Below are 72,089 nucleotides of genomic sequence, written 5' to 3' on the forward strand. Positions count from 1 at the left end.
CTTCTTTTTCTTTTTATTCCACTCTTTCAACTTCTTCATCTTCTTGTAATTTTTCATCTTCTTCCTCTTCTTCTTCTTCAACATTTTGAGTTTGATCAATTCGAATGGGATCATATTGTGCGTAAATCAACAAAAAAGGACGATGATGGCGCATTTGATACATCCTCTTGAAAGGCCTCTTCATTTGGTGCATTAGTAGTTTCATCAATATGACGATTTTTACAATTCACAACGGTTTACAAAATGCTCCGATAATTTAATATACTAGGAGTATAGTATACTTGAATTGCTTGACCAGCCAAGATAAATACTTTATTCGACTTTAACCTTGATTTCACATCAATAGTCACAACACGATTTTTGCTAACCCGGACACCATTTCCAACACTATCAAACCCATGACATCTAAACAAATAAATAAAATTCCTCCTCTATAGATAAGTTTAATAATTTCTTCTATTTGACCATAGTATTTAACAAGAACATCATTGTGAAAAGTGCTTTTCACAAAAAACCCCATAAACATGGAACTTATATCCATTAACCAAACAACCTTGAAAAGAGAAAACACTGCATACTGGTCCATCAGTTAAATGTTTGAAAAGGTCATAGTATATACCATTTTCAACCTATACACAATAAATATATGTATTCTATTAGATTTTTTTATATTAAGTGTACTCTATAATGTGCGAATTAGTGAAAGTACCTTTACTCTAAACTAAGACTTAAATTCGGATTTTTGAAGTGACTCTAATCTTTCATTTGATATATGTGGATCATTCGCACATATTTGGGCATCAAATTCCCTGAAACATAAGAGTAATTAGTAAATTATATATGACGCTATACATATAATAAATTAGCATTTAATTATAAAAGACACGGGTAGTAAATTATCGAATGTACGGTTGAACTTCCGTCATGTTTAGTAGCACATAATATTCCGCAATCATCAAATCACTTTATTTAAATACCCAACAACATGCTTTCCAATAGTTTAAATGGGATATCTAAAAACTTCTAAAATATTTTCTTCTTGTACTTCAACCACAACTTCATTACAACGTACGATGTTATGAACCGTGTTTATGGAAGAACGAAAATAAAATGAAAAAAAATTGATCATTTCCTCCTCAACATATCTCTCCGCAATTAAACCTTCCACTCGTGCTCTGTTTCCGACCTTATCATTCATATGCTTCAACAATCGCTCAGAAGGGTATATCCAACGATAGTAAACCGGTCTGCCGAGTCTACAATCTTCAATCAAGTGTACAAGTAAGTGTTCCATAATGTCAAACAAAGCCGGCGGAAAGACGGTTTTGAGAACACACATTGTCCTCACTACATATTTTTTCAAATTAATTAAATCTTCATGTAGTTAAACGGATGAGCAAATATCAAGAAAAATATTTGAGAGAGCGGTGAAAGCTTCCATAATATAAGATGTAAAAATTCACGAAAAGCAATAGGCTTAACTTTTGCATGAAAATATGAAAATTATTTGATTTAAAACCGGTAATTTTTAAAGTATCTCATTTGATACAACGAGATATATTTTGATACACATCCATCAAGAAGTTTAAGTTTATAGACCCAATTACACAAAATCCGGAGTTGAGTTCTATTAATTGTGTAAGGTGCTTTAGGCATGACCCCTTTTTCATCGATCCACAAATCATGTCGTAGATCTAGATATTTGTAATCGACCCTTGATTATTTTTTTATCTTCAGTCTTGATTCGATCATTTACAATTATGTAAAATAAATTCTCAAACACATTCTTCTTGGTACGCATAACATCAATACAATGTCGTAGATCATGAGATGCCAATACGGTAGTTCCCATAAATATTGAAACGTGGGTCCAATAATGATCTACCCTATAGTCCCTAGGCTTGAATTTACTAAAAGTGTTTTCTGGTGGAGCAAAATCTATTTGCAATAAAGAAAATAGTAAATTCTCACCTTTGGTACGACCATCAAACACCTTAAGTTCCGTTGTAGCATATTTTTTATTTTTCTTTTGCAGCGGATCATTTTTATCCAAAAATGTTCAATATGATCCATAGAAACCATATTTTCTGCAATTCGTGAGATGAAAACCTTGTACATTTCCAACACAAACCGGACATCTCATCTTCCCTTTCGTTGACCAACCACTAAGCATACCAAATATGGTAGGGAATACTATTCATGGCTAGAGGACCTTTTCCTACCAATATTGGTAAAAAATGACATGAATTATTAATATTTTTTTTATAATTCAGACAAATGTTGTATATTTTTAATAGTACGTGGGTTGCTGATATGGACAATAGGGTTATTTTCAGTATAAAATTATATTAAAACTTACCAATATCGGTAAGAAACACTTTCCCACCAAACTTAGTACGAAATAGTCTCATATTGATGATATTATTTCTTTTTTTTTTTGGAAAAAAAAATTAATAAGTAAAATATGTGAGGGCTGATGACGTGGTTGGTGAGACCATTTCGGTATCTAAGTTTGATCAAAACCAACCAATTTTGGTAGGTTTTGAGTTTCCTACCAATATTGGTAGATTTCGACAATTGGGTGTATAAAATTTGGGCTCATCTGAAGTAATTCCTACCAGATTACGGGTTGGTAGGAAATGATAGAGCAATTACTATCAAATTTTTCAGATTTAATTTACTGGATATGATTATGTCTTTTTTCTTGTACTGAAATTAATTGACATGTAAATCTGTCAATCTTAAATATTTATTATTTAAAAGTGTGCTAAAAGAACGTTATACAAGTGCAAATGTTAGTAAAATCTCTAAAACATCAAATTCAACACAAGAAGAAAATGAAGTCGTTTGCGGTTGGTGTGGTTCGGTGTGCACAACAAAAATAGGTAAGAAATTCTAAGATGAGTTGGAAACGTGGTCCTTGCATGACGCAGTATGACAGTAGCTTGTATTACCTTCGCCGTATGTGTCAAGTTGAATGAATACCACCTACTTGTACAATGTTCAATATTGGGCGACAGTGCCCGCCTAAGAAGTAAGTACAATTATTTTCTGAAATAATGGTCCTCACTTCTGCATATGTATACAGCGGCTCAACATCTAAACTATGGATTGCAAACAGTTATTTTCTACCACTGTTCTAGTTTAAAATATTCCTCAAACTTGAACTAATGTTGTTTACAGACAAGCACTATTATTTCAAACACATGTGGATCTCCAGTTTATAAGGCAAACAATCTCATTATTGAAACTAACTAATGCTTCCGTGCTGTTAAGTACGTCATCTTTTACCAAAAATATGCCCTAATTGGTACACAAATGAACGCTAACTGTTCACGAACAGATTAATTTAATTAGTTCGGCTAGTTCATTTGCAAATATTCGCAAACGTATGAAAAACATTACATATATTTAGGGTTGTAAATGAACAGAGCGTAACTAAAACTCGAGATCGGCTCATATTGACGGAGGAATCTGGTAACAACAAAGATTGAGGTTTCTCGCCGGAACTAAGATCTGTGACGGTGGTTCTTTGCCGGAAACTTAAGCGGTGTGTGGTTGATTGTGGTTGTTTTAGGCTGAGATTGATCAGAGTAAGTGGTGGCTCTCTTATCAGCTCTCAACTTCTTACCCTCTCAATGTGCCTACGTACCCTTTATATAGGGATCAAGCCTGACGTAGTTCTCGTAGAACAGGAAGTCTAATGGACTTAGACTTCTTATCCCTAGGTCCAGTAGAAGCCCATCCAAAGTCCGTCTTCCGCTAGCTTTAGGAATGTCCAACTATGAGGCCCAACCGCGAAGGCCCAAGGCTCGTCCGTAATCGCAAGACTTCACGGATAGTGCATCTCCCCGCGCAAGGATAACACTCCGCTACAACTATCTCCCTTGATATACGGACGCAGGTATAGCCACGGTTCACCCCAAGTGCCAGACGCGTCCCTGTCCCCCGAATGGGGATAACCCACCAGATAGCAGGACAGGTGATCCCAAGCTCTTGGGTGCAAAGTGCAGGATGACTCCAAAGTTCTCCAACGAGGACACCCGTTGAATACAAGAACAGAGCTCCCAAAGCACACACCAAAGTTAACCCCGCATCCCCAACGAGGACACCCGTTGAATACAGGAGGAGGCCTTCAATCATCAGGCATACCCCTGGAGGCCTTCAAACTTTTCACGGACATCCCCCTCCTTGACCGTCTCAAGGAGGGAATTCTTCAAAGAGTACCTGCAACAAATACGTTAGTAAAAATAACTCTCCACTGCTCCTTTCCATGCATGCTTTGTCCTGAGTTCATCCTTGAGAATGCATCTGCCACATAAAGGACGCGTCCTAAGCTATTGGGCGCGTCTTTACCTTCATAAAACCTCCATTATTTCTTTCTACTCACAACATTCCATAGAGACAGGACGCGTCCTAAACCTCTGGACGCGTACCCCAACCTTCATTGACCACAATTGCTAGATACTTTGATCATAATGGACGCGCCTACCATTACCAGACGCGTCCTCCACCAGATAAGTGCTTATAAATCTTCTTATAACAAAATTATCTCAAATAAACATTCCATAATATGGGCGCGTCCTAAATTCATGGGCGCGCCTTCTATCTCCCTTTTCAAAGGACCATTTTGGTAAACACTTCCACTAAAATGGACGCGTCCTATGTAACTTGGCGCGTCGCCTCTTTTGTACGCCGAGTTTGACTCTAATCAACTCGCGTCTGACCCGAGTCACTCCAATGCCAAATTTTGGGTATGACAGCTCATTTAATTAAATTCGATTCGTTTTTTTTTAACGAGCCGATATTGAACACGAAAATGAGTTTGGATGTATAAACGAGTTAAGCCGAGCTTTTTGTTTTTATGGCTCAGACTCGAGTTATTTGGCTCGAAATCGATTAGACTTCATTCGAACTCGACTAATTCGACTCAGATAAAGTTTATAGATACTACAGATAATAAATTATTACTAATCAGTTAAATATTTTTATTATTTAATTTTCTAATTATTTATACTATACTATAATAGATGAAATATTAAAAGTTTGGTAGTCGGTCGGTCGGTACTTGCTGAAATTACTTAATTACCCTTACTTAATTGTTCGAATTCTAATTATTGGATCGATTAATTCTAATTCTAATTGATATTGAAGTCAAATTCAAATATTACTTTACCAATTACAATTATATTTTATATCGAACTCTATATCACTATAATTTATATTAAATTCAATTTCTTCTACCAATTTAAATTTTAATTCATATTGAGTTTTATATCATTCTAATTTGTTACTTCAGACTAAATTAAATTTAAACAAACTAAATATAATTCTTAAGATTTGGTTAATATATAATGTGACTCGGGTTAAAATAAAATAATAATACTATCAATACTCCTAAAAAAATTATATTATTGAACTTGGATAAACAAAATAATATATTTTATTTATCCAGGATAAAAAAACATTATAAAATTGATTCAGACTAACACAAAACTAAAATAAAAATACAATTCGACCAACAAAAAAAACATATATACTAATTATCCAGACTAAAACAAAACTATCTTATTAATCCGGAATTTAAAAAAATATAATTAAACTAAAAATAATTAGTTTGATTTGGTCGGTTTATTAGGCATCGGGTTAAAATAAAATAATGTAAATCACTTATCCGAGATAAATCAAATTAATATTAAACTAAGTATAATTCGTCTCTTATTCATGTGAAATAAAAAAACAAATTTTATTTAAAACAAATTTTTTTAGATACAATTTGAATTATCAATAAAACTATATCGTTCAATTAGTAATATTGTCTTTTCAAATATCTTTTATAGAGTTATAGTTAATCGATTAAGTAATCAACATGCTAAAATAATAGTTTTTAAAGGTACCAACATAATAGAGACATTATATTTTTACCCTTAATAAAATAATAATTTCATTATAATAATATTCTCACTCTTACCAATGTTATCACTTTAAATAAGTTTAAATGTTCTAAAAAGTTATGAACATATACGTTTACTTATATAATTATCATGAAATCATATCATTTAAAGTTTTAAATGAAAAAAATTAAGAATTGAATTCAAGTATTTTTTTTTAAAATTATGTAATATTAAAAAAAATGTGTAGTCTGTGCATCGCACGGGTTTGAAGCTAGTTTATTAATAATTTACGCACCTTCGATTAGTTTAAAAAGAGAATGATATTTTAGAAATTTTGTTTATATTTCTAAATTAAATACTTAAAATTTTCATAAGAAAACGATCATACATTGTTATAACGATTTATTTTTCTTCAAATTTTCACATTTTCATAAAAAAACATTAAGTAACTTAAAATTTACAAAAATTAAATTTAAGTAAAACATTATAATATAATAAAATTTTGATATTAATAATTTTAGTAGTAATGTACGATCGATTTCTAAAATTATGAATATATCAATAATTTAAAATAAATTTGAATATTATTAAAACTTTGACTTGAGAACAAAATGATATAATTAAAAAAACAAGTATAACTTGTTAGTGTTTATATCATTACGAGATAACAATTACTACTTTCGTCACTCTCATTTCTTTACGGTTTTTTCCACATACTTGATATGCATTTTAAGACAACTATAATGTATGTCTCCGTAATTTATTTTTAATTATTTTTTTATAAAAATTTAAATATTATATTTTTATTTAGAAGAAAAAAAATTAAAAAATATATACAAATACATTTAATAAGAGTACTTGACTCATCTCTGTTTGTCCGCTGCTCCACGCCCGAGTGAGACATATGAGTGAGGACGGTCAAGTAAACCAATTACTCTCTCTCTCATTAAATTCTGTATGGTACTTTTGGCACGTTTTTTAATTTTCAATTAAAATATAATTTCATAATATTTTTTAAATATTTTTTTTCTGAATAAAAATTTTATTTTTAAATTTTTATTAAAAAATAATTAAAAAAAATATTATCAGACTATACTTTACAGAAGTCTCAAAATCAGTAACTATGAAATAGTAACGGGCTGCTATCTCAACAAATAAACATACAATTTATATAGCACGCAAATTTATTTATCGATTCATACATAACACACCAAAAAAAATACAGAACACCAAAACATAACAAACATAACAAACATAACATACGAACATGTAACACATATATTGTAAGAACTAAGAAGACACGAGAAACACAAACGAAGTTTGGCTTTTGTAATACTACTAGTAGATCATAATTTGCATGCCGATAATATTGATCATGACCCATGACGAGGGAGATTAAGCTGCAAGTAATGCATCAAGATCATTCATAGCCCACAACTGATCGACCGAGTTGAAGCCCATCTGACTCGCCTCCTGCTCCTGCTCCAGTCCCAAGAAATTCTTTATACTTGTAATATGTTCTTTGAATTCAAGCTCTTCCCTCGGGCTAAAGTTTGGTGGCTCAAAAGTACCAAAGTTCATAGCTGGATCATAACCTAGCTTGGCGGGAAGCTCAAACAATGACAGAGTCAACTCGTAGGGAATGATTTCATTTAAGGAAGACTGAGTTGACTCGATGGGAGTGAGTGCATGGAAAGACAACTGAGTTGATCCGGTGGGAGTGAGTGGCCGGCAGTAAGACTGAGCTGACTCGGTAGGTAACTGAGTCAACTCGGAATAAGGATGAGTCAACTCGTGATCAGCTTTGGGTGCACACTGTTTCTTAGGAGGGGACTCAGGAAAGTTGAGCTTGGCTTTATCACCACGAATACGCTTGGCAGCGTCGTCATAAGCCCTCGCAGCCTCTTCAGGAGTGTTGTACGTACCGAGCCAGACTCGGACACCTTTTTGCGGGTCACGTATCTCCGCAGCCCATTTGCCCCATGGCCTTTGACGTATGCCTCTGTATGCATTCTTCCGAGTCCTCTTATGACCTTTTTGACTCGGTTTCTCAGCTTGTTCACTCGCCTGACTCACCTCTGTACAAGTACAAATTATAAATTTAAAAAGATCAGATTATTTGTTTTACACTATTCTTCTTACCAACTTTCGATCATATTTAATGTTGACATAACTTGGAAATGAAAAAAAGCTACTAAAATATTAAAAATGTTGATCATCTATTCATCTTAAAGAATTAATCATTTGAATTTACAAAATGCACCATTAATTTAAATTTAAATATTGGTGCACAAAAATAAAATGAGTACTCTAATTTAGACTCGAGTACAAAACAATACCTTTATTCGTAGTTAGCTGCTTTGGCTTGTCGAACGAGTTGTCCAAGGCGGTGAAAGGTGGGTAAGTGTCGGGGAACGAGTTCCATCCAAATAGATCCGACCCGGTGCTGCCGTCAAACTGAGCCCAGACGTCCCGTGACGTAACTTTCCGGCCAGTTCTAATGGGTGGCTCGAAATCGGAGATGATTGCACCTCCACACATGCTTGCTTGTTTTTTCTAGAGTATATTTTTTTTAATAGATAGAACAATACAATGAATATGAAACTATGAGTGCAAGCGGTATCATATATTTATATGTGGCATGTGTTTATTATATGTAGCTAGGAAGGTTACCAATAAAAAGAGAAAATGGTTAAATTTGTTGCCATTATTTATAGAAAAATATTAGGGGTATTAAATTATTTTTTAAAAAAATTATAGAATGCCATATATTAATTTTTTAATGACTAAAATAAAAATAGATCCCCAGCATTTATATTAAAAATATAGATAAAATTACTCTATACTGTTACATTAGTTATGAAATATTATTTTATAATAATTTTAATTATATCATTTGTTGTGCGTATAGCATTACTCTTATTTATAAATATTGAACGGCAGAGAATGAACCGACTCATATGATAAGTGAAGTGAGATCACACGGGATGGAAAGTAAGTTGCGATGACAAATGTTAATTGTCCTGTTCCGTATACGGTAGATAAATAAAAAAATGTGCATGAAAAGTGTAAAATGTTTATTGCGTCTTGCACTCCGTGCTTTCTTTTATGCAAGATGTCTTCCGGATTCATGTGCGACTCACTTAAACAATTAAGAAGGAATTTAACAAAAATTTTGAGATATGTTTTTTTTTCTGGCTTATTCAATAAGTAATTTACAAGTTAAGAATTGTGGGGAATTTACTTTGTTATAAATATATTCAAAATATATTTTTTTTTTCTTTTTCTCATGACACATTGAAATTATCACATGCAGTATTATAGAATTCACCCTCGATGTGAGGAGAGGGCGCGTCTTGGACGGGAGATGCGTCCTGAGAAGCTGACGCGTCTTGAGAAGGAGGCGCGTCCTCGTCTGAAACGATTATGCGTAGGGGCTGTTGACTGGTTGTGGGTACATTTTCATCATCCGTCCAATCTTCGATGGCGGCCCTAGTATGGAGAATTGGAGTTCTTTTGTATTTGAGTCCTTTCTTTTTCATTCTTGAGCTTATGGGGACGTGATCCATGGAATCGGAACTGGAGTCAGACATTATAGAAGTCTTTGAGTTGAGAGATTCAAAGACGCGTCTTTCTTCTTTAAGGAAGGAGCTCGTCCTACGAGATTCAGGGAAGTCGGGTTTGAAAGAGATAAAGTGTGGGGAATAAATCCCAAGGCGTTTGTTGAGAACTTTGAATGGATGGAAAGGTGACGAAGAAGACGCGTCCTCCAGCTGCAAAAGAAGGAAGAAAAATTTGAGGACGCGTCCACATATAAAAAAAAAGAAAGAAGAAAGAAGGAAGGTACTAGAAACGTGCATGGAGGCGTCCTAAAGAATCTATTGCAGGAGATACACTACGAAGACGCGTCCTAGTAAATTATTGCCCCTATGTGACCTCTGGTTAAAACGACTTAAACACGTCCCAAACAGGGATATAGAGGACGCGTCCTGACAGGAAGACGCGTCCAATATGGTGGCAACGTAATGGAATTTCAATCGACTATAGTTGATTTGGGAGACATTCTCTAAAAACCTAGAAACATGTAGTTCGAGAATCAAGGAAGCTAAAAACGGTGGTTTTACAGATATATACACATATACATACATGGGAAAAATAAGAACAGTTCATAAAAAAGAGAAGGTATACGAAGGGTTTTTTACTTGCTATGACCGATTTACTCAACCAAATGAGGAAATAAAAGAAGATCCGCGTACCTTGTGAGTTGAGGGTTGGATTGAGCTGAAGAAATCAAGAAATGGTCGGCTGAATCGTCGGAGTTTTGAGCTTGAAGTTTAGAGGCGACGACGATGGTGGTTTTCTGAGAAAAAGAAGGATAGAAATGACGGTGGGGGTTCCCTTTTTGGGTATTTATAAAAGAAAAGATAACTGACGTGGAGGACAGTTGTATGCCACAAGTACCCAGTGAAGGTAAGACGCGCCCTCAGTAATTGACGCGTCCTGTGTTTGTGAGCCAAATTTCGTTGCTTGGATTTAAGGATAAAAATTCCAATTTTGTTTTCAACTGTAAATGGAATTTGGGGGTAGTTGTTATACCCAAAATTTGGCATTGGAGTGACTCGGGTCAAATGCGGATTTAGTAGAGTCAAGACCGGTATTACATTATGGAAGGTAAGGGCGCGTCCAGGAAAGGATGACGTGTCTACATGTTAGAAGATGTTTTACGGACATGTGATGGTGAAGCATGGGAGTGCATTACTAGCTAAGGACGCGCCTAGTAGATGTGGACGTCTCAATCATGGTGAAGGGACTTGGAAAACGTGGTCTTGTGGCAATAACAGCTGGAGGACGCGCCTATCTTGCCTAGGACGCCCCCTGTGCAGTGGAATGCTGTGCGCGACGGTTTTTGAGGAGGCTATGCCGGTTTCATGATGGTGAGTGTTAAATCACACACACTGTAGAGGGGGTGAATACAGTGTATAATACAATCAAATTGAACTTTAATATCTTAAGTAACAGAAAACAAACTTTATTGAAACAATAAACTCTGTTACAGTATGGAACTGTTACCTCTCAGTGATGAACAAATATCACGAGAGCTGCTAGGGTTACAATGAATAATCTTCTCGAATATGGTAACACTTATAGTATAAACCCTATGTCTGTGTTTATATACTACAAAGTTACAAGATAATCGTTAATTGATATGGAATATAATTCTGCTTCCTAAAATATATCAATCAGATATCTTTTCTTCCAAGTATTCCATTCTTCACGGAACTCCTTCTCCATGCATATCTCTTCTTATATTTATCTTGATCTTCTTTCCTTTAATCAGCTACTGTCCTTATCTGATCGTCCTTCAGCACTTAAGTTCTGATATCTAACTTCTGATGATTATCTCCTAATAATATAAGTACTGATATCCTTAAGTCTTGACTTCCAGTATAAGTACTGATCAACGGTTAAGTACTGATTTGTCCTGTTAAGTAAGATCTCAAATCTAAACATAAATTATATTAGCCATGACATTATCAAATATATCTAACAATCTCCCCCAACTTGTAAATTAGCATAATATACAAGTTTAACAGATATTTGATGATGTCAAAAACATTAAGTACAAATGCATGAGAATTAGACTAGATAACTACAACTTACAGTCCTTAAAGCTTTACCAATATTCAACTTCTGATAACAACTTCAGTCTGTACAAATATCAGAATTTAAGCAGTTGTAGATCTTCGACTTGGCTTTATCATCTGATCTCTCTGATGTCAGGAGTTGTTCTGAGATAGTTCTTCAACAAACATTTCTCAGCATATCTGAGTTCATCAATCATTCTCCTTTTGGCATCTTTAAGCTCTGCAGTATCTTCACCAATTTGAAAGATTGCAGCTCTGAGATCATTGATCTTTGCTTTTCTTATATCCTGATCCAGTCTGATCAAATAAGCTTTATCAGACTCAAGATTGAATTCAACAGCCCTGTACCCCAGAAAGGTAGTTATAATCTTAGCAGTGTTGGGCTTCATTTCAACTATATCACCATTGTGATCTCTGTACTTTGAAACGTATGTGCTGTCAGACTTAACAGAATAAAGCCTTTTCTGTCTCTGAATCTGTTCTTTCAAATAGTTTGCAGCAGTTCCTGTTATTCTGTCATCCACTTGAAATAAGAATAGCATGCTCCAATTCTTCAAAATACTTCAATGGAATGGCATTTTGTCTTATATGATAAACCCTACCATCTGTCATGAAATACAACAAGATGTATTCTTTCAAGTAGGTATGGTAAACCATCTGTACAGATTCCAGTTGATTCAATCTCTCAGGAGTTGCTCCAATACCTGGTTCACTCAAGGAAGTTGGATCATTGGTAGTGTTATGTATTCTTCTTTCATCAGCACTTCCCAATCCAGTTTTATCTCTTGCTTCCTTTCCATTAACTACTCTAGCTTCAAAACTACTTGCAGTAGTCTTCAAAGGTTGAGTCTGTTTTGCTTTAGTGAATCCTGGTAGGAGTGTCTTTGGTCTATCTTCTGATATCAAGTTAACTTGAGCTATGTCAGAGGTTACTTGCTTCTTCTGAATATCAGAACTTACAATTTCTTGACTCTGAACAACTTGAGCCATGTCAGAGGTTGTTTTAAGAATTTTTCTTGAAGTCAGAGCAAGATTATCCTTTTCATCAGTAATTTCTTCATCTTCTGGAGGCACATAAACCTTGATAGGTTCACCAACCTTTTCTTTACCCTTGGATCTTGGATCTATCTGCGGTTGTGATCTAGCAAATGTTGCTTCAGCATATGTCCTTTCTTTGATCACAATGCCTTTGAGTTTTGGAAGTGGCTTTTTACCAGAAGCTTCAGATTTAGATGTGACTTTCTCTGATTTAAGTCTGGCTTCTTCTTCCATCAAACTTTCCAAGTCCATTCCTGGATTTTCCTGAAGAAATAACTGTCTTGACATTTCCTCATCAAGATCTAAAAGTTCATCAGAATTTATCCTTTTACTAGCAGCAGAACTTATTCTTTTCCTAGTATAAGAACTTGTCCAGTGACTTGTGATTTCAGCTTTTCTTGATGTGAATCTTCTACCTTGACTATGACCTCTACCCATTCCAGGGTTTCCTTGATCATCTTTTTTATCATCCTTCCCTGTCAGTGTCTTGTCAGTCTTGCATTTGGACTTAATTACTTTCTCCCCCTTTTTGGCATCAGAAGGTAGTAGAAGAGAGATAAGCAATTCCACTGAGGATTGGATTTCAGTCAGTTGTGATTGCTGAGAAGCTTGATTTTTCAGAATATCATCAATCTGAGCTTGTTGATGATCTTGAGTCTTCTCAATATAAGCAATCCTGTCAAAGGTAGGTTGGAAGAACTTTTTCTTATCAATTTTCCAAACTTGTTCCTGTTGTGTAGCTCTGCATGAGTAGTTGAGTGAAGACCTTGTAGATGTTTAGTACTCAATGCAGTGACTCTAAGCTGGGTTTTGAAATCATCAGAATTTAACATTTCATCAGCTTTAGTCAAGTGCTCAGCAAGATGCTTTTCAGTTGGAACACATGAAACTGAGTTCCATTCCTTAGTCCACTCCTGTCCTGCAGGAGTTTCACTCCAAGGTACTGGTGCTTCTCCGGTAACAAACTTCTTAACCAGTTCAGACTTTAGAATAGTCTGTTGAGGAGCATGTGCTGAAGGACCTGCTACATCAGCATCTGTAGTTGGAACATCATCACCAGTATCTCCAGCATTTGCAGCATCAGAATTTAAAGAATTAGTATCTTCTGATAAGACAACAGTGTGAGTAGCAATGGAGGTTTCAGCATCCTCTAATTGCTGATCTGGTTCTAAGTTCTGATCAACAGCCAATTCCTGATGCTCACCTAAAGTCTGATCATCAGCATCATGATGCAGAAAAGGTGTTGTTGATAACTCTGGAGTTTGAACAGCATCAGTAACAGGTGTTGTTGAAGGATTAGTTGCAGGTGGAGCTTCTAAGAGAATTACTTCAGGCACAACCAAGTTTTGAACATCATATCAGCACTTGTGCCTGGATCAACAGGAGACACAGATGGTGTGTTAGCCTTTTCAGAAACAGCTTCCTGAGATGGAGTTGATGGAGAAGAAGTTACTGAAGCAAATTCCTTGTCTTATGAGATCAGAGATTCCTGATCCCCTTCCTTAGATGCTTCCTCTTCATCATCTGAAACTGGCATGTGTGCCCTCTGTTTCTTGTATCTCTTTGTTGATTTGGATTCCTTGGGAGTTTCAGGAACTGTCATTCTCCTAAGCCTCTTGAGAAGCCTAGCTCCCCCAATTCCAGAATCCTTCTGAGAAGTCTCTTTCTCAGCTTCACTTACAACAGGTTCTGAAGAAGGAACCTGTTCCTCAGTATCAGATTCATCTCTCAAGGTAATCCTCCTTCTCTTTTGAGGTGTTTGAGAAACAGTCTTTGTCCTCTTTGGCTTGGAGGATGAAGGCTTCACAGTAGGTGCTGAGGATGAGGGTTGAACAATCTGTGAAGTGGAGAGATAGGATTTGAGATATGTCCTGAGGGTAGGTTGAGTAGAAGAGTTGTAGGTGCTGAGGATAATGATTTTTGGGTGTTTGTTGTTGGTTGGACATCAGAGTAAACAAATCTATAAGTATCAGGATCAGCATTTACTAGGATCTGTTTTACAGACTGAGGAATCTGTAATGGTCTAACCACTGATTTCTTAGTGTCAGCAATTACCAGGTCATTAAAGTAGCGTTTTGCAACTTTAAAAGGTGTGGTTGAGGAACTGACTAATTGAGGTTCATCAGTACAAAAAGTATAAATAAGTTGACAGAATCTAGCAAAATAGACAACATTCCTATCCTCTGTCATCCTATCCCCAATAAAACCAATTATACCAGTTGCAAAATCAAAATGAGTTTGATTGATAATAGCATACCCGATGTGCTGACTCAGAATTGGGATAGCATCAAAATTCGAACATTTGTTCCCAAAAGCTTTGGTGATGCAGTCGAAGAAGAAGCTCCATTCTCTTCTGATATGAGCCCATTTCAACTGCCCAAGTTTTGCCAAACTCTTTTCATATCCCAAATTAGCCATTAACTCCTGAAGAGCTGATTCCTCTGGAATTGAAAAAGTACACTCTTCTGGGAGATGTAGAGCCCTGCGTATTGTACCAGGAGTAACTGCATAAGATGAATCACCCACTTCGAAAACAATACTGGGAGTGCTATGTTTACCACCATCATCAAAGTGCCCAGTCCGCCAAAATGTCAGAACTTGTTGGCTCGAAAAGACTGAAGGTTGGGTTAATGCATACCCAATCTCACTGTGTGCAAGAAGATCTTGCACAAAATGTAATTCAGATGGAGCTTCAGTATGATCAAGAATTGCAACATAGTTGTTTGGAACAAACTTAGCTCCATCAATGATTAAATCCTTAGGTGCCATGTGAAAAATTTAGATGAAAAAGTGCCTGTTAGGTGTTTGATAAAATGTCTGTATGAAAAACCAACGTTAGAAGATGAGAGAAAGTGAGAGTAAAAGCAAGTAGAGAGAAAAAAATATGAAGGAAATAAAAGATTAAAGAAATCCTCTCTCTGTCGTACTTATACTCTGAAAAAAAATGTTACCGTTGGACACCTGTCAGACATGCAGTAATAACGGATAGTTACCGGGCTCGAGAAAACAGTAATTATGACTTACCCACTCGCCTGTTTTCAAGGAAAAAACCGTTTTACCCAGATATGCCATTAATTAAGGTGAAACAGTTTTAATTCAAAATTGAAGTCGTTCCAACTTATGGAATTATTTTTCACTGCAACATTAATATTCTGAAAATAAGTCAAGTGAAAGTGACCAAGATAAATCATATGAATAAGTACTGATAAAGGAAAGTCAGAACTTAAATTTAAACAGAATTTATATGGTCATCAGAATATCAATTAGGATTTATCAATGCATTACAAAATATCTTAGAGACAAAATCTTGAAACAAAAACAAATTTCATTAATATATCAAGTGAATACATTCATGAAATTGAGATTACATCAGAATTTATACAAGATTTCCCTAAGCTGCTAAACCTAACATCAACAGCCTTAGTCCTAGCTAAGAAGCCTGACAAAGCTGATGATGAAGAAAAACAGGAAGAAGACGAGATTAAGTCATTTCTTCTTCCTACTCTCGATAAAAAGAATGGCGAGTCGGATGATTCGCTCTTGCTGGTGGAGAGCTTCCAGCCTTTCCTCCTCCAATCACTCCAGATGGCGATGGTAATCCATATAGAAGAACAGGAGGTGGGTCAGTACCTCCTGTGGGACAGAGTCCCATATCTCCTCAGGAATGGCCGTGACGTGCCATTCCTGCTGCCAGTCGGCACATCTTAGCTCCATATTGAAGTTTTGGTAGTTCAAAAACATGTTGTATCTGACCATTGCATTTTTGAAAGAAAAAGTATGAAGGTAAGTTTGTGAGAAAGAATTTGATGGGAAGGCTGATGTGAAGTGGTTGCTTATATAGACAAGAGAATGCCAGGAGACATAAAAGTATTTAATGCTGACAGGTAGAATTAATTCTACCTCGTCTCCCCAGACTTTGAAAAAGAATAACATTCATTGGAAGGGGAAAAAATGGTTGAATGCGCACAAGAAATAAGTAAAAGTGGATTGTTCAAGTACGAATACCATTAACCCTAACCATAGTGACTATTAATCTTCCACTTCAACATATTCTAGTTTGAACCGAGACTGTTATTAAATTTTATCCATAGATAAGCCAAGTAAAGAACTAGACTGTAATATCAGAACTTAGACTTATATCAGAACTTAACAGTCATCAGAACATAATTTCTTAACTCGAAAAAGGAATGCCTATTTAAGTAAATCCTTATACAAGTTCTGAGTTATACTCTTCAGAACTTAATCGTCAGAATATGCAACCAGAACTTGTCCTCAGAGTTAGTGCAAAATGACACAATGACTGTTTATCTAAAACAACATAGACCACCACAGTAATTTTCATCATTCAGATGGAGTGATTAGTGTATGCATTAAGCTAAATTCCAGACAAGGAGTAAAGTCTGATTCACTTCAGTACATCTTAGAAATAAGGCATAACTAAAATTTTGCTAAAGAGCTGTCATTATCCTGAATACCTACTGATGAATGAGTTCATGCTTGAGTCCACCTCAGCTGTTTTGTGCTAATTTTATGTATCTTTTTAAATTCTATTTTACAGTGGCTTCTCAGTGTAAGTGAGTCACGACTGCTTATCAGAATTTATGCTATTATCAGAGTATTTCTCCAGTAATCATAGAGTGTGAAAAGTCACCAAGAAAATATTTTGCTTTTCTAATGCATATTTACTTAATACCAGCAATGCACTTGGGTCGTCCCTTCCACATTTTTACTCTAGATCTCAAAGGAGTACTTGATTTTATTCTTTGATCCTTTTTACTTTTTCTTTTGATAAGTGAGTTTTATCAGCACTTAGTACATTCAGCAGTTTTACTAGTATCAGAACTTAACAGATGAGTAGCATTATTTTAATTTGTGACTTAGTAATAAGATAAACAAAGTGAACTCAACTAAGCTCAATTATCAGAATTTGCTTGTGACATAAGATTTCCACAGAAATAATTACTTCTTATATGGGATCATCTGTTTATTGAAGACTACTAGGTCAGTATATAGCACAGTTATCCTCATAGGATTGAATAGTTACTTAAACAGACATATCACTTATCAGAGTTTAGAAACATATATCAGACAACAATCAGTACTTGAACGCATATTTCAATTAATCACAGAATACACAAAGAGATTACATTCTGTAAATACTGATCATAAAGTCTAATGAAACAGAACAAAACTAGACAGATTTAGAAAAAGAACCTGAAACCATTCCAAGTTCATTTACCAATCTTGTAAAAGTGGCTTCACACAGTGGTTTTGTGAAGATATCTGCTAGTTGTTGATCTGTTGGAACAAAGTGCAATTCCACTGTACCTTCATCTACATGTTCCCTTATGAAGTGGTATCTGATGCTGATGTGCTTTGTCATAGAGTGTTGAACTGGATTACCTGTCATAGCAATAGCACTTTGATTATCACAGTAAATTGGGATTTTGAAATAAGTTAACCCATAATCCAGTAACTGATTCTTCATCCAAAGAATCTGTGTACAACAGCTTCCTGCAGCAATATACTCTGCTTCTGCAGTTGATGTGGAAATTAACTTTTATTTCTTGCTGAACCAAGAAACCAATCTGCCTCCAAGAAATTGGCAGCTTCCACTTGTGCTTTTCCTGTCAATTTTGCAACTTGTTCTAGTTCTGACAACTGCATCAGGATTTCCAATTATCAAATCAGGTGTATGTGACTTTGTCCACTTCCTTGCAGATGGAAGGTTTTCTCTAGAACTGGATGCTCCCCCATGATCCATGCTGTCTTCATTTTCATTTTCTGATGCTCCCCCTGAAACTATGCTCTCTGAGTTGGATTCTTCAGAATTTAGATTTTCAGCACTATCAGAACTTGGCTTATCAGAACTTGACGAATCAGAACTTGAAGAGCCAGATGTATGTTCTGATGTTTCTTGAGATGTGGTAGGATCTTGAGTATGCTCCCCCTGCAGTGGTGCATCTTTCTTTGACATAGTCACCACAGTTTCAATAACATCAGAGTTTAATCCATCAAAGTTTACAGTATCAGGACTTATACTGTCAGGATTTTCAGTATCAGAATTTGAGTCTTCATTTTCAAATCTCAGCTGATCATGACCAATGAAATCTTCAAGACCAGTAATCTTCTTGTCATCAAAAGAGACATTGATAGATTCCATGACCACTTTTGTTCTCAAATTATAGACTCTAAAGGCTTTTGTGGAAAGTGGATATCCAACAAAGATTCCTTCATCAGCTTTTAGATCAAACTTGGATAGCTGTTCAGGATGAGTCTTGAGAACAAATCACTTGCATCCAAATACATGAAAGTACTTCAGATTTGGCTTCTTTTTCTTCACCATCTCATATGGTGTTTTTCCATGCTTGTTAATAAGTGTTACATTTTGAGTAAAACAAGCAGTCTGCACAGCTTCAGCCCAGAAATAGGTTGGAAGCTTTGCTTCTTCAAGCATTGTACGTGCAGCTTCAATGAGAGTTCTATTCTTGCTTTCAACAACTCCATTTTGCTGTGGAGTTCCAGGAGCAGAAAATTCCTGCTTTATTCCATGGTTTTTATAGAACTCTTCCATCATCAAATTCTTGAACTCAGTGTCATTATCACTCCTTAAGATTTTCACAGAATCTTTGAGCAATTTATCCAGATGTTTGACATGATCAATCAAGATAGATGCAGTTTCACTTTTTGTGTGCAAGAAATACACCCATGTGTATCTGGTGAACTCATCCACTATGACCAACGCATACTTCTTCTTTGCAATAGACATGACATTCACTGGACCAAATAGATCAACATGTAATAGATGATAAGGCTCAAGAATTGATGATTCAGTCTTGCTCTTGAATGAAGATTTTCTTTGTTTGGCCTTCTGACATGAATCACAAAGACCATCAGGAGCAAATACTGACTTTGGCAATCCTCTCACAAGATCTTTCTTGACCAGTTCATTTATATTGTTGAAATTTAAATGAGAGAGTATCTTGTGCCAATTCCAGCTTTCTTCAATTGATGCTCTACTCATCAGACAGATTGCAGAACCATCAGTACTTGTTGAAAGCTTAGCTTCATAAATGTTACCACGCCTGTATCCTTTCAAGACTACTTTGCATTTAGATTTACTCACAATTTCACAGTGTTCTTCAAAGAAATCAACATGATAACCTCTGTCACAGATTTGACTTATACTCAGCAGATTGTGTTTAAGTCCTAAGACCAGAGCTACTTCTTTAATTATGACATTCCCAAGATTGATATTGCCATATCCCAATGTTTTTCCAATGTTGCCATCTCCATAGGAAACACTTGGGCCAGCTTTCTCCACAAAGTCTGATAGCAGGGCCTTATTTCCAGTCATATGTCCTGAACATCCACTGTCCAGAACTAGAATATTTTTCCTGTTGCCCTGCAATCACAAAGACCACTAATTATTAGTTTTAAGGACCCAGACTTGCTTGGATCCTTTGGTCTTATTAAGTTTGTTAACATTTGCAGCGGATTTAGCATCAGAGTTTATGTTAACATTTTTCTTTTCAGAACTTACATTATCAGACTTTGAATCAGAATTTACACTAGAAGGAACAATGGAAACTTTCTTCAAAGAAGGTTTTATTTGATAATAATCATAGTACAAACTATGATATTCCTTACAAGTATAAATGGAATGCCATAAACTACCACAATGAAAACAAGGTTTTTATGGTTTGTATCTAACAGACTGACTCTTAACTCCTGATTTTGAAGGTAAGGAGTTAATATTCTTATTCTTCCTGCAAAAAGAAGCCAGATGATTAGAACTTCCACAGTTATGACATGTTTTCCTAGGAGCATCAGGAACAGGTTTATAATTATTGCTTTTATTCACACCTTCCTTTCCATTCCTATTTTTCCTAGGTGATTTTACCTTGTTTGCATTCTTAACATCTTTCAGCTTATGCTTAAGCTGCTTCTTTGTCATTAAGCCTATGTTTACTTCAGCTGTCTTTTCCTGTTTTAGTTTGTCAGAAGTTAATTCCTCTTTAACTTCTGATTTCTCATTTTCAGACTTTACAGTTACAAACTTAACAGGTTTTAACTTTGGCTTTTGCTTAACAACAGGCTTAATTTCTTCAGTTCCTTTATCATTCTTATCCTCTCCATAACCTAAGCCCTCTTTCCAGTTTCCACTACTTAGCAAATTTTGAGTTGTTTTGCCAGAATTAGTCCAAGTTCTGATAATCTCTCTTTCCTTTTATAACTCAGTTTTTAGAGATTCATTCATTTTTAGCACTTCATCCCTAACATAGAAAACATCATCTCCATCCTTCTGAGTTTGATGAAACATGACTAACTCTTTTTCTAAGAAATCATTTCTTTTCTTAAAAGCAAGATTTTCAGAAGTTAATCTTTCACATGTTAAAGTTTGATCTCTATAACTAACAAACATGGTTTTAAGATATCTTCTCAACTCATTAATATCATCAATATGAAAAGCATAAGTAGTCTGAGGTACCTTTGTTTCAGCAGCTTCAGAACTGCTCTCAGCACTTTCTTTATCAACATTTACCATTAATGCATAGTTCTCCTCACTTTCAGAGTCTGAGGTGTCTGTCCAGCTTTTCTGCTTTGTGACAAGAGCCTTGCCTTTGTCACCCTTTACCTTTTTGCAATCAGGAGATATGTGGCCTTTCTCACCACAGTTATAGCATTTAACATTGGTATAATCTCCTCTGTCAGACTTTCCTCCTCTGCCTTCAGATCTTCTAAAATTCTTCCTATCAGAACTTATGCCTTTCCTGGAAAACTTCTTTCCCTTCCTGAACTTCCTGTATGCAATCTTTGTGATTCCTTTCACCATAAGAGCACACAGCTTCATCATCTCCTCATCAGCATCAGTCTCAGGCAAGCTTTCAGAATCTGAGTCATCATCACTTTCAGAACTTGATGACTCAGTATCAGACTTTATAACAAGAGCTTTACCCTTGTCTTTCCTTGAGGAAGCTGCTTTGGGGGATTCTTCTTCAGCCTTAAGAGCAACTGTCCTTGACTTTCCTCCCATCCTCTTGCTTCTTTGTTCCATCTCAAGTTCATGAGTCTTGAGCATTCCATATATTTCATCAAGAGTTGTTTCATCAAGATTGTAGTTGTCTCTTATTGTTGTTGCCTTCAAATCCCAGCATTCAGGAAGAGCTAACAGGAATTTAAGGTTTGAATCTTCAAGATCATACTCTTTATCAACCAATGACAAATCATTCAAAAGTTTGACAAATCTATCATATAAATCATTCAATGACTCATTAGTCTTTGAGTCAAAGTGTTCATACTCTTGAGTGAGTATTGTCTTCCTGTTCTTCTTAATTGTGTCAGTTCCCTGACACCTTGTTTCCAGAGCATCCCATATCTCCTTAGCAGTCTTGCAGTTGATTACCCTGTTTGACATTACATTATTAATGGCACTATGCAGTAAGTGTCGTACCTTAGCATCCTTAGCAATTGATGCTATATCTTCAGCAGTATAATCACTCTTTTCCTTTGGTACAGTCTTTGCTGCTTCACCTGCAACTGCAACAGCAAGCTTGGTTGGTTTGTGAGGCCCTTCCTTGATTCTATCAAGGTATTCTGGATCTGTTACTTCTAGGAACATGGTCATCCTTACCTTCCATATGGGATATTCAGATGGTCTCAGTATGGGAACTCTGATGGTCTCATACCGACTCTGAATTTGTGTCTTTGGTGGTTCCTCAGTTTTGGTAGGCTTAGTTGGAGTTTCTGTATCAGACATGATTGTGTTTGGATCTTTAGCTGTATGTGTGTTAACAGATAGGCTCTGATACCACTTATTAGGTCACACACACTGTAGAGGGGGTGAATACAGTGTATAATACAATCAAATCGAACTTTAATATCTTAAGTAACAGAAAACAAACTTTATTGAAACAATAAACTCTGTTACAGTATGGAACTGTTACCTCTCAGTGATGAACAAATATCACGAGAGCTGCTAGGGTTACAATGAATAATCTTCTCGAATATGATAACACTTATAGTGTAAACCCTATGTCTGTGTTTATATACTACACAAACAAGATAATTGCTAATTGATATGGAATATAATTCTGCTTCCTAAAATATATCAATCAGATATCTTTTCTTCCAAGTATTCCATTCTTCACGGAACTCCTTCTCCATGCATATCTCTTCTTATATTTATCTTGATCTTCTTTCTTTTAATCAGCTACTGTCCTTATCTGATCGTCCTTCAGTACTTAAGTTCTGATATCTAACTTCTGATGATTATCTCCTGATAATATAAGTACTGATATCCTTAAGTCCTGACTTCCAGTATAAGTACTGATCAACGGTTAAGTACTGATTTGTCCTGTTAAGTAAGATCTGAAATCTAAACATAAATTAGATTAGCCATGACATTATCAAATATATCTAACAGTGAGGACGCGCCCAGGGTCTTAGGACGCGTCCAGTGCCTGGTCTATGTATTCTCAATGGTGATTTTAGGATAAAGCTTGCATGGAGGGGAGTAGTGGAGATTATTTTTACTAATGTATTTGTTGCAGGTACTCTTTGAAGAATTCCCTCCTTGAGACGGTCAAGGAGGGGGATGTCCGTGAAAAGCTTGAAGGCCTCTAGGGGTATGCGTGATGATTGAAGGCATCCTCCTGTATTCAACGGGTGTCCTCGTTGGGGATGCGGGGTTAACATTGATGTGTACTTTGGGAACTCTGTTCTTGTATTCAACGGGTGTCCTCGTTGGAGAACTTTGGAGTCATCCTGCACTTTGCACCCAAAAGCTTGGGATAACCTGTCCTGTTATCTGGTGGGTTATCCTCATTCGGGGGACAGGGATGCGTCTGGCACTTGGGGTGAACCGTGGCTATACCTGCGTCCGTAAATCAAGGGAAATAGCTGTAGCAGAGTGTTATCCTTGCGCAGGGAGATGCACTATCCGTGAAGTCCTGCGATTACGGACGAGCCTTGGTCCTTCGCGGTTGGGTCTCATAGTTGGACATTCCTAAAGCTAGCGGAAGACGGACTTTGGATGGGCTCCTACCGGGCCTAGGAATAAGAAGTCTAAGCCCATTAGATTTCTTGTTCCACAAGAACTACGTCAGGCTTGATCCTTATATAAAGGATACGTAGGCACATTGAGAGGGTAAGAAGTTGAGAGCTGATAAGAGAGCCACCACTTACTCTGATCAATCTCATCCTAAAACAACCACAAACCACCACACACCGCTTGATTTTCCGGTGAAGAACCACCGTCATAGATCTTAATTCCGGCGAGAAACCTCAATCTTTGTTGTTACCAGATTCATCCGTCAACACTATCTATATTGACGTTATAATCTTCGAAACGCAATTACAATTTTTGACATGTGAATGGTTCAAAAAAACTTGCGACGTCGTGGTTTTATTTATTTTTGCACGAAAGACATGCACGCTTTTTCAAAGCAAAAAATTGAGGAATATATGTGCATTTAGGGGTGAGCATCAGTCTGTTTGGGCGGTTTGGAGGGTCCGAACCGAACCAAACCAAAATTAGCAGTTTCTTTAAAATCCAATATGAAACCAAACCGTTATGTGAAAAATCAAATCAAACCAATCCGTTTAAAATGGTTCGGTTCGGTTTAAACCATTTTTTATATAAAACAAAGTTAAAAATTAAATTAACTTTAACTTGTAAATAAGAATCGAAAGTTTGTATCATATTATAGAATTATATTTTTTATTATAATCATATTCAAAAAATATATATAAATTATGACTTCGAGAAATAAAAAAAGGTAGGAAGACGCGAGATGTGATCAATTCTCATGATTTATTATAAAAAGAAAAATAATGAAAATATAACATGTACATAGATATTAACATCTTAGAATAAAATATATTAAAATTAGTTCTTTTATATAATTTAGTTTACACATATGTTATAAATTATAATTTTATTATTAATTGCACATTACTAATATATGTATATTGATTTTTCATTCTCAATATGCGGTTCGGTTCGGCTAATTCGGTCGGTTTGGAGGTAAAAACCAAAACCACACCGAAATAATTCGATTTTTAAAATGTCAATCCGTAACCGAACCAAACCGTTAGTAAACCGTAAAATTCGATTTGGTCGGTCTGGATTGGGCGGTTTCGGTCGGTTTGGCTAATTTATGCTCAGCCCTATGTGCATTAACTCTCTTTTTTCACTTAAAGTAAATAGTTGCTTATTTATTTATTTATTTATTTTATTAATTAAAATTAAGAATATAATTCGAAGGGATAAACAAAATTAATCCATAAAAATATATCATCCAATTAAAAAACAAATACATACTCCATAAATTTAAAAAAAATATTATTTTTATGTCCGAAAAATTAATTCACAAAATGTCTCAATTAACTATTATCATTGTAGACCGTGTCTTTTTGTACTAAACTATAATAATCAAAAATAAGTTTTTTGGAGAAGAAGGGTTTAAATCAAATTTATACTAAATTATAATAAACGGAATAAAGTATAAGTTGATTTAATTTCTTAAGCATACGATGAGAACCGTTAGATCCAAATATTAAAACAATATAAAATACTCAAATTTTCAGGTATGAATCCCGCCAAACACAAATATTCATATTATTATTTTGCAAAACTCAAATTTCTGGGTTCGAATCCCGCCAACGACAAATATTTATATTATTATTTATATATCACCCAAGTTCCAACAATAAATTTGTTATTTATTATTTATAAAAATAATAATAAGGTTATCAATCATATATTATTTGATCTTAACCAAAATAAGATTTTTATTGTAATTATTAATCGTTTGATTAAATCATCAAAGAATATCAGTAGTTAGATATTAGATATATAAATAACAGGTGTTAGAGCATCTCCAATGGAATTGGTTGTCTATAATATAATAATAATTTTGTAAATTACAGAGAATCCAAAAGATATGTTGTTCGAATGATATTCTCTGTAATATTTAGATTTTTTATAATAACAATTATAATAATATTTTACAAAAACATTAGAGAAGGGGTGACTTTGAAATTTAAATTTTAATTTTAATTTATAGTTTAGGTGGACAATTTTGAAAAATGAAGATAGCTGACACAAGATGTATAGAGAATTGTAAAAATTTAGTTAATGAATTGCTTACCTTGAAGTGTCCATTTTTATTCTCATTTTATAAATATGGATTGTCACATCATTTATACACGAGAGTGAGAAGGGTTGGAGATGCTCCTACATTCATACTCCCTCCATCCCTCCCAAATCGGAGGAACAGAGGAAGCAGTATATAATATTCTCTATCTTATATATTCCACTAACAACTTCATAGTAAAAGAAATTCTCTATTTTGTCTCTTTCATGAGCAACGGAAAGTTCGAATCCTTTTGGCAATAATATTTAAAATAGTTTTTATTTAGACTATGTATCAATAGTTCAAGATTCGAATTCTCACAAGTCATAATAATAATATTAAAATTTAGAATTTATATTTTTTTTAGTTACAAATAATATATACGATCGATTAAATAAAAATTATAACTATTAATAACAAATTATATAATTAAGATTATTATTTCTTAAATATACATTCCGATATAAATTACTAATATCAATTATTATAAAATTTAATTAACATAACTAAAACATGATCGTTATCATGTTATATAAATACAATTTAATATATAAAATATATATTTAAAAAAGTCCGTGCAATGCACGATATTAAAGCTAGTATTTATAAATACTATTTTTAAAATCAAATGACAACCTGAACATATGAGGGAAGATCCCCAGAATCTGAAAAATACCCCATTTCTCCTCAACAGTCTGTTTCCCCACTAGAACATTGGGAACCCAGTGATGTAGAGCTTGATTTTGATTCAAAAGAACTGGAGGACCTCCCTGAGACTGAAAAGAATACTTGGAGGAAGAGAGAAAACAAATTAGCTTGTGTCGGGATGAAATCTACTGCAACTGATCTAGAGATTGGGTGGACCATGAAGTACTACGACATGGAGGGAATCTGGGCGTGTCCTCTTAGGATGATGAGGCCTCGTATCTTTAACATTGAAAATTTGAGGATTCCAAGAATGGTTCTAACCCCAAAGCTTATTTCTTTAGGTGTGGGCGCGCCCTTGCACCCCTACATCAAAAAGATCCTGAAATGGTATGATGTTGCCCCATTCAACTGTCTCCAAATTCGTACAAGCTAGCATGGGCTCTATTCATTATGTACCACAACCTTGGGTTGGGCGCGCCCTCTATGAAAGAGTTTAGCTTTTTCTACAGCATCAGGAAATCCATCCCAGGCTACCACTTCTTGGTTGTCAACAAGTGGTTGAACAACAAAGGGTTTAATGAGGGCAAAATCAGCCACAAACGAGATTGGAAGGAGCCATTCTTCTACATCTATGATGTCAAAAGGGCTCGTGTTCGTTTTAACTTAGAGCCAAGTAAGTGAAACATCTAGGACAGTCCTCTCCTGCAGGACGCGTCTTTTCCTTTGTTATTTTTTCCTTTCTCCTTTTTGTAACTCTCATCTCTCTTCCTTAGATAAAAGAACTCAGAAAGAGCTTACAGGAAGAAAGAAAAAGAGAGTTGCGAAGGTGTTGAAGTATGCCGAGAAGCACTTTAATCTTAAGGACATGATCACGGAGGCCAATCTCAAAAAGATTGGGGCTTTGTTTGTAAGGGTTGGCTCCATTTGTAAATACCGTGATTTTTACAATGGAAAACCCGTCCTAACTGCATCTGAGAAAGCTAGAGGGTTAAACGCAACAGAACTTGTCCAACTGGACATCAGTAGACAAGTAGATCTAGAGCAAGGTAAGAATCATTTGGACGCGTCTCTCATTAACGATGCGTCATGCGCACGTTCACCCCTTCTCTTACATGCATAACCTTAATCTAACTTGTAGACGTTTCCCACATCCTACTTATGGCTTTAGACGCATCTTTGCTCTGGGGCACGTCCTCCTCTGTTGTTAGTTTGTCACTTATACCATTCTCATAGTCCATGATATGGGCGTTGTGTCCTCTATCTTGGGCACGTTATATGTTTAGGATGCGTCGTGATCCCATAGATGCACTTTTCATGCCTCTGCACAGCTTCATGCATTTATATATGTTCATATACGTTTTAATTGACATCCATACCTTTATCTTTAAATTATGCTTATGGCGCGTCCTACTATAAGGACACGTCTACCTCATCTGGCTAACATTTTTTCTGTATTCATGTCACAGATATGAAGGGATTCGCGATTGGAGCTTCCAAAAAGTTGAGAGCCAAGAAGCAGGCTCATGCGAAATCTGATCCCAAAGGTAAGGATCCTACGCCTGCTGTGACACCTTCCCCCCACCAAAAATCATCGATACCACAGTATTGGACATCCCTGAGAAGGAGGACGCGCCCTTAAAGCGTCAAAAGACTGTTCCTGACGACCAATCTTTCGTTCTCAAATATCTGGGCGCGTCCTCGGTTGGCAACTTTACTGAGGATGAAGTCAGGGGTTGGACTTTCAGGACTGAGCAACAGATATAGGAGGCAATGGTGAGGGCTGCAGCTGAGCTTCATCTGCACGCCAGGCAAAGTGCTAACATGTCTGCAAGACTCAGGGCGCGTCTTGCTGCCACCGACACTACAAAGAGCCAAGCTGAAGATGAGATAAAATCTCTGGAAAAGTACATTAATCTGCTTGCCCAAGAAAAGGATGCCGAGATCAAACACCTAGAGGAAGAGAAGACGCGTCTTGAGACGGAGAAAGCTGTGTTGGAAGGTAATGTCTCCTCTATGGAGAAAATAATGGAGAGTGTTATCACACTAAATTCCACCATGTAGCTAGAGCTTGACACTCTAAATGATGACAGGCTGCATGGGTGGAAAGAGGAGAAAAAGACAGTCTATCAAAACGGCTTCGCAGCTGGGTTCGAAGAATGGTGCTCTGGGTTTATTACCAATGACCCAGAGTATTCTTTTTCTAAATTCGATACAGACACCCAAACATGGGTAAATGACTTCAGAGTTAGGGCTGCAGATTCCATTAAGAGCAAAATGATCTTTCTAGGCCTGGAGGAAGAGGGCGCGTCCCCGGCACCTTCTCCCCTTAACGTTCAGCCTCCTCCAACTGACACCCAAGACAAGCCTCAGGACGCGCCCCCGACTTAGGACACGTCTTCATTTGATCTATGCAACTTTTTATCAGGACTATCCTAAGGGTGCGGGCCCCTTCAAGCCCTGCAACTTGTAATGACTATTTTTGAACTTGCTCATTTTCATGATATTTCTCCTTAATTTGCCTCTGCATATCTTTTTCTTTATCAACTTTACTCTGTCCCAAGTATGGACGCGTCCTATACGGAGGACGCGTCACCTTTTAAACATCGTTATTCTTTCTACCATAGTATATTAAGCAGGTGTTATTAATGGGCGCGTCCTTTCTATTTGGACGCGCCCATTAATAACATGATATTAATAATTGTCTTATCTGGATAGAATTGTCTGGATAGTGTATTATTATTTTTTTTAACGAGCATGATATCATGATGCACTTGTGCATTCAGATAAGACACAGAGCGTCTGGGGCGCGTCCTTAGTTAGGACGCGTCTTCCCTTTTAATTATGTTTTGTCAAAATTAAAGAAACATAAAACTATCGGAGCATCAACCAAGATAACTTGGGCGCGTCCTTGGGAATAGTGTGCGTTTAGTTCCATTTTCACTTGAGTTTTGTTGTCCCTTTTGACAGTCACTACTTCAATTAACATCCGGGACGCGTCATGCAACTAAGTAAATCAACAAATAAACATCCCTTTGGAAAATTTTCAAAGTTTTTTATTAATAATGCGCTCTGGTGTCAGAAGTGCACCAGTCCCACGGCTACTATGCTTTGTGGGGAATTTATTTGAAAAATGATCTTTCAACTAGTTCTAAGGTAAGTAGTACATGCACTACCCCCTAGGCTAGGAGGAATTTATTTAATTCTAGTCTATAATTTGGGCTTAGCCCTAAGTATATAATAAAAGAGGTATGTAAGGGGCCAAAGCCGCGCCTTACTAATAATACTTTCGGAGATGTTCCGCGTTCCACGCTCGCGGAACTAGCTTCCCTTCCATATCCTCAAGGTGATAAGTCCCTTTCCACAAAATTGCTTTTATCTTATATGGTCCTTCCCAATTAGCTCCAAATACACCATGCTGAGGATTCTTCCTGTTTGGCATCACATTCCTGAGCACCAAATCCCCTATCTTTAGCAACTGCCCTTTTACCTTCTTGTTATAATACCTTGCGGTACGTTGCTGATACGCCGCAAGCCTCAGCTGAGAAATCTCCCTTGTTTCTTCCAAAAGATCCAAATGAAGCCTTTGATTAACCTCTACATCCTCCTCCACATATCGATCTCTGCGAAGCGACCCCGAACCAAATTCTACGGGGACCATAGCTTCGTAGCCGTAAGTCAGCATAAATGGAGTTTTTCCCGTTGTAGATCGTGGAGTAGTATTGCAGGACCACATCACTTTTGGGAGTTCTTCAGGCCAATTTCCTTTACGCTCCTCCAGTTTGGTCTTAAGGGTGTGCTTTATTATTTTATTCACGGCCTCTGTCTGTCCATTACTTTGGGGATGATAGACCGCTGCAAACTCCTTCTTAATTTTCTGGTCCTCACACAATTGTCGCAATTCCTTGTTGTCGAACTGCTTCCCGTTGTCAGAGACAAGTTAGTAAGGAATATCAAACCTACAAACAATGGAGTTGAAAATGAAATCTCTGATTTTCTTTACCGTGATGGTTGCCAACGGCATAGCCTCTGCCCACTTAGTAAAGTAATCAACCGCGACCACCGCATATTTGACATCCCCTTTAGCCTTGGGAAACTCCCCAATAAGATCTATCCCCCATATGACAAATGGCCACGGGCTTATCATAGACGTCAAGAGCGTTGCTGGCATAGATGAGTAGTTCGCAAAACGCTGGGAGCGATCACATGCCCTGATGAAATTTGCAGCATCCTCTTTCATTATAGGCCAATAATATCCTTGGCGCAAAACTTTCATCGCCAACGAGCTACCCCCCGAATGATTGCCACAGATTCCTTCATGCACTTCCCTTAAGATAAAATTTCCTTCTTCTTCGTCAACACATCTAAGCAGCGGCTGATTGAAGCCTCTCTTGTACAGAACTTCGTCGTACACCACATATCTTGCAGCCTAATAGCGGAGTCGACGAGCCTTGAACTTATCCTCGGGGAGGGTTCCCTTGTAAATATAAGCGAGAATGGGCGTCATCCATATTTTCTTGGGAGCCCCATCCACTTGCATAACTTCTATCTTCGGGATACTAGGGATCTTCTGGATTTCAAGGGGTATGGACCCTAACAACACTGCCTCATGTTGTGACCCCATTTTTTCCAGAGCATCCGCGTTGCTGTTCTTCTCCCGCGACACACATTCCAACCTAACTTCTTTGAACATTCCAATCAGGCGTTGTGTGCACCTCAAGTACAATTCCGTTCGCGGGCCTCACGCCATTCACCTGATTCACCACCGGCTCCGAGTCACTCCTCGCAATTAGGTTTCGCACTCCCATTTCCAAAGCGATCTTTAGGCCATTAATCAATACTTCATATTCTGCATCATTATTTGTTGCATAAAACTTAAAATGAACTGTACTCATCAGATGATGGCCTTTCGGAGACACGAGTACTATACCCGCACCTGATCCTCCATTGTTAACTGTCTCATCCACATGCAAGATCCACCAGGGATGTGGGAATTCCTCCAAAGACTCCTCATCATGAGGTGGATGTAGCGGCACTGAAGCCTTGTCATCAACTACAGAGTCAAATTCCAACAAGAAATTAGCTAAGGCTTGCCCTTTAATCGTTGTCCGGGGCATATATTCCAAAACAAACTGTCCCAACTCCACATCCCACTTTAGCATTCTCCCTGATGACTCTGGTTTATAAAGGACTTGCCGTAGCGGGTATGTCGTGCGGACTTCAATTCTATGGGCCTGGAAGTACGGCCGTAACTTTCTTAACACAAGGATCAAGGCATAAACCAGTTTCTCCATACTTGTGTAGTGAGTTTCAGCGTCGTGCAACCACTTGCTCACGTAATACACTGGCGACTACTGTCCATCTTCCTCTCTTACCAGGACTGCACTGATTGAATACTCAGACACCACGAGGTACAGAATTAGAGATTCCCCATCTAACGGTTTCGACAACATGGGAGGATTCCCCAATTGTTCTTTGATCCTTCTAAAAGCTTCTTCACATTCTGGTGTCCATACGAAGTCCTTTCCTGCCAACTTAATGGCTTTGAAGAATTCCTTGCATCTGTCAGACGATTTGGAAATGAATCGATTCAGCGCGGCAATCCTTCCAGTTAAACTCTGCACCTATTTTACATTGGTGGGTGACTTCATATCCAACAATGTTTTGATCTTTGCAGGGTTGACTTCAATTCCCCTATGATTGACGATGAACCCAAGAAACTTGCCTGACTCCACGCCGAACACACACTTTTGTGGGTTCAACTTCATGCGAAACCTCCTTAGAATGTCAAACATTTCCATCAAGTGTTCGATATGGTCATTCGCCTCCTTGGATTTTACCTACATATCATATACATACACCTCCATGGTTCTCCCAATCTGGTTTTTGAACATCATATTCACCAACCGCTGATAGGTTGTGCCAACATTAATCAATCCAAACGGCATTCCTATGTAGCAGTATAGCCCCCTATCGGTGATGAAGGATGTATGCTTTTGGTCGGGACCATACATGGGGATACGATTGTAACACGATTACGCATCCATGAAACTTAGCAAGGCATGCCCTGCCGTCGTGTTAACCAACTGATCAATTCGTGGGAGCGGGAAACTATCCTTTGGACATGCCTTATTGAGATCCGTGAAATCCACACACGTCATCCACTTCCCGTTTGGCTTTTTTACGAGTACTGGATTTGGAAGCCATTCGGGGTAGTAAGATTCTTTGATTAGTCCCACCTCAAACAATCGGTCTACTTCTTCTTTTAATGTTATTGCCCTTTCCCCACTCACTGGGTGACGTTTTTGACGTATGCTCGTATAATTCAGGAGGATATTCAACCAGTGACACATTACTCCTGGGTCAATTCCTACAATATCTGAATGACTCCATGCAAAGACATCGAGATTTGCAATCAGGAAGCGGGTAAGACTTTCTCTTATTTCAGTACTTAGCTGGGATCCCACTTTCAAAACCTTGCTCGGGTCATCTTTATCGACCGCAACAGGTATTGTATCTTTGGCCGACCCTGTTTTTTCGGTGGGCGCAGGGATCCTGGGATCCAAATTAAAATCAAAGTCTCGGGGGTCCTCGACCTTCACTCTCGCATCTGAGGGCGCATCCCCATGAGTGGGAGCATCTACCCCAGGGTAAGGCATGATTTTGTGCTACGCAGGTATGGAGGGCGCGTCCTCATTTGGAGGAGCATCAACCTCAATTTCATTTTTACTTTTCAAGGGCGCGTCCTCTTTTTGAGGAGCATCCACCTTGAGGTTACTTTCGAGACTTTGAAAATCTCACTTCTTCCTTCCCACTTTTCTCCGTTAAACTCCGTCTGCATGATCTCCTCTGCACGGTTCATCACAACTTCTTCCATACTACGGATCCTCGAAACATTTCCCAACGTCAAAACAGAGGTCCCGGTGATATGGGTTCCTTCCTCCTCTGGGCCTTCTACGAAATAGTGGGCATGAACCTCTCCACTTAGTTTTGTATGAATGTCCTACGCATTCTCAAATGAAAGACCCTTTCTCTCGTATCTTCTCCTGTGGAATTCCTTAATAGCTTTGTGATAGCAGTCACGCGACTCGTACTGTGACCCTCTCAGACTGCCCACTCCGTTGGGTGTTGGAAATTTGATCATCAAGTGGTGTATCGAGGTTATCACCCTGAATGCTCTCATCCAAGGTCTTCGTACCAAAACATTGTGTGTGGATTCCTGGTCTAGCACCTTGAAGTCTATCAATTTGGTAACCGAAAGAGCTCCTTCTCCAAGTGTCACAGGGAGTCTAACCGAACCCATAACTCTTATCGCTTCTCCCGTGAAGCCATAGACATGTGCGTCTTCAAAATACATATCACTATCCGAATCCCAGTTTCTTGTACGTGCTGTAATACAGGATGTTTGCATAGCTCCTATTGTCCAAGAAAACTCGATGTACGTTCATTGCCCCAATAAGCATGGTAATCACCAACGCATCGTTATGGGGATGATGCACCCACCTTGATTCTTTTTCCTTGAATGTAATGTCTGCAGACTCTCCCTTAAAGATTTTCGGAGGTCTGTCTTCCAAGCTATGAATGTTGGCGAGCGGGGGATGCCGTGCTTCCCTTGTATTTCTTTCCAATGCTCGATTACTATCACCAACAAAGGGGTGTCCTCCAAAAATTGCCCTAATACTTCCAGCCCTCTGAAACTTAACTTCCGCCATTTTTTCAACACCTTCCACCCATGGGGGTTGTCTTTCATCCTTACCCTTGTCATCGCTTCCTCTGCGTCGTTTCACCTTATCTATCCATTCACCCAGGTACCCAGGCTTGATCAATTCCTCAATTTCATCTTTTAGGTGACGACACTCGTGGGTGTCATGGCCGGTAGACTCATGGTAATCACAATACTTCTTCTTGTCTCTACTCTGCCATGAAGTTAGACAGTCTGGTTTCTTGAAAATTCCTCTATCTTTATTTACCTCAAAGATATGATCAATGAACGCTGCCAGTGGGGTATAATTGCTGACACTCCTCTCATAGTTCGATGGCGGACTCCATTCTCTTCGCGTGTTAACGGTGTTCACCCTATTAGGGCTTCTGGCATTCCGCCGGTAATCTGGGCTCAAGGATTTATCTCTTCTCTAGGCTCGGCCCTTGGAGTTATGGGTGTTGTCATTCTTTTTTGTTTCTGTAAGCCACTGCTCAATCCCTTTGAATGATTCCGCATAACGACACAGGATCATTCCCTTGCAGGTACTTCCAGAAATCTGTCCCCACACGCAGTCTAGCTATAAGAAGTTTTTTCAGCGTTTCATCAGTTGCGCCCCTTACCAAAGTGGATTCTGCATTGAACCTTTTGAAGTATGAGGTCAAACTTTCTCCTTCCTTCTATTTCATATTAGCCAGCGTGGTAACTGGTGGTGTGTACTTTACTGCAGCTTGGAATTGAGTTAGAAACAAAGTTTTCATTTGTTCCCAGGATGTGATCACACCTGGACCAAGTTTCTGGAACCACTGCTGAGCGTCTTCTCTAAAAGTGGCCGCCAGGAGATGATATAGAGCCAAATCAGGTACCTGATACACATCCATCTCAATGTTGAAACGCCCCAGGAATTCCACAGGGTCAGAGTTCCCATGAAAAGGCAAGTCATTGGTTGTGTTCCTGTATCCTTCCAGCAACTGCGCCTCCCTCACAACAGCAGCAATAGGAGAAGGAGCTTGCGCAGTTGCCGTCACTCTTTCTAACACCCCCAGATCTGGGGTCGGGGATCCGGGTCGTTACGGTCTTTCTTCCCACAATATCACTTAACTTAATTAATAATAAATAACCTCATGCTGTGACCCCACACTAACACACACCACAACCCGTTATAGTCTTAGAGATGAAATTGAAATAAGTACAAGTCCTTGAATCCACAATTTAAAAGTTATTACAACCCAAAATGATTACTTGATAAGTTTACAGTTATTTGCCATTATCTACCACAAGTTATAATTATACAATATTTGGTTCCCAAAAGTAGAATGCCTGATCTACCAATAGATCTACCTCTGCAGCTATAGCAGCTACAACATCAACGGAAAGACGCGGGACGCTTCCCACGTGCTTGCGCGGGGTCTACTTGAGTCTGGCCATCTTTCCTAACTGTTTTTGTGTGATGAAGAAATGAAGCAAGAGTGAGCATTACAGCTCGCAAGATAATATATAATGTAAACAATAATGCAAGTATCTAAATGGATAACTTACTGGAAACCTTTATCAAGTGTCAGGTAGATACTTACTGGATATAAGCTTAAAGGAAGATGAAGTTACCAATTACTTCTCTATACTTATAGCATTTTATAAAGCTACTTGAACTACCATTGTTCAAAATATTATAGGTTTCAAAAGGTCATCCCATAGATGAGACCACAAGTTAAGACTTGAATAGATTCAATCTTTGCTATATTATTGAATGAAATGAAGTTACGAGATACTTTATTTAGTCCCGATATATATATCCACATATATATCTTTTATACATTTCCTGGAAACCTCTGTTGTATAAAGTATGAACAGAGTTTGTAACATCCAATGAATTTTGGAAAGGAAAAGAATTTTGGCATAAACCCGATATCTTGCTGATCAGGCAAAGATACCAATAAGTAACCTTTTCTACTAGTAGATGGACGAATTCCCCACTGGTCATCACCCTGGCCGCAAGAGGACCTATGCTGGACTGCCACTCAGCCACTTACGCATTGATGGACTCCCACTGAGCCACTTACACTTTCATGGACGCCCACTGAGCCCATGTTGCTTATGCCGACTCAATAGATGGACTTACTTCCCGAACGTTGGGTAAGTAATCAATTCATTTATCCAAACAACAATCTCATTGCGAATATAAAATACACCACAGAGCCGGATCCCTCAGGTTTTGGGAGAGTATTTAAAGCCCCTTTGAAAGGAAGATCTTAAATATAAAAAATGAGTTTTGGGATCCGCTCTAACTTTTAAAAATCATTTTGAAGACTCGAAACATTTTTAAGAATGTTTGGAGTACTGCTGATTTATTAAAATAAATCAGTCCCAATATATTAGAAAATATATGAATATTATTATTTAAGTAATATTCCCAAAAAGGATAATCTCTATAAAAATAATCGAAGTAGAAGTGTTAAAACTCATACTTGAAATGGGTATTAAATAACCAAAGATATACTTATACGAAAGTACTATCTTTATTTGAATAATCAAAAATAAGTTTGATTATCGAAACATTATTCTTTAATAAAATAAAGAATATTACTTAGTAAATAATCGGAGTCATAAGTCCTCCAATGAATATTCAAAGTAATATTCATTAAATAAAATAAACGGAGTCATATGTACTCGAATGAATATTCAAAATAATATTCATCAATAAAAATAAAGTTATCGAATAAACCTTATTCGGTTAATAGTTTTGAAAACTATAACTATATATATATATATATAATTTACTCGGGAACATCGACTCCCGGTTTTAGAAAATGTTCACCTTTGGGTCCCCTATACTAAGGGTATACGCAACTACTGCTTATCTCTAGCATAGGTATTATGCAACTAATAAGCATTTGAATCAACAGATATATATCAAGATTACGAAACAGACATGCATATATAGCATATCACATGCTCCAATATATCGCAAGATTTGCTAAATAACCATCATGCATCTATCACAAGATAATACATATACATATGTATACATCACAACAACAGTATAACGGGTAGAAAACTTGCCTGAGCGACTGAGGGTGATACAAGGCTTGGGACGAGTCTGGTAACCTATAAACAACATGTAAGTTGGAATTAAACCAAAGTCGCTAATGAATCTATACTTTAACCAATTAGACCCTAACGTTCGCTTTTGCGCTCAACGATTTTCTTAAGTCGCTCGAGTACCCTCGGCTCCACCATTTTTAATAAATTAACCATTAAGAGTTTTAAGGCGATTCTTTCGCGAGTGCCTTACCAACTGCCTAATACACTTTACATAAATGTTTCATACTCCAATTAGTCATTTAAAGTCTTTAACCTATGTTTCAAAGTAAGGCGAGTGGTAATGGTTCGTTCGCGAAACGCCATTACTTAAAACGGTCGTTTCTCCTAAACCGTATATCGGATTTAAACGAACCACATATCAAAACGAAGCTCGTAACATGAACTATCTAATCATGGCAATGATCAAAACCTAACAGTGAGTTCTCGGATCCTGATGTTAAGAGCAAAAATAGTCTAAAGTAAATCGGACATTACAACGACTATGTTTACGCGATTACCAATTTTTATTCTACTCCAAATCAACCACAAACCAACCACAATTCAACCATAAAACCAAACTCCATCCATACCTCACTACAATAGCCCCAAAACCTCAACTTTTTCCAATTTATATTAATCTCAAACATGAACTAAAACTATTCTTAAGTTCTTTAACTAATAACCAAGATTTACAACTCCAAAAACATCACAAAACTAACTATTCTCTACATACACAACAATCAAGCCTCTTATGAACTATAATACTCATGCTAAGATCTTAACATTCAATAACAAAGCTAGGTTAAGAGATTATACCTTCCTTATGAGTAGGAGTAACTAATTAGCTTGGAATCACCCTTGAAAGTCCTTATCCAAGCTTAATCTAAACAAAAACTCAAGAACAAAAATTTAAGTTCTTGAAAAACACTATTCACCCTCTTCTTCCATGAATTTTAGGAAGAGATTGTGAATTAATTTGAAGCTCAAACTTATAGGATAGCTATATCTATGCATAAGGAGTATTAGATAATTACCTCACTAATTAACAAGGCTTGGATCTTGGATTTTGGATTTTTTTTCTTGAAAAAAAAGAGAATGGCCGAGAGCTTTCTTGAAGAAAAGAAGTCAACTTTGTGTTTTTATGATTTTGTGATTTGTTTTGCTTGGTTGCTTGCTTTTGTTTTTGATTTATTACTTTTAACCATGGTAAATTTTGTGTGGTTCTTAATCAACCAACAACACACTTCTCTTTGGTCATGCTTAGGTCATCATGTTATGTCATCCTCCCACACTTGTCCTCTTCTTATTGGTTTGATGACATCATCCTCACTAACCTCTTTGATTAGCTTCTACTTACTTGGCTAATGACCGCTGATCTGTTATACCGTTCGCTTAACTTTCGTTTTCGTTTATCGTTTGAGGGATCATACCCGGGATCTTATTACTTGGGTTTCTTTAACCTTTCTCAATACATTATATTCCTTTTATGATCCTCTCTTATAATCCTTGAATTTAAATCTTTTTTTTCCTGTTACCTTATACTCAATTCTTTCTGTATCTGGTGGATTTTCGGGAAAAATCAAAGTGTTTGAATTTGGATTCTGACGATCTTTACATACCTTTATATATCATATAGAGTGCTAATAAGATCTCAGAATAACAATAAAAGAACTCCTACATAGTGTGACATGAAAAGTTTTCTTATTCAGCAAAAACACTATTCATAAGGATTACAAAAAAAGTTCAAAATTTTGGGGTTATTACACTCTTCCTCCTTCAAGATGGTTGAGCAACCTCTTGAGATCGTTCACATTAAACGTCCCTACTCGAGGAATGGTTTGAACACTAGGTTGTTGGGGTTGCTCTGTGACTTGTTGTGGTTCCCCTTGATTACCCCCCGGGTGTAGCGGTAGATCTCGTCGCCCCTCGCCCTGAGGCTGCGGCTGTGGTATGTTACCATCTCGTCGCCCCTCGCCCCTCGTCCGTAATTGCTAGACTTCACGGATAGTGCATCTCCTTGCGCAAGGATAACACTCCGCTACAGCTATTTCCCTTGATTTATGGACGCAGGTATAGCCACGGTTCACCCCAAGTTCCGGACGCATCCCTGTCCCCCGAATGAGGATAACCCACCAGATAACAGGACATGTGATCCCAAGCTCTTGGGTGCAAAGTGCAGGATGACTCCAAAGTTCTCCAACGAGGACACCCGTTGAATACAAGAACAGAGTTCCCAAACCACACACCAATGTTAACCCCGCATCCCCAATGAGGACACACGTTGAATACAGGAGGATGCCTTCAATCATCAGGCATACCCCTGAAGGCCTTCAAGCTTTTCACGGACATCCCCCTCCTTGACCGTCTCAAGGAGGAAATTCTTCAAAGAGTACCTGTAACAAATACATTAGTAAAAATAATCTCCACTACTCCCCTCCATGCAAGCTTTATCCTAAAATCACCATTGAGAATACATAGACCAGGTACAGGACGCGTCCTAAGACCTGCATAGCCTGCATAGCCTCCTCAAAAACCGTCGCGCACAACATTCCACTACACAGGGTGCGTCCTAGGCAAGACAGGCGCGTCCTCCAGCTGTTATTGCCACAAGACCACGTTTGCCAAGTCCCTTCACCATGGTTGACGCGTCCACATCTACTGGGCGCGTCCTTAGCTAGTAATGCACTCCCATGCTTCACCATCACCTGTCCGTAAAATATCTTCTAACATGTAGACGCGTCCTCCTTTCGTAGACGCGCCCTTACCTTCCATAATGTAATACCGGTCTTGACTGTACTAAATCCGTATTTGACCCGAGTCACTCCAATGCCAAATTTTGGGTATAACAGATAGTAATTTTTTCACGGCTACCTAAGTCGTCTGCCTTCTATTTTTATGTAGTTTCCATTTTCCAGCTACGAGTTTCCCCAATAAGGGTTGTCAAGGCGTTGCCAAATCATATGTGGCATGACACCCTTGGTTGCCAACCTACTTCCTAAAATTGTTAAAATACATATACAAATGCAAAAAGTTTATATTAATAATGCTTTTTTTAGTTTATTAATCATTCACAATTTAATTTAAGGGATCACATAGGCAACAATTAAAAAGGTTGCTAACTATTTAAGTAGAAGGTTGCCAAGTTGATATAAAATTGAGTGAAAATAAAATATTAATATATATGATGATTTGGCAAAGTTGGCAAATAACTTGAAAACCCCTTATTAAAGATGCTATAATTGCTGTTTCTTATGTTTCATACTGTTTTTATGGAGTATAATTCAATATGAATTCATATACATGAGCTTTTTCTGAATAAATACGTAAAATCAGTATGTCTGTGTAAATATAATTTTCAAAATGGATTTCAATATATTGATGGCCTATAGTAACTAGTAGACGTGGTAAACTAGGTCAGATTCTGAAAAATCGAACAAAATTTTATATATGAAATTGGGATCATATCCAATATTTGAATCATATCATTCGATGAGATCCGAAAACCAATTATTTTTTGTCAGACGAAAATTGTTCTGGGTGCTGATATTACTCCAAAAAGAAACAGAATGTTGAAGTCAAGATGAGGAGAATACTGAGAATGCCTTGCTCCAATACACAACCATATTGGAGCTAAATTGTAACACCCCTTTTTTTATAATAAGGAGATATTACTAATAATTTAAAAACGTGCAAATAGAGCACTAATATATTTCTAAATAATAATTAAATAATCTAAAAAATTTCAAAATAATACCAAATCTCCAAAATGTCTAAACCAATTATATAAATGCTGAAACCTCTAAATAATTTATTAAGTCTAGATAATAATAATAATAATAATAATAATAATAATAATAATAATAAAGTCTGAATCTTAATCAATGAAACGGGGTAACTCTCCATCACACAATCTCAGATCCCCCTAAGCACCTGCCAGAAAAAGAATACGGCATAAACCAAACGCCCAGTACGGATTTGGAATACAATTTATAAAACAGGAGATCGGAAATAAATAAATTGGCAGTTTATAATAAAATAATAAGTTTAAAAACAAGTAAGCCTGAATCAACAAATGGTTAGGATATTTCGTACCGAGATCAGAACAGATACATATACACACATCATTAGGGCTACACAAAGGTCAAAAACCGGACCGGACCGGAAACCGGATTTTTTCAGAATTAAGGACAGAGGACCGGACCGGCTCTATCCGGTCTTGAGACCGGACCGGAAAACCCCGGATTAGACCGGGACCGGACCGGTTTGAACCGGTTTAATTAATATTTATATAAAAAATTTATTTACATAATTTTATTTATTTTTTTTAAATTTATATACATTAAAAATTTTGTTACTTGGTATGTCAATAAAAAATTAAAAGTACATATTTTATTATTTTAAAAGTAAATATAAAATCTTAAGAGTATGAATATCAATATTTTATTACATGAATTACGAAATTTAGTAATTTAAAGTGTAGTATCAGTCTATTTTATTATATGAATTTATTATCTATTAACTTGGATCAATAAAATATGATATTGGTGAATATTTAATATTTATATATGATTTTATAAGACATAAATTAAAGATAAAATAATTATATATATGAATTCAGGTCCATTCAGGCCTATACCGGATTTTTTCAAGTCTTGGACCGGACCGGACCGAAGACCGGATTTTTTCAATTATAAGGACCGGAGACCGGACCGGGTATGTTCGGTCCGGTCCAGGTCTTGGATCAATAGACCCGGAACGGTTCGGGTTTCAGGTCCAGACCGGAATTATGTGCAACCCTACACATCATAGGGTACCTACTGCGTGCAACAGAATGGATAACGTGTACGACATATACAACGTCACCATAGATCAAATCATAAATCAAACTCTGGGTGCACCCACGTATCCTGAACATATATCAAATGGCCAAAAGCTCCTCCCAAGAGCTAACCAAAGGATACGCCGTGACCAATCACACTGTCACGGAAGCGTCATGTCAGTGGTGCCACAATGACATGGTTGTAATACCCCTACAGCTCGTTAACTCGGCATACCCTAAATCACACTAAGAGTTCAAAATAAAAATATTCCCGTAAAATTTAAAACCACCTGAGATAAATAATTCCGATTTTCAAAACAAAGGGTGTGATAAATAATTTTTCAAAATCGCAAAAACAAATATTTATAATTTTCCAAATCAATTTTAAAATAATTTTCGAAAGTCAAAACAGTCAGGTCAAATATTTAATGGGATGAGCAGAATACAAAAATGAGTGAATCAAATATATCCAAATGCTAAGAGGAGTAGCGCTAAAAAAGGGATATAATCTGTAACTTAAATATCGCATACTTTAATATTAACGAAATTTGCAAACGATCCGCGGATAATTTCCTGACCCGCTATCTAATAACAAAATCATAACAATTATATTATATAGTTCTACTTATCTAAATAATACTCTTGTTTGTTAACTGTTCGGTGACCTCAATTACTAATACACAACTAATCTGGTACATACGTTAAACAATGATTTATATATTCTTTAAATGAAAACATCTTACATGATTTACAAATCGTTGCTAGTAACTGACCTCATTACTAGATTCATTAATACCATTTTACACGTGCAGGTCTAATGTCACGTAACTTCTTATTAACTTTTTTATTATAATTAATAATGCGTGTGACCCTCTTTTATAGAAATCGGCCGATTTTTCAAAAATCGCCGATAAATCGCTCAATAATCGGTCAAAAATATTGATCCAATTTGATCGATTCCCGATAAATCGCCGATAAATCATCCGATTTTTTAAAAATCGTCCGATAAATCGTAAATCAGTACATCAACTGAATAATTCCGATTTCCGAAATCTGTAACACTGCTCTGGCCTATAATTCTTTTATGCAGTTAAATAATTAGTGACCTATATATTGCATGCCATTCACTCAATGCATGTTATACAAATGGTAGACAGAGACATAACTTAGGTTTTCTAATTGAACATGAAAAAAATAAGTGCTAAGCATTAAATTATTGATATAATATTTATATAAATCATGACCCAACTAGTAATTAAACTACAAATTAATTTACGTAACATAATTGTAATACTAGCACACCTTCGATAAACAAATAACATGTCTGCAACGTTATTGATAAAAGTTACCTGTTTTTATTGAAATCTTGGAAGCAAATACTTCAATTAACGATCCAAAACCTCGATACAGTGCCATGGCTTTCTTTCTCTCTGTGTTTATGAATCGGTCTTTACGTACTTCTCTTGATTCCGGAGTAGGGTTATAAGATTATAAATATGGTTGTTTAGACACCCGGGTATATAAAATAGTGTTATACCTCTTTTCAAATCTAATTTACTAATTTAAATACAAATTTTAATCTATTTAGTTTTTTTATTAGCACTTATAATTATCTAGTCGATACTAGTATTATTCAAATTTTATAGATTATTATTATTATTATTAAAAATAACATATATTACATAAATACTAAAAAAAATATGCTAATTATAGTATATATAATAAAACGAGAAAAAAAAACTGAGATATTTCATCAAACTTGTACACAGATTTAAAACTATATCTGTCGGCAAAATTAGGAGGGGGTGGTCATGAAGCTAGCCAAGAATCAAGAGAAACATAAACAATGTAACAACGAGTAGGGTGAGGGAAGACCATAACTGAAATCCCATAAAGACAGACCCACTGGCATAAATATTGTCAGACCCTCGTCCAAAAGCTTACAAAAATAATAGTACTGTACACAACTAGATATCAAAACTGGCTGTTAGGTTGCAGAATTTGAGGCAAAAGTTGTCAATACAACAGCTTACTGTTTGTCTCCCAATTCCCCAAGTAGCTTCCTACTCAGATGCCATGCATTTACACATTCTGCATTATATGCTTGTGAGTTGTGGGGATACTTAATTATTTCAGAATATCAGAAACAGAAAATATGTCAGGATCACACCATCCAAAGCAAAAACTACAAACTCTAGGTTGTGCTCACATATGTCTGAGTATGAAACCTCTACATAGAGTTTGCATAACGAGTTATGTGAAAGAACTAAGAAGAAGATGAGAACAACTTTGAGAGAACCGGGGAATTAGTTTTTGTGAACTTATTTTTGCAAAATATAAATAAAAGTTGTGTCGGGTGCGATATTCGAGCGTTGCTTAATATCATTAGGATGTTTAAACGATGGAACTATTATCTTTATGAAAAATAAACATAAAGTTATGTACAAGAACTCCGTTTTAACCGCTTGAGCAAGTACACCACTGTCTTAATAATAATTTATAAATATAATAAAAAATAGTATCATAGCAATTTTGAATATTATTTATCAGTTTCAACATGTCTCATAATTGTTCCTTATTATTAAAATAAAAATATATTAATTAAATTACAATTGGAGGGAAGATAAATTAAAGTTGAGAGAATAAATATGTATGAAAAAAGGAGTGAAACAAATTATTTAATAAAAAATGAAATATGACATAAGGCCTTAAAAAGAGACATTTAATGGCTGTCATTATATTTAAAAAGTATCAATAAAATATTGTGGGAGTACTCCTTTACTTGAAGTCCCTCAAATTTTAATTTAAATACGTTTACTCGGTATGAGTACACGACAAAGAGTAAAGTATAAAAAATGACAACATATTCTTGCTATACGCCTCTACTTAACAATTGTTATTTATTTTTTTATCTTATTTTAAAGCACATCTTCGTTCTGTAGTATTTAGTGACAACTTAGACAAACTTTCAAAATATGGATATTGGCTACTAAATATATGCAACTAGACATTATAAGACTCAGGCTAAATATAACTCAATTCCTAATGACATGACCCAAATAGAGCAAACCAGGCTAAACAGCAATACACAATTTGGAAAAGAAGGAAGGTAATGTTTGGCCGCATCACATCTATTATACATCTAATACAGCAATAATGGTTCGCTGAACAAATTTAATCATAAATACAATAATTAATATCCATATAATATATGTTTTAACCATTAATGTTTATTCATTATTTAATCATAAATACAGTAATTAATGAGCAAATTTAATCATAAATACAATAGTTAATATCCATACAATATTTGTTTTAACCATTAATGATCATTCATTATTTAATCATAAATACAGTAATTAACATCCATACATTATTTGTTTTAATCATTAATGCTCATTCATTATTATATAATTAATACAGATTCATTCATGTAATTTTTATTACCTCAATTAAAATATCATTAATATGCAAGTCATTAAAAATAATTTCTTCATAAAATTTACATTTTCTATTAAAAAAAATTAGTATAAAAAATTTAAATGATAACCATTGCATAATAATTCATATAATACATAAGTTATCACATCATTAACTTATTAATATCGATTAGTTGTTGCATACTTAATATATATATATATATATTTATTTATAACTAATTATTATAGAGATACATGCATGCATCATATAATACATAAGCTATCCCATAATTGACTTACTAATATAGATTAATAATTACATACTTAATATATATATATATATATATATTCATTTATAACTAATTATTATAGAAATACATGCACGCATGTATACATACATACATACATACATCCAAACATATGTACGTATGTACGTATATATGTATATATATAATAATTTAGTTAGAGATGTTATATTTTCAGAGCATGTTCTTAATTATCAAAGCAAGACAATAAAAATATTATATTACCCTCAGTTTATTTTTCTATTTGGCATGGCTTAATATTGTCTTATCCTTTTTATTTGCTCCGAAAATTAAAAATCTGATCTTCAAATGAAATTTCCCTTAATTTCCCTTTTAGTTAATGATTCAAATTTTTTTGTCTACAAAAATTGTCCTTATTTTTAACGTAAGTTAAATTCTAAAAACGAGAATACATACATTATTAATTATCAAATTAATAATATAAATAAGTGAATTTTAAATATAAAGTAAAAATAAATATTAATATTAATAGTAATAATTTTAAATTTCATTAAAAAGAAAAAATATTTCATTTTAATAGCAGGTCTTTAAAATATATATATTAAAAATTCTAATAATAATTATTATTATTATTTATATTATAGTAATAATAATTATAATATTATTATTATTATAACAAAATAAATAATATTAATACATGAGAAACTTGAGTACAAATTTTTGTTATTTATAAAAAGTGGTAGTACATTTAAATTATAATAAATTTTATTTTTACAAAATATTATTATTCGTCATTAATTTTAATGATATTATCACAGCCTACCACTGACCTTACCTTTAATAACATAATTGACTGGCATATACCATATTTATCACATTAACACTAATATTTAGATCTACTATAAACATTTGTGAATTAAATATTACAAACAAATGAACTAGATAAACTTATATATTAAATATGATTATGTGCATCACAACCATTTATACCTCCAACTGAATATATATTTATATCTAACCATGTCATACTTTAAGTATTATATTTTTGTATTTACACAAAAATAAATAAATTAAGGGCTTTCATATATATATATATATATATATATATACATATATATATATATAGGGAGTTGCTCAAATGAGAACCCCAATTAAAATGAGAACTGAGATCTAATCTCAGCTATATATTGTATCCTTACATTAAATCTCAACTACCCATTTTGTATTTTATACTTTATTTTTATCTTTAATCTCTCTCATTCAACACAGTGTCTTCACCCACCCCTACCTCACCAGCCCCCACCGGTCTCCGCCGCCAACTAGTGGCCACCATCATCGCCGGAAAAAGCACCGGATCTACGATCTTCTCTCCACCCCTCCCTCCCTTCGCCTCTGCCATCGATCGCCATTACACTACCTTCAACTCTAGCAACACATCTATATTACCTCCGCCATCATCAACACTTTTCTTCAAATCAAGACGGTATGCTCCAATTAAATCGTTGACGATGCTTAGGACGAAAGAGATTGATATGCAGAAATCCTGTAGTGATCGAGACGCCATTAAAGCTCTGCTCGAGCTCTAAACGAAGGCGATTTGCTGATTTACTGTTCAAATCTGAGGATTCTTGGTGATTCAGTTTGATATTCGGTGATTTTTTGGTTGATTGCAATGATTAATGGTATATGACAAACATGTGTGATTGTGGTGTGGTGGTTGTGATAGTTTGATTTAGTGATTTTTTTTATTCTGGTGGTCAGAGCATGGCTGGATAGAGATGCAGTGGGGTGGTTGTGGTGGTTATTTTTATTTTTTTGTGGTGATTTTTAGTTTTTCGATGGTAATTTTAAGTTTAGCGGTGGTGATTTTATATTTTCGGTGGTGATTTTTTTGTAGTCTGGTGGTGATCTTTGATTTGACGGTGGTGAATTTATATTTGCCGGTGGTGATTTTCTGGTGATCGCTGGAGGTAGTGGTGGTCACCGGTGGTGGTGGTCACCGGTGGTGGTGGTGGCCGGAAATGGTGGTTGTCGGTGGTTGGAGGTAATTGTGGGTGGTAAGTAGAAAGAAGAATATGTAAGCTATGATAGTTAGGGAAGATGATAAAATTTAAAATTAATGGTCTAGATTAAAAATATATTTAAATTTTTTTTGTTGAGATTAGATCTCATATCTCACCAAAAAAAGGTTTTCAATGGAGTAAGACCCTATATATACATACATGTATATATATATATAAATACACACACACATATATGTATATATAATATATATACACATATATATATGTATATGTATGTGTGAATTTATGTAAAAAAAACATTTAACTTATGATCTTCATAATTCATAAAATATATGATAATGTTGGTTTATATTGGTATTTTACTGTGTCATTATGGCATGAACGGATAATATTAACTAAAATAAATAATCTTGGTAAAGTTTACATATGAAATACAACCAGAAAGCTCCTAGTATGCCGAGAGACGTGGATTTATTAATATTTTTTGAGAGAGGGGAAAGAGTTACTGAGGTGGGAAATTAAAATTGAAGAATACTAAAATTCAAATAACAATTATAAAACAAAATCTTATGTAAACAAACAACTATATTATGTAAAATTACTAAAATTTCTAAAAAACTTCCATGGATCGTCCTTAATGGTAAAAAACAAGAAATGTCACTACAAGTCTCTACATCAATTGTAGATAAACACTATTGCACCAATGTCTTCACAATAAAAATCTACTCATATACACAAATAAATCCATCATTATTAGGAGGGGGGACAACATGAAATATTATCAACAAGAATAACTAAAATAATATCGATTCGCCCAATTTAGAGCATGCACATGTTATAGAGCTAGTTCTATCATAAATGGCCAAACGCCCATTTTTAGTTTGTGCAGGCCAAACTTGAACAAATAATCATATATTCTCTCGTGTAAGAAAAAATTAGAAATTGCAGTCCTACATTCACGTTTTTGGAATATTTCACAATTATTTAACTTTTACTAGTGTATTTTTTTTACTCAACGAACAAAGCAGCTTAATATTTTCTTCTTTTTCAAAAGTTGTATAACGTTCAGTGTACATTCATGTTTTTGTTTATCAAATTTTAAACTCGAACCCGACCCGGATTTATATTCGTATACCAATTTGGTGACACTAACCCATAACTAATATATTTGTATTTACCCGATTTAGTACACTAAAATACATGATTATATACGAAAAAATTAAATGTTAAAAAATACAATAGATAATTAAATAGTGAAGTGCTCACTCACGTAGTCAAGGAACAATAAAATATATTTTAGTATTTAGAATTATATATATGTTATTTAGAATAGGTAAAATTCACATTAGGTATTTAGTATATATATATATTATATATATTTAAAAATTTATTTATTTTATTTATTTCATGTACTTTCGTTCCGTGTCGTGTACCTATATTGGAAACCCAGACCCGACACTAATTATATTTGTATTTTTTCGTGTGCGTGTACTTTCGTGTTCGTGTACCAAATTTTCGAATCCAAACACTAATTATTCGTGTCATATCGTATCATGTTTACGTGTCGTATACTAGTATTTCCAGGTCTACTTTCAACATGTGAAACTGAATATATTGGAGCAGCAACATGCACATGTCAACCAATATTGTTAGGATACATATTGTGTGAGTTAAATTTAGAAAAGAAAGGTCTATTGTTAGGATACATATTATGTGAGTTAAATTTAGAAAAGAAAGGTCTGATCACTATATATATGGATAACAAATCTTCTATTTCACTCGCTAAGAATCCAGCGTCTCATAGTCAAAGTAAATATCACTATAAAAACCCATTTCATTTGAGAATAAGTAAAAAATAAAAATAAAGTTGTGGAACTACTACATTGTAAAACAGAAGATCAAGTCGTCACTATTTTTACAAAACCACTAAAATCAAAGGTATTTCACAACATTAAAATAAAACTTGAAATGGAAAGTCGGGTTTGAGGAGGATTATTAAAATTAACAAACCCACTTCTATATTTAGGAGGTTGTGTATAATATTTGTTGATTACCCTTTCAAAAGTATTGGTTAATGTAAATAGTAAAATAAAATATGCCCACTCAATAAGGGAAAAATTATGGGACATGTGTATATAAATATATATTAATTGTATAGATAGAAATTGACAATAAGAGGAGTTGTAGATATAAAGAATAAAAGTACCTCTGTAGATATAAAAAAATTAAAAAAAAGATTCTACTAATAATATATTCGTATCTTATTTTATATCAAATATACTACACTTCCAACAAGTTTATATTTTGTTCTACAATTTAGTTGTTCCACAACTTATATTCTTTACTTGTTGTCCAATGAAATGATATTTTATTTTGATATGTTTACTTCGGCTATGAGACACTTTATTCTTTGTGAATAAAATATCAGATTTTTTATCCATATAAATTATTATCGAACATTTTTCTTTGCTAAATTTAAATCACTCAATGTGAACCGATATGAAATGTGTGTGTATCCAGAAGGACTTTTCACATCATCTGATCACCACCAAACTTACTGTTGTGCAAGACATGCCTGTACCTTAACAAAACTAAGATAATTTGTCAACCCTAAGTAAGTTGTATTGTTATCTTAATTTATATTTTGTACTTGTAACATTTTAAAGTATGTAAAAATGCAAAGGAGCAGACTGAAGTCTTTTTCCTTAAACAGTATCAAGCCTAAGGATTCTATCTGGAAGAAGATCAAGATGATCATGCCTCAGAGAATTTGAAGAAGTTTGGAGTTGAATAAATCTGTTTAGATGAAAATACTCTAAGTCAAGATATCTACAAGTCACAGATTTAGTGTTATAGAGAAGTCATTCGAGAACTTCAAATGACTTATCGAGAAGTCAGGAAAGCTACTAGAGAACTCAGAGAGATACCGACCAGTCAATTGAAGACATGAAGTTTGGAGATATCGACAGGTCATTTCTTCATTAGAGAAATCAGAGTTATCGACAAGTCTACATTCATTAGAGAACTCTGAGTTATCGATAAGTCAAAGTCCACTAGAGAACTCAAAGATATCGATAAGTCAAAATTCACTAGAGAACTCTAAGTTGTCGAAAAGTCAAAGTGAAGACATGAAGCTGAGAGATCTCGACAAGCCAAAGTCTCATTCGAGAACTGAAAGACCTCTATAAGTCAAATTTATTATGGAGTATTAGAGATCTCGATAAGCCAATATACTTATCGAGATGTCAAGTTCTCTATAGACCAAATGGAGATCTCGAGCTAAAATCTCAAAGTACAAAATTGCAGATCAGTTCAATATCCAAGATTAACAGCCAACAAACAATCCAAACAGCTGGATTGACAAGTCTACAAAAAGCAGTTTGAAGGATGTGCAAGATCATTAGTGAATATTAACCGACAAAGGAAGATCAAAGTAAACATAGGATGCTAAGATATGCTAAGGCAAGAATAGAAGATATACTTTTCTATAAATGGAAATGACAAGTGACTGTTTACTAAAGCTAATAGCATGTCTTATTGTACACTGTGTAAACCAACAGTTAACTGAATTATAAAGTTAACACTGGTCCTTTAGTTAAAAGTAACAATTTAGAAAGAAAATCATATAACTCTCTCAAGAAGAAGCTAAGCTCTTTATCAACAAAGAGCCTAGAAATTTTGTAGCAAAATATTCTTAATTTTTATATAAAATTAAGTGAGTCTTGAAGATCTGTGTTCTTTATTCTTGCAAGTTTAATTTCTGCATGAACACACTTTCACTATAAGATTTAATTTACTTTGTTCAACCATAAAATATTCAAGAAAAGCTTAAAAATAGTAAAATACATTCACCCCCCTCCTGCGTGTTATTCATTTCCTAACAAGTGGTATCAGAGCAAAATCTGAAAGTAAACAGATTCAAGATCTTGGAAGAATGAATACACCGAAAATCAGTAGCATCAAAATTCCTACATTTGACAAAGCTAAGTACACTCTTTGGAAAAAGAAAATATTGCTGTTTATCAGGATGACCAATCCACTCTATATTCAGATTCTAAAAAATGGGCCCTTCACTCCTATAGTTAGAGTTGAAGAATCAACAAATGGTGATATGGTCATTTCAGCTCATTATGCTCCAAAAGATCCTTCTGAGTATTCTGAGTCTAAAAAAGAGAAAGTTTCCCTGGATAATGGCTTGCAATTGATATTGATTGAGTCAATTGACAATGTGATGTACAACAACATTGTCAACTGTGACACTGCCAAGAAAATGTGGGAAAAGATTGAAATACTCTGTGAGGGAACTGAGGAAGTTAGATCAAATCAAAGAAGGATACTGATTTCACAGTATGAGGGTTTCATGGCCAAGCCAAAGGAAAGTATAACAGATGTGTTTGAAAGGCTCAATAAGCTGATAAATGACTTGCAGCTCCATGAAAAATACTATGAAGCTGAAGAGGTGAACTTGAAGTTCTTGCTTACTCTCCCTGATCATTTGGAACAGAAAATCTCAGTAATCAGGGAAGGGAGAGACTTGAGCAGAATAACACTGGAAGTTCTATATGGAATTCTCAAAACATATGAACTAGAAATGATTCAAAGGAAATCATTGAGATCTGGTCAAGGACATGTTGTAGATGGCTCAAGTGCTTTAATTGTCAATGAAAGCCAAACATCAAATGATGAGCCAAGATCTCAAACTCCAGTTGCCTCAACAAGTGAGCAAATAACAAATGATTCACAGGAACAAGTCATTTTGGAATTGGAAGAAGATGAGTTCTACACTCTTGATGAACTGGATGAGCTAGATCAGTCAATGGCCTATTTGGCTAGAAAATTCTCTAACATTAGAGTAAAGAAGCTAAGATACTTCAAGGGTAAAGGACAGTCTTTCAATAAAGACAGTAGCTGGAAAGAAAAAGGGAAGTACACTTCTAACAGTAAGAATGGTTACAAAACTGAATTTGTTGACATATCTTAGATAAGGTGCTTCAATTGTGATGAACTGGGCCATTTTGCTACAGAATGCAGGAAACCCAAGAAAAAAAAGAAAGACAAAGCTTATCTTGAACTAGAAGCAAAGTATGAGGCTCTTCTAAAGAAACACCAAAACAAAGCTTATATTGCAGAGGGAAAAAGTTATAATGACTCTGAAAATGATGAAGATGAAGAATTTGGAAATTATGCACTCAAGGCCTCGGAGCAAGGAGAATAATCCTCATCTAAATCACAGGTATAAACTCTTACCACCATTGATTTAAATGTGAGTCAATATAAGGAAACTGTAGAGAAGATGAGCATATAAATGTTTCACATACATACAAGTATGGTTGCTGCTAATAAAGAAGTGAGCAGACTGACAAAGATAAATGAGAAGCTTGATAGTGAGAAACAAGAAACTGAATTATTGTGGTGGAGCTTAAAGTTGTAAAACAAGAGAATGCTTATCTCAAGAACAAGCGCAAGTGTGCAAATGAAATTGAAGCAGTGCTAATGGAGAAGCTGGAAAAGAATGAGGTGAAGTTGAAGTCCTTCAGAAATGCATCTGAGTTAGTTGGACAATACCATGAGAAAAACAAACCATGTGCAAATATTGTTATTGGTCTTGACTATGATGCCTTGAACAACAAGAAGAAAAAGATAGGTGAGAAAGAAAAAGCAACAGTTAATGAAAATATTCCAGCTATGCTGAAAAATGTTGTATCACCTATGTTCAAGGCATGTGAAGTGAACTTCAGTGAAGAAGAATTGATTATCAAGCAAGAAATTGCTGATGAGGATAAAAAGAAGAAAACTGCAGAATTAACTCAATCTTCCAATACTAAAGAGAAGCTCATGGACAAACAAAGTCCCAAGACACCTGTTAAAGACACCAAAACTGAAGATGCAAGAAAGAAAAAGAAAAATAAAATTGGGAAAATAGGGATGAACAAAAATAACAATTTTGCTTATGTTGCAGATGCTCCAAGAAAGAAATGTGAAAAATGTGGCTCTGTGAATCACCTAACTCACCTTTATAAAAAGGCAGTTAGCAAGCCAATTGAAGGATCCTACAAATATAATGAAGCAAATACAAATGATCCCTACTCCTTCTGTGACAAGTTTGACTGCATTCCTTGCAACTTGAAAGTGATGAAAAGTTGTCACAAACTGAGAGTAGACCTCAAAGAAACAAAAATTGGGTCTACAACAGAAAGGGAAAATGCTCAACAGTCAATGAACTCTATTTTATCTGAAACTACTCATTCTACTTCTGCTAAATTAGTTAACAAGAAGAAAGTACCCAACACTGCTTGGGTTGCTAAACACACTTAAAACTCATTGTGTGCATGGCAAAGTGAAGAAAGTCATCTGGATCATAGATAGTGGATGTTCCAGGCATATGACGGGTGATAAAGCCCTGCTATCACAGTTTGAGGAGAAAGCTGGCCCTTTGGTGACCTTTAGAGACAACAACAAAGGATTCAAAATGGGATATGGCAAAATTATTTCTGAAAATATTGTCATTGATGTTGTAGCACTGTAGCTAGTCTAGATTTGAATCTTCTTAGTGTTAGCCAATTTGCAGACAAAGGCTTTGAAGTTTAATTCAACAAAGAAGAATGCACTTTTATCAGCAAGAAAACTGGTGAAGTTGCTCTGAAAGGAGCAAAGAAAGGAAGCTTGTTTATTGCAGACGTAGACTTAATAAATAAGAATGGAAATTTTTGCTTCTATACCAAGGCATCAGAAGAACAAAGCAAGCTATGGCATAAGAATATGTCTCACTTAAATTTTAAGGCAATTAACACCTTGGTCAAAAAGGAGTTAGTAAGAGACATGCCTAAACTGGAATTTGCTCAAGTTGAAGTCTGTGAAGCTTGTCAGAAAGGGAAAATGAAAAGATTAAGTCACAAGTCAAAAATTGTGAACTCTATAATTGCACAATTATAGCTTATTCATATGGACTTGTTTGTGCCAGTAAATGTCTTATAAATTTCAAGGAATAATTATGTACTTGTGATGGTGGATGATTTCTCAAGATACACTTGGGTAGAGTTCAAGAATTCTTAGCTCCTAGAACAACTAAACAAAATGGAGTAGTTGAAAGAAAGAACAGAACATTAGTTGAAGCTGTTAGAACAATGCTGCAAGTTGCCAAGTTGCCAACAAGTTTCTGGAAAGAGGCTATTAACACTGCATGTTACCCTCGGAACGGATATCTTATTAACAAGGCACATGGAAAATCACCTTACTCAATCATGTCTAAAAGAAAGCCTACTGTAAAGCATCTTCATGTGTTTGGAAGCAAGTGTTACATTTTGAAAGACAACTCTGAATATGTGGGAAAATTTGACTCAAAAGTCTTTGAAGCAATTTTTCTGAGATATTCATTGAAAATAACAGCCTACAAAGTTTATGTGATTGACCAAAAGAAGATTATGGAAAGCACATATGTGACTTTTGATGATGACAAGTGTCCAGGCTTGGAATGCCTAGATGATAATGAAGCTGAAGCCCTTATATTTGAAAACCTCAACATTGATAGTGATTCTAATGGGGAAGATGAAGTTGATGCACAAAAGAAGACAAATGAAGAGTCTACTAAATAAGAAAATCATGGAAATGGAAGCTCATCTCAAACACCTGAATTTGATAGCATAAACTCATGGGGGAGAAATAGAAAAATGATCTAGCAGTCATACCAATAATGAAGAAAGTGATGAAGGCACAAGTCGACAAACTCATACAAGAAAGTGGGATATAAGTCACACTAGAGAAGCAATAATTGGTGATCCTACTGTTGGTGTGAGGACTAGAAGTGCAACTGTTAATGAGTGTCTACATGCATGTTTTCTGTCTCAAGTAGAGCCTAAGAAAATTGATGAAGCTCTATTGGATCCTGATTGGATATCTGCCATGCAGGAAGAGCTGAATCAGTTTGAAAGAAACAAAGTTTGGTTATTGGTTCCTGCACCAAAGAATAGAAGCATTATTGGAACAAAATGGGTGTTCAGGAACAAGATGGATGAAAATGGTATAGTTACCAGAAACAAAGTAAGGTTGGTTGCAAAAGGCCACTCACAAGAAGAAGGAATTGATTATGATGAAACTTTTGCTCCAGTTGCAAGACTTGAAGTAATAAGGATTTTTCTAGCATTTGTTGCACACTCAAATTTTAAAGTGTATCAAATGGATGTCAAGAGTGCCTTCCTGAATGGTGAGCTAGAAGAAGAAGTTTATGTGCAACAACCACCTGGCTTCGAAGATCTAGAATTTCCAAATTTTGTGTACAAGTTACTCAAGGCTCTATATGGACTAAAACAGGCACCTAGAGCTTGGTATGACACACTGTCAGAAATCCTACTGAAGCATGGTTTTACTAGAGCTACCATAGACAAGACTCTCTTCTACAAGAAACATGGTGATGATATGATCCTAATTCAGATCTATGTGGATGATATCATCTTTGGTTCTAAAAATAAGAATCTTTGCCAAAGATTCTCTAAGCTTATGCAAAGTGAATATGAAATGAGTATGATGGGGGAATTGAGTTACTTTCTTGGACTTCAAGTCAGTCAAAGAAGTGATGGGATCTTCATCAGCCAAACTAAATATGTCAAAGTTTTATTGAAAAAGTTTGGCATGGTTGATTGTTCACCTGCATCTACACCTATGTCTACTGCAACAAAACTGGATGAAGATAAAAAGGGCAAGAGTGTAGATATTTCAAGCTATAGAGGGATGATTGGATCATTGCTTTACTTAACTGCAAGTAGACCAGACATCATGTTTGTTACATGTCTATGTGCAAGATTTCAAGCCAATCCAAAAGAATCATATTTGATGGCTGTAAAGAGGATTTTCAGATATTTGAAGGGAACTCCAAACTTGGGATTATGGTATCCTAAGGGAACTGGTTTTGAAGTTGTTGGTTACACAGATGCATATTTTGCTGGATGCAGGGTTGACAGGAAGAGTACTAGTTGAAGCTGTCAATTTCTTGGACAAAGACTTGTATCCTGGTATAGCAAGAAACAATAATCTGTATCAACTTCTACTGCTGAGGCTGAATACATAGCTGCAAGAAGTTGTTGACCTCAAGTGCTTTGGATTAGAAATTAGCTAATGGATTATGGCCTAGTGTTATGGATTAAAAACTAGGTTATATGATTGCTGTATTTATTACTAAGGAACGTGAGCTTCGAGGCTCGATTTGACTGCTCTTGTGTTTCGTGACTCAATCTGCCTTAACAAGATGCCTACGTACCTTGTTGATTGCCAATGATCAATTCAAAAAACATAGTTATGATTTGTGAGGTGAGGCCCCTTATATAGATGTTGGGAGTCCTTGAATTGGACTTGGTGTAGGAGACCTGGTGGTCAAGTCTCAGAATTAGAATGGACTTTAAAGTCCTAGGAAGTAGGAAGCTGATTCCTTATCCATGAGGTTCCTTGGAGGCCAATCTACAAGGATTTATATCCCCTCCAGGACTCATCTTAATAGTTGTTTTTCTCCCTTATTAATTAATTACGAAATTATTTAATATTCATGGTTTTGGGCTTTCTTTGTTCCATCAGGCATGATCAACATGTTAACCTTTTTGGTCTGATTTCCATACATCTTCTTATTGGGCCTTATAGCCCAATTCACGTATAATCAATCCAATATTAATTACGTAATCAGGATTTATTTACTCCCTATCATTTGCCCCCCAACTTTTGGGAAACAGTGGCTTGGTTTCGCAGAAGTTAAGTTTACTTGTTCCCTTACATGGTATCGTTTTTGCGTAAAGTGTGGAGCGACCTACATATTTACGATGATTTGTTTTCATCCCTATTATTTAGGAATTATCTTAATTTCCCGGAATATTCCCTGAATTCTGGGATTTTTCCTTATTTTTCTTGATTTTCCCTTATTTTTCTAGATTTTCCCCCATTTTTCTGGATTTTTCCTTATTTTTATGGATTTTTCCCTATTTTTCTGGATTTTTCCCTCAATTCTGGGATTTTTCCATAATTTCTTGGCTTAAAATCAATCAGGATTCATATCAAATCGATCAGGAATCCTGGTCGAAATCGATCAGGATCCTGATCGAACTTACTGTGATATTGTCATTCTGGTCGATTGAATCTTCGATCAGGATTCCTGATTGATTTCGATCAGGATCCTGATCAAACTAGCTCAGAAAACAACACTCTAATCAATGGAATTTTCAATCAAGATTTATGCAAAATCGATCAGGATTCCTAATCGATTTCGATCAGAATTCTGATCGAACTAGCTCTCAATACACCATTTTAATCGATGGAATCTTCGATCAGGATTTATACAAACCTGATCGATTTCAATCAGGATTCTAATCGAACTAAGTGGATTTTTACCCTTTTAATCGAATAAATATTCGATCAGGGTTCTTCTCTTTGTCGATCAGGACTCTGATCGAACTAAGTAGCTTTTTACCCTTTTAATCGAATGAAAATTTGATCAGGGTTCTTCTCTTTGTCAATCAGGACTCTGATCAAACTAAGTGGCTTTTACCCTTTTAATCGAATGAAAATTCGATCAGGGTTCTTCTCTTTGTCGATTAGGACTCTGATCGAACTAAGTGGCTTTTTACCCTTTTAATCGAATGAAAATTCGATCAGGATTCCTGCCCTTTATCGATCAGGACTCTGATCGAATCATTTCTTCAAAATTCTGGTCGATTTTTGACCTTTCAGTTTCCATCCGTGCTTCTAGAATATTCCTGACACTTCTCCATAATGGGCTTTCCTCAAGTTGGGCCTTGCTGCATGGGCCTTTAAACGCCTCGTATTACGAGCTTTTCGCTTATATAAGAGAAGTGAGAAGTGAGAATCCTCATTTCACTTCTCATTTCTCAACTTTTCTCTCAGAAACTCTCTCAAATTTATCTCAAGGTTCCTCTCTTAGAAAGGCGATTTCCGGTGACCTCAGCCACCGTAGCTCCACCACCTTCAAGTTTTTCTTGGTTTCAAGCCTTCATCCGAAGAATATCAATGGCGAATCGCGACCTAGCTCGTTTGGGGAAGATGAATACTTCCAAGAGAGGTACAACCATTCAAATCCAATCTCCGTATACTTTCTTAATCGATATGATAAACTCTAGAGGCGATGAATATCCCTCTTTATCTGAATTAGATTCATATAACCATGGTAACACTTTTCATGAGTTAGATGGTAGAATCGAGTCCATGAACACCATGTATAGACTTCCACCTCATCTTAGAATTACCCCAGCCGCCCCTGGGGATATGACATGTAACTGGGAGGGCGATACTCTGTTTATTTATCGAGGAGCCCTGACCGCGAGTCTTAGGTTTCCATTTCATGAGTTTATTCCTCATTTGCTTGCAGACGTAAAAATCAATCCTTGTCAACTCCCCCCTAACGCATGGAGGAATATTATTTGTTTTATGTTTCCGTGTCTTAGAAATAAATTTCCCCTTTTCGTAGCTGTCTTTAGGAAAGTTTTCCAATTTTACAACAGTTCCATGGGTCAATCGGGCTGGGTTTTAATCCGTCAAAGGCCCAAAATTCCCCATATATTTGATAGTAACTCTATAGTTGAGAACAACCCTAAATGGAGGGATGAGTTTGTTAGGCTGACCTGGGCCGGGGGTGATTGGGCCACACTCTTCCGTAGGCCCTTTTGTAAAGTGTCAGACGGTAGTCCTGGTAGCATCAGGTTAACTGATGAGGAGGAGGTGGCCTATCAAACCCTCATTTCAGATGACAGAAAAATAGATATTTGGACTCTTTTAGAGGAGTTCTCGTTGAAGACAGTCGGTCTCTCTCAGGCCAGTGATAAGGATAAACTTACATCTGTGCTGCTATTTCTTTTTTTCTTTCTATTGCAACTTTATTATCTCCTGAAGTTTAATATTCTTTCTTTTTTTTCTTTCAGCTTGTGAGGCCATTAATAATATTAACAGGCCTAAAGAAAGGGAATCGGGACGCCAGAAGAGGGCCAAACTAAACAGAGATCCCAGGGGCAAGCCCGACGCTCCCGCCTTCCTTAGGCCTCACGTCCCTGTTGTGGAGCTGGGGGATGATGTGGATCCTCCACTTAAGGCACACTCCTTCAGGCCTAACTGGGGCTTTAAGAAAAGTGACACGGTGGTTGGATCCACCAAGCATGCTAAGGATTGGTCGTACCATTCCATCACTCCCCACGACTTCACTGACATCGTCACGGGGAGTGACATTGAGACCATCGAGCTTCTGGGTTCTCAGGCCCAAGCTGCGGTAACATACTACTCTTTCTTTTTAAATGCCAACTTTCTTGTTTTTCAATGAACTTGTGTTTACTCATGTTTCTTTGTGCAGAGTAACACCTACTTCCAGGAGGCCCTCCATCAGGCTAGGTCTTGGAAGGGTAACTCCGATGAGTTTGAGAAGGAGATGAAGAAATGGGAGGAAAGAGCTAAGGTCCTGGAGAAGAAGTTGGACACAAAGAAGGAGGAGCTGTCTAAGGCTCATTCTGAGCTGGTGAAACTTAGGAGTGATAATGAAAAACTTATTGATGATTACATGGATTCGGATAAATTCAAGAATCTCATGGAGATTCATGATGAGGGTCTTTATTCCCTACAGTTTACCCAGGGATGGGATGTGGCCATGAAGGCGGTTTCTGAGAGGCATCCAAGCTTAGTCGACCCTAAGGACTTTATAAGTCCTGAGCAGGCTGAGACGGAGGACAGCATAGATGCCCTCTTCAACTCCCCTCAGCTGGATTATCGCATCTTGGATCCTACCACTACTTCTCCTCCTGCTTCTACCGGGAAGAATGCTGAAAATGATGGTGCTGAAAAGGAGCAGGAGAATGAAGGCTCCCACATGTAGGAGTAGTGTTTCTAGTTTGTAATTTTATTCATAACTTATTGTTGAACTTTATTTGTATCCAAAACTTATTACCCTTCGGGGTTAATTTATGTTGCTTTCTTCTTCATACCTTTCTCTTTTAACTTTCTAGCACTTATGATGCTTTTAACGTTAAATGACCTGAACTACTTAGCCCTTTGTGCAACAAGCACTACTTATGATAGAAGAATTCTTAAAGTCTTATTCTTTCAATCATCAAAACATGATCTTTGTTAAAATCACACAAAGTATTATCATAACTTAAATATCCAATGGTTGAAATAATTTCAAACTCATTAATATGGAGCCTGGTTTTCCAAAACCTTACATAGCATGGGTTCGACCCTTAACAATAATGACTCGACAATGTAAATCCTACTGGAATTAAAATATAAAATCCTACGCAAGCAAAGCTTAAAGGTGCTTTTCAACCTACTTGTCGTTATGACAAGTGAGAATCATACTCAACTGATTTACATATAGTAAACCTTCAGGTTTTGTGCATGCCAAGTTCTCGGGACTTCAAAACCATCCATAGTCTCTAACTTGTAGGTTCCCCTTCCTTGAACGCTCTTAACCTTGTACGGCCCTTCCCAATTCGGGGCAAGCTTTCCTTTCTGCCCAACGCCAGAGGCTTCCACCTTTCTCAAGACTAAGTCTCCTTGCTTGAAGAACCTTTCTTTAACCCTTAGATTGTAGTAGAACGAAGCCTTTTTCTGATATTCCACTATCTTCGCATGTGCTTCATCTCGTACTTCATCAATTAGATCCAGGGCTAATCCTGGGAGACGAATGTGATATCTCTATAGGAACAACCGCTTCAGCTCCATATGCCAACATGAAGGGAGTGGCTCCTGTAGTGACTTTACAAGTATTTCTATAAGCCCATAGTATTGGAGTATTTCATCCACCCAGTTATTTCTTGACTTCTCGATCCTCTTCTTTAGGCCATCCAAGATTATTCAATTTGCCACTTCCACTTGTCCATTAGCTTGTGGGTGAGCCATAGAGGTGAATCATAATTCAATTTCACTCTCCTCATAATACTTCTTGAATTCCTCATTGTTGAACTGTGTTCCATTGTCAGTGACTAGGATGCGGGGAATTCCAAACCGGCACATGATATTTTCCCACAGGAATTGTGCAACCTGCTTAGTTGTGATCTTGGCCAAAGGCTTGGCTTCAATCCACTTAGTAAAATAGTCAATGGCTACAATCAAAAACTTCCTCTGTGCCGTGGCCATGGGGAAAGGCCCAAGTATATCCATTCCCCATATAGCAAAGGGGATGGGTGAGTTGATGGAGGTCATCATCTCGGGGGGTTGTCTAACGACAGGTGCATGCTTCTGACAGCGGTCACACTTCTTCACATACTCTTTGGCATCAACCATCATTTCTGGCCAATAGAAGCCTAAACGAGTTATCTTATGAGCTAGCGCTCTGCCCCCCAAGTGTTGACCACATATGCCTTCATGTACTTCTTCGAGAGCCAAGCTTGCCTCATCGGGCCTGAGACACCTTAATTAGGGAACCACAAAAGATCTTTTGTATAAAATCCCATCTATCAAAGAGTATCTTAGTGCTCGAACATCCAACTTCCGTGCTTCAGTAGCATCATTTGGCAACCATCCAGTTTGAATGTGAGTCTTAATGGGATCTATCCATGATGTCCCGAGACCTATAGGAGCTACAAGCTTAACATCAATGCTCCGTGTCTTCAGAACGCGGAAGTATACAAAACCTGAACTTTCCTCTATCACAGATGAACCAAACTTTGATAATGCATCTGCCTTAGCATTTTCCTCACTCGGAATGTGCTCAATATGGCATTCATCGAATTGGGTCATCACAGCCCTTACTAGGCGGACATACTTAGCCATCGTATCATCCCTTGCCTCAAACTCTTCCTTTACCTGGGATATGACCAGCTTCGAGTCTCCACAAACTTTTAAGTTCTTGACTCTAAGTGTCCCTGCTAAGCCAAGACCAGCTATCAGAGCTTCATACTCTGCCTCATTATTTGTGGTGGGGAAGTATAACTTCATGGCATATTCAATCAAGAACCCATCAGGGCTTTGTAAAACCAAACCTGCTTCACTTGAATTTGTTTTTGATGCTCCATCATAATAGAGGACCCAATATACCTTGTCCTTATCATCCTTTTCTTTGTCTCCCTTATCAACTTCCTTGTCTTGAGGTATGGTATCTTCCTGCCCCCCGACTTCTTGGTTGGGTATGGTACATTCTACCACGAAGTCAGCCAAAGCCTGGGCTTTTATTGCTGTTCATGGCTTATATTTGATGTCGAATTCTCCCAACTCTATTTCCCATTTGATCAGTCTCCCACTAGCCTTGGAACTATGAATTATATTTCTCAAGGGCTGATTTGTTAGAACCTCAATTTGATGAGTCTGAAAGTAAGGACGTAACTTTCTGGAAGCCATTACCAGGGCTAAAGTAAACTTCTCAATGGTTGAATAATTCAACTCAGCTCCGTGCAAAATTTTGCTGACATAGTATACGGGTTTCTGGATTTTCAGTTCCTCCTTAACCAATACAGCGCTCACGGCATTTTCTGAAACGGCCAAGTACAAGTATAGAACCTCATTCAAAGCTGGCTTGGCCAACAACGGGGCTTGAGCCATATATTCCTTTAACTCTTCGAATGCCTTCTGGCTTTCTTCACTTCATACAAAATCCTTAACCTTCTTTAATGACTTGAAAAATGATAAACACTTATCTCCAGACTTGGAGACGAATCGTCCCAACGCAGGAACCCTTCTAGTGAGCTTTTGAACATCTTTGATAGTTTTTCGTGGCTCCATGTCCAAGATTGCCTTTATTTTATCGGGGTTGGCCTCGATCCCTCTCTTCGAGACCATCAATCCCAATAATTTTCCAGATCCTACTCCGAAGGCATACTTCGTAGGATTTAATATCATCTTGTGGTATCTCAGGACCTCGAAAGCTTCCCTCAAATGGGTTATATGATCGGTCTTTACTAGACTCTTGACCAACATGTCATCAACATAGACTTCCATAGTCTTTCCAATAAGATCCTTAAAAATTTTATTTACCAACCTTTGATAGGTGGCTCCTGCATTCTTGAGACCAAATGTCATAACAAGATAACAATAAACACCAAAGTCAGTGATGAATGATACCTTTGGAATGTCATCCTTGTGCATCTTGATCTGATTGTATCCACTAAATCCATCCATGAAGCTCATCATCTCATGCCCAGTAGTGGCATCTATCAAAATATCAATCCTTGGCAACGAAAAATAGTCCTTAGGGCATGCATCATTCAGATCAGTGAAGTCTACACACATCCTCCATTTTCTATTGGCCTTTTTCACCAATACAAGGTTTGCTAACCATTCCGGAAACTGTATCTCCTCAATGAAACCAGCCTCCAAGAGCTTCTCAACCTCCTGTTTTATAGCTTCTTGCCTTTCTGGAGCAAAACTTCTTTTCTTTTGCTTCACTGTCTTCCGATTTGGATCCGCATTCAGCTTGTGAGTAATCAGTTCTTGGTCTATGCCTGGCATATCAGCTGCTGACCATGCAAACACATCACTATTTTCTTGCAAAAATTTCACCAACTTCCCTCTAAGGGGCTCCTCGAGTGTGGCTCCAATGAAAGTCACTTTCTCAGGATTCTCGGGGGCTAAAGAAATCGAAACCAAGTCTTTCGCTGGCTTTCCTCTTTTCTCATCATTCTCTCGGATATCCATATCTTCAATAGGAAGAATCTGCCCCCCAACTCCATATGCCCTCAAAGAGGCCACATAACAATTCCTAGCCATTTTTTGATCTCCTCTTTCTTCTCCAATTCCATTCCAGGTGGGAAACTTCATAACTGAATGGTAGGAAGAAGGGACGGCCTTGAAGGCATGTATCCCTGTCTTTCCCATGATAACGTTATAAGTTGAACTAGCCTTCACCACCACAAAGTCCAACATCTGTGTTGCTTGCCTTGGTTCCTGACCTATTGTTGTTGGCAACTTGATTATCCCTTCCACGGGGCACTCTACTCCAGCAAATCCATATATCGGCATATCGGTCGGGGTTAATTGAGAATCATTATAACCCATCGTTAAAAAGGTGTCATAGAGAAAGATATCCACTGAAGCACCATTATCTACTAAGACCCTCTTCACCGGGCTGTTTCCTATTACTGGGGTTATGACCAGCGGGTCGTCATGAGGAAATTTCACACCCTCTAGGTCAGAATCATCAAAAGCCAATGTTACCTCCGTCCTGGCCCTCTTTGGAGCTTCTCCAATAATATGCATAACTTCTCAGGCATAGGCTTTCCTGGAGTTCTTGGATAATCCAACAGCAGTTGGTCCTCCAAAAATCGTGTTTATCACAGGCCCTCGAGGTCGCGGCCCTCCAAAAATTGCATTTATAACCGGCCCTCTAGGCTGGGGATTCCGCCCCTAATCAACTTGGTCCCTCCTACGATCTTCAAAGTTCTTTCTTCCATTGTTATTCCTATCCCTTGCTTCTCAAGTGTATTTGTTCAATCTTCCTTTTCGAATGAGGAACTCAATTTCATCTTTCAGTTGTCTACACTCATCGGTGTTATGACCAACATCTTTGTGAAATCTGCAATACTTGCTCTTATGTAGCTTAGCAGGATCATCCTTTAAAGGTTTAGGCTAACGAATATCTCGATCTTTCTCGATTTCCATTAAGATCTGGCTTCTAGGAGCATTCAACTTAGCGTATTCAGTGAACTTTTGCCCAGGTCCTCCCTTTTTAGGGGTTGAATCAGAGTTTTGCTCAGTTCTGGGATACTTGTCCTTAGCAGTATATTCCAGGTCATTTTTCCGCCTTTAGCCTCCAGCGGGCTCATTACTCACCACGGTCTTTCTCATGCTCTCTTCCACCTTGATATACTTCCCGACCCTATCTTGGAGCTGCAACATGCTTTCAGGGGGGGCGTTTGGCCAAGGACATCTTGAAGAATTCATCCCTAGTTCCCTGTTGCAGTGTTATCATGCCTACCTTATCATCAAGGTCCGGGACTTTTAAAGCCTCCTTTGTGAAACGATTCAGGTATTCTCTCAAGGATTCCCTCGCTCCCTGTACAATGCTCATGAGGGATGCTGAACTTTTCTCATGCACTCTCTCGCTAATGAACTGCTTAATAAAAGCCTGACTTAATTCTCTGAAGGACCCGATAGAGTTCGGGGGCAAACGACTATACCATCTTTGAGCCATTCCCGACAGGGTTTGAGGAAAGGCCCGACACTTAATAGCGTCATTCACGGGTGGCAACAACAGTGCATTAGAGAATGTCCTGACATGATTTGCGGGATCTCCTGTGCCATCATAAGCTTTGATAGTGGGCATCTTGAACTTTCTTGAGATATGGGCATTCATTATTTCTTCATTGAATGGCGGAGTAGGATCATCAGGATCTCCAAGGGGAAGAAGATTGCTTGGATCAACCCTTGGGACAACAACCCTTCTCTGTATTGGACCATCCAGGTCTATGATAGGGGGAGGATTCCTCCCCCTTGGAGGTAGTGGGGGTCTGGTATTCCGATGTGCCTCCAAGTCGCGCTTCAGCCTTTGAATCTCAGCCTCATGAGCCATGATCCTTTCCTACACTTCTTGGGAATTCGTCCATTGGGTGCTCCTAGGACGCTGGTTACCATCAGGCATTGGTTCTTTTCCAGCGCGCCTCCTTCTTGGGGCCACTTCATCATCCGAAGATTCAGAGTCTCTCTCAGTATAAGGGCCATAGAATTCTTGATCCTCCGGTATAGGAGCCAAACCACGTATATAGGGGGCGATCGCCCTCGTGCTTCACTCCGCCCAGCATGTCCACTTCCTCCAACCTCGGGGTAAAGGGGCATCCCATATGGGGGATTAGTAGTCACAACAGTTGAATACTCATACCCAATGGGTCAAGAATTCACAGGTGCATATAGTTGTTGAACTTGGGGATTCGTACCTTTAATAGCCGAGGGAATCGTCCCTTGTGACTGAGGTTTAGTTACCCCTATCTGGGCTTCTCCTTGGGTGGCTGCATAAGTTGAATGATGAGGTATCTCTACGGTTGACAAAATCACTTGGGTTTTCCCCGATGGTGTTCTTTCCTCAAGAGCTCTAATTGTTCTCCGTGTTCTCGCCATGGTTGTTATTGTGCTTTCCCACAGACGGCGCCAAATGTTATGGATTAAAAACTAGGGTATATGATTGATGTATTTATTACTAAGGAACGTGAGCTTCAAGGCTCGATTTGACTGCTCTTGTGTTTCGTGAGTCAATTTGCCTTAATAAGATGCCTACGTACCTTGCTGATTGCCAAGGATCAAGTCAAAAAATGTAGTTCTGATTTATGGGGTGAGGCCCCTTATATAGATGTTGGGAGTCCTTGAATTGGACTTGGTGTAGAAGACTTGGTGGTCAAGTCTCAGAATTAGAATGGACTTTGGAGTCCTAGGAAGTAGGAAGCTGATTCCCTATCCATGAGGTTCCTTGGAGGCCAATCTACAAGGATTTATATCCCCTCCAGGACTCATCTTAATAGTTGTTTTTCTCCCTTATTAATTAATTACGAAATTAATTAATATTCAGGGTTTTGGGCTTTCTTTGTTCCATCAAGCCTGATCAACGTGTTAACCTTTTTGGTCTGAATATCATACATCTTCTTATTGGGCCTTATAGCCCAATTCACGTATAATCAATGCAATATTAATTACGTAATCAGGATTTATTTACTCCCTATCGCCTAATGTTATACAAATTCCTATCATGTGTGACAATACTAGTGTTATATCTATAGTAACTAATCTAGTTAATCATTCTAGAACAAAGCACATTGATATAAGGTACCATTTTATTAGAGAACATGCTACAAATGGTACCATTTAGCTCATTTTTGTTCCAATAAAAAAATAATTAGCTGACATTTTTACTAAACCTTTGGATGAAGCAACTTTCTTCATCCTAAGGCAAGAACTCAGCTAATATTTTGCAGCAGATTAATTTCTAATAAATCAATCTTTATTTGATTTAAATTGGAAATTACCTGAAATATGAATTATAAATATTTCAGAAATCTCTGCATATTTATTTTTCAAAATTCAAAATTCAACTTGAAATTTTTCAAATTCTAAGTAAACTGCTCAACTGTTAATTTACATCCTTAATATGTAAAATTAACACAAGGCAGAATTATAATGGTCAAAAGTATATAGAAAACTGAGTTCTCGATAAGTCTATTTGACTTCTCGACAAGTCATTTTAGGACTTCTCGAGTGAGTTCTCGACAAGTCAATATACTGAGTTCTCGAGCGACTTCTCGATAGGCTTAAATATGACTTATCGATAAGTCCTTGTAGAGTTCTCTAGTAGTGTTCATTCACAGAGTTCTCTACAAGTACAATTTTTGACTTATCAATAACTCAGAACTGAAATAATTTAATAAATTATTTTGGTAAAATATTTTTTGAAAATTTATTCTAATTTTAGTTTGAATTTATTCAAATAAAAGTTGAAATTAATTCAGTCCATTTTTGGACAAACCGGGTATTTATTTGACATCTCGATAAGTCAATTTTTAGTTCTCTATAAGAGTAATTTAAAATGACTTCTCGATATGTCTTTCATTTCCTAAAATGACTTCTCGATAGACAAATTTCAAACGTCTATTTTTGAGTTCTCGACAAGTCATTTGTTTTTACTATAAATACCCAGACTTCTCGATACATATACATACTTACAATTTTCAAGATCTCAAGTGACCTAGCCTTTCAAGCAAAAACCGATTTCTCTCTCGTTTTTACTCCTTTCTCAAAAATTCTTCTTACCCATTCTCACTCACTAAACTAGAATGGCACAAAACAATGTTAGAGCAACTATCCCATAGAAAGGAACAAACTATTTGGCTTTTACTGTGCTAACCAAGCCCCTAATAGTTTCAAGGGGTTTGTGAAATTTCTGTCTGAATCTTACATTGCATGTAATAACCCCAAAAATTTTGGATTTTTGTAATTCTTATGAATAGTGATTTTGCTGATTATGCTGATTAAGAAAATTTTTCATGCCACACTATGTGGGAGTTCTTTTATTGATATTAGGGGTGAGCAGAAAACCGCACAAACCGCAAAAACCGCCCGCACCGCACCAAACCACACCGCAAAACGCGGTTTTTAATTTTTGTGGTGCGGTTGCGGTTTGAATTTTTAATAAATCGCGCGGTGCGGTGCGGGTTGTGGTTTTAAATTTCTGAAATGCGGTTCAAACCGCACCGCAATATTTAATATATTATAAATATATATATATACACACACTTATATTCCTATCGGGTAACATAAATAACCATTTTATGTTCTTAGTTAAACTGAATTTCACCAGATGGCCATAGCATCCTTATTGAGTTAGAATTATATGTTAAATTTATTAAGGAATTCAAATGGACCACACGATCTTCTGACAAATAAAAAAGAGACTACACAATCTCTTGTTTGTATTTCTTCACTAGGAAAACCAAAATCCAAGTATTTATACTAGTGAACTAAGATGTTGCATTCTGATTGACTAAAACTATTTTTGGAAATTTGCTTAAATTTAAGTTTTGTATTTATTTAATTTTTTTGAACTTGTAAAGTATAAACCGCAGTGAACTGCACCACACCGCACCGCAATTTCGTGGTGTGGTTTATGCGGTTTTCGAGGGTACGCGGTGCAGTTGCGGTTTGGAAATTTGAGCAAACCGCATATGCGGTTTGGTTTACGGTTTGAGGAAAAAACCGCACCGCCCACACCGCGCTCACCCCTAATTGATATTCTGAGATCTTATTAGTACTCCATAAAGTATATGAGTGTATGTAAAGATCGTCGGAATTCAAATTTGAACACTTTGATTTTTCCCGAAAATCCACTAGATACCAAAAGAATTGAATATAAGGTAACATAATTAAAAGGATTTAAATTCAAGGATTATAAGAGAGAATCATAAAAGGAATATAAAATATTGAGAAAGGTTAGGGGAACCCAGATAATAAGATCCCGGATATGATCTCTCAAATGACGAACGAGAACGAAAGTTAAGCGAACCGTATAACAGATAGGCGGTCATTAGCCAAGTAATTAAGGTTTAATCAAAGAGATTAGTGGATGATGATGTCATCACACCACAAGGAGAAGACATGTGTTAAAAGATGACAAAATCATGATGACATAAGCATGAAAAGAAGATTTGTTTTGTTGGATGATTATTGGCCAAGTAAAATTTACCATGGTAAATTCTAAAAAGTAGCCAAGCCAAAAAAAGGGAAGCAACCAACCAAAAATCATAAAACAAAAAAAGAAGAAGTTGACCTTGCTTTTCAAGAGAAAAGCTCTCGGCCTTTTTGCTTCAAGGAAGAAAAAAATTTATAAACTCCAAGCTTCACTTCATAATCAAATCCAAGGTAATTTTGTAAGCTTCCCTATGATTAGATAAGTATATCCTAGGAGTTTAAGTTTCTAATTTCTTGTAAATCTTTTCCAATAAATCAAGGAAGGAGATGGTGAATAGTAATTTCTTGAAACTAATTTTTGTGTTCTTGATTTCTTTGAAATATCAAGCTTGTAAGAGGTTAGATCAAGGCTCCTTAAGGCCTCCTAGCTACTTATCACTCACCAAGGAAGGTAAAACCTCATACCCTAGCTTTACTTTTGAGTATTTATGAGTGGTTTTGATTGATATAGTTTATGAGAATCATGATTCTTGTTTGTTTAAAGTTTGGTTGGATCTGTAGTGATTTTGGGTTATGAATCTTGGTTATTGGTTAATGAATCTTAAGTATAGTTATTAGCTCATGTTTGTGATTGAATGAGTTAGAAAATCTTGAGGTTATGGACTGTTGTTATGAGGTTTAGATGAAGTTTGGTTGTATTGATGGTTATAAGTTGGTTTGTGGTTAATTGGAGTGGTTTAAACATTGGTAATCGCGTAAACATAGCCGTCGTAATGTCCGTTTTCATTCAACTGCTTGTTCTTAGTGTTCGGGACAGGAAGCTCACTGACCAATCTGTAACTTTGCCATTTTTAGCTATATCGTGTTGTAAGATTCGTTTTGATATGTGGTTCGCTTGGATCCGATGTACAGTTTAGGAGAAACGATCATTTTAAGTAACGGAGTTTCGCGAGCGAATCATTACCCCTCGCTTTACTTTGAAACCTTGATTAAGGTCCTTAAATGACTAATTGGAGTACAAAACAATTATGTAAGATTAATTGGTCAGTTGGTAGAGTATTCGCGAAAGAGTCGCCTTAAAATTCGTAACGGTTAATTTATTAAAATTAGTGGAGCCGAGGGTACGCGAGCGATTAACACAAATTGTTAAGCTTATAAGCGACCATAAGCGACCATTAGGGTATGAGTGAGTTTTGACTAGTTTCTTAAGCGGACGTGGTCTAAATCCAACTTATATTGTTGTTCATAGGTTACTGGACCCACTCTAAGCTTAAGTCTAGCCTGGGACGCTCAAACAAGTTTTCTACCCGTTATACTGTTGTTGTGATGTATATATATATATGCATTGTCATGTGATAAGTGCATGATTGTTATTAGCAAATCTTGCGATATATTGGAGCATGATATATATATATATGCACGCCTGTGTCATAATCTTGCTATCTCATTGTTGATTCAATTGTTATAAACTCTGCATAATACCTATGCTAGAGATAGGCATTATTTGCGTATACCCTTAGTATAGGGGACCCAAAGGTTAACATTTTTCTAAACCGGGAAGCGATGTTCCCGAGTATAATATATATATAGTTTTCAAAACTATTAATTGAATAATATTTATTCGATAGTTTTAAATTATAAGTGAATGTTAGTTTGAATATTCATTCGAAGGCTATTGACTCTGTTTATTTTATTAAATAATATTCTTCATTTTCTTAAAGAATAATATTTCGTTATTCTCCAAGTATTCGAGAAATGATCGATATTGTCAATCATTCTTACCTTAAATATTTTCATAAAGTTATTTTCAAAACTTTTACTTCATTTGCTTTGATAAAAACTATTCGGTATTGGAATATTTTTTATACCATAATATTCATATATTCTTTGATTATCTTGGAATTGATTTATTCTATCAAATCATCCTTATTCCAAATGCCTTCAAAAATGTTTTCGAGTCTTCAGAATGATTTTAAAAGTTAGAGCGGATCCCAAAACTTATTTTCAAATTTAAGATCTTCCTTTCGAAGGGGACTTGAATACTCGCTCAAAAATCTAAGGGATCCGGCTCTGTGGTGTATTTTATATTCGCAACGAGGTTGCTGTTTTGAGAGAACAATTTGATTACTTGCCCAATATTCAGGAAGTAACTCCATCTAGTAACTTCATTTCTTTTTAATGATAATTCAAAGATTGAATCTATTCAAGTCTTATCTTGTAGTCTCGTCTATGTGATGAACTTTTGAAACTGATTATAGCTTGAACGGTGGTAGTTCGAGTAGTATTCGGAAAATATATAAGTATATTGGAGTATCTTGTAACTTCATCTTTTCAACTTATATCTAGTAA

The 72,089-nt window shown here is 36.4% G+C and overlaps 2 protein-coding genes across 2 annotated transcripts; both read right to left on the bottom strand.

Annotated features, from left to right (window-relative positions):
* Positions 1-7,041: 7,041 nt before the first annotated feature.
* LOC141659136 (ethylene-responsive transcription factor RAP2-2-like) lies at positions 7,042-8,499 on the bottom strand. The gene is made up of 2 exons (XM_074465890.1): positions 8,234-8,499; positions 7,042-7,972 (listed from the first exon to the last, which is right to left on the bottom strand). Exons 1-2 carry the CDS (start codon positions 8,433-8,435, stop codon positions 7,290-7,292), a joined length of 885 nt encoding a protein of 294 aa, XP_074321991.1. The 5' UTR covers positions 8,436-8,499; the 3' UTR covers positions 7,042-7,289.
* Positions 8,500-33,722: 25,223 nt separating this feature from the next.
* On the bottom strand, positions 33,723-47,044 carry LOC141661036 (uncharacterized). Its single transcript, XM_074468017.1, has 2 exons — positions 46,934-47,044; positions 33,723-34,277 (listed from the first exon to the last, which is right to left on the bottom strand). The coding sequence occupies exons 1-2, from the start codon at positions 47,042-47,044 to the stop codon at positions 33,723-33,725; spliced, it is 666 nt and encodes a 221-aa protein (XP_074324118.1).
* Between the last annotated feature and the right edge of the window lie 25,045 nt (positions 47,045-72,089).

Source organism: Apium graveolens, chromosome 5 (genome assembly GCF_009905375.1).
Source record: "Apium graveolens cultivar Ventura chromosome 5, ASM990537v1, whole genome shotgun sequence".
Lineage (NCBI taxonomy): Eukaryota > Viridiplantae > Streptophyta > Magnoliopsida > Apiales > Apiaceae > Apium > Apium graveolens.

Excerpts from the sequence above, each read along its gene's own strand:
- LOC141659136 (XM_074465890.1), bottom strand. The coding sequence starts at position 8,435 with ATGTGTGGAGGTGCAATCATCTCCGATTTCGAGCCACCCATTAGAACT. Across the intron at positions 7,973-8,233 it reads GCAGCTAACTACGAATAAAG|AGGTGAGTCAGGCGAGTGAA; the intron begins GTATTGTTTTGT and ends GTACTTGTACAG.
- LOC141661036 (XM_074468017.1), bottom strand. The coding sequence starts at position 47,044 with ATGGCAGAGGCGAAGGGAGGGAGGGGTGGAGAGAAGATCGTAGATCCG. Across the intron at positions 34,278-46,933 it reads GACCGGTGGGGGCTGGTGAG|AGTAGAGACAAGAAGAAGTA; the intron begins GTAGGGGTGGGT and ends ACTTCATGGCAG.